This window comes from Silurus aristotelis (genome assembly GCF_946808225.1).
Source record: "Silurus aristotelis genome assembly, chromosome: 10".
Classification (NCBI taxonomy): Eukaryota; Metazoa; Chordata; class Actinopteri; order Siluriformes; family Siluridae; genus Silurus; species Silurus aristotelis.
This window is the reverse complement of record NC_139583.1, coordinates 29,164,714-29,225,661: the sequence shown is the minus strand read 5'-3', so window position 1 is coordinate 29,225,661 and position 60,948 is coordinate 29,164,714. Positions and strand designations below refer to the sequence as shown.

Genomic DNA, 60,948 nt, shown 5'->3' with positions numbered 1-60,948 from the left:
CAAGCTTGCATCAGTGAGTTTCTAACACCAGGGGGCGACACATCACATGGATTAAATTTTACTGGAAAAAGCAAACATTTTTCTTTTTTTTTTTCTTCAGTGGATTTTTATTTTTGGATTTTTATTTCCGTTTCTCTATTTAATTATTGCTGTTCTATATGTTAATTTCTGACTTTCAGTTTCGTTCTGAAACTGAAGTTTATAACAAATTATTAAACATCTGTAATAAAACATCTACAATCAACACATTCACCTCACAGTCTCCTCTACTGCCCTCTTATAGGTGCGGAACTTGTGATATGATATTCTTTTTATTTTTAGTTTCTTTGCTTCTTTTTTTTCCATCAATATTACATAAGTGCACTACAGTCATTAAAACACATCATGATGGAGAGAATGTTTCTCCTTTGTGCCTGCAGCTAAGAGAGAGATGTTCTCTCCTCCACTCAAACAAGTCTTTATCTTGATCTTGATCTTCATCATCATCATCATCATCATTGTCATATTTGCAAACTCCTACATTTATTAGCAGTCTGAGTCATGAGCCTCGTCCCAACTCACGACGCTGAATACAGTCAGCAATGCATGAAGAGCACATGGCTGTGTTCCACTTCTGCTTTTCAACATCATGACTCTCCTCCCTGAAGCTGTGTTTTGTGTCCAGGAGTCGTGATGCCACTATTATACATTCATTTATTTCATTTATTTCTTCATTTGATATTTGATATTGTAGACACAAGTATTAGGACACATGACTTTTCTCCCCAAAATGTAGCACACAGTTTTTCCTTCACCTGAACTAAGAGACTCAAACCTGTTCCAGCATTGTTCCAATTCATCCCAAAGTTGCTGATGTTCTGATGCAGATCTTCTACTATAAAGCAAATCTTCATGGAGCTGGTTTTGTGCTCAGGGGCATGTGTAAACTGGAGCAGGTTTCCAAGTGTCTCCAAGTTGAAGTGAAGGGACAATTTTTATGCTACCGCATCCAAATACAAACTATACAACTGTGTGTCTCCAACTTTGAGGTTGTGGGTTTTGAGGGATCTGTCAGAATGATGCTAATGATGTAGACAGTTATGACGCAGGTGTTTCAGATGCTATTAGCAGTTATACAGGTTCGAGGGTGTCACCGATGCTGCTGTGTAATCTGTGTTGCCAGAGTGATTACGGAAGTACTGGCTGATTCAGTGTGTGTGTGTGTGTGTGTGTGTGTGTGTGTGTGTGTGTGTGTGTGTGTGTGTGTGTGTGTGTGACTGTCATCTTGTTATTAAGGGACAATTTCCTGTGTTGCTTTCACTGTCATATTGGATTGTAATGAAATGCCAGGAAGTAGACAAATGTATTAAAAACAGAGGAGTTTTTTTCGTTTGAATTTATAAGCAAACAAACAAACAAATAATTATTTGGATCTTTCCTAATGCATGGAATGTCACTTCTGCAGACATTCTGTTGGACACCATATCTTCAGGGGTCCAAGCACCAATGCTCTTGTTCTCCATGTGTTTATGTTCCAGCTGAAATCAAAAAACCATCTGGTGCAATCATTTAGGTAAATCACTTTTAATAAGCCCCGCCCCCTTCCACCACAATTGGTTGGAAATATGGAGTGCAGAAGGAGTGGCTGGTGTGAAATGAGAGGAAAGTCTAAAACCAAAGCCACTGAAAAAAATGGATGCAAAACCAGACCCCTGCTTTTCTATTCATCTGCATTGGTCTACAATTATTAGTATTTTTTAAATAGACCGTGGTTTTCGAGTGCGCGCTTTGCCTGCAATATGGATTCTTCTGAATGTTTTCTTGGGTTTGGTGAAGCAGGAGAGATAAACATTAGATGCCGACCACATGCTGGGATCCTCGGAGCAAATGGATGGAGATGTAGCTGGTAAGATTTGTTCTCCTGCTCCATATATTTAACAAATTTTAAACATTATCTTCAGATGTAAGTTGTTTAAAGGAGACATGAGATGGCATGAAGCTGATGTAAAATGATGGTCTATCATCTCTCTTGACCAGTGAAGTAAAGTGCTTATCTTTAACATTATGTTAATACCTCTATATTATACTACACATCCTCCTGATTTCCTTCTTCAGAATCAAAATCAGATGGCCACAGGAGCTTCCAGTGCAGAAGAAGTACAGACAATATAACAAAGTAAAACTGATAAATAAAAGTGATTTTCTTAGCCGTTTTCTCCACTCTGGAGGAATGAAGATCTTGTAGATTGGGCAGTGGTGCACCTGTAATCTCTCAGCAGTTCTGACCGTTCTCTGTGGCCTCCTGATGTCTGATTTGGTAGCTGAACCAAACCAGACAGGTATAGATGAACACAGGACAGAATCAATGATGGTCGAGCAGAACTGTTTCAGCAATGACTGAAGTTTCATCCACAAACTTGAGGAGCTTTACAAAGGGGTTTTTAGAGGTGCAGTCATTTGTGTACAGGGAGAAGAGCAACAGGGAGAGAACACAACCCTGGGAAACACCAGTGATGATAGTAAGAGACCTGAATGTGAGTTTGCCCAGCCTCACTGTCTGCTGCCTGTCTGTCAGAACGCTGGTGATCCACTGAAAGATTGGAGTGGGCATGGAGATCTGGGTCAGTTTGGCTAAGAAAAGGTCAGGAATGATAGTATTAAAGGCCAAACTAAAGTCTACAAACATGATCCTTGCGTAGGTCCCAAATCTATCAAGATGTTGCAGAATATAATGCAGTCCCATGTTGACTGCATCATCTGCAGATCTGTTCGTTCTGTAGGCAAACTCAAGAGGCTCCAGCAGAGGTTCAGTGATGTCTATTAGGTAGGCCAGGACCAGTCTTTCAAATGACTTCATGATCACAGACGTGGGAGAAAAAGGCCTGTAATCATTAAGACCAGTGATTTGGGGTTTTGTTTTTTTTGTTTTTTTCTTTTGGGTGTCTTCTCGTCTCCACCCTCTGCCAAGCCACATTAATTTCCTTCCTGCAGTCTATGTACCAAATTATGTAGGCAACAATATGGTTTCATGCCAAGTAAGAGCACTACAGATGCGTTATTTGCTTTAAGAATTGAAAGTAGAAGTATAGAGAAGGTCAGAAGGATTGCATTGTGTGTTTGTGGATTTAGAGAAAGCGTATGGCAGGGTGTAAAGAGAAGTTGTGGTATTGTATGAAGTGTGTCAGAGAAGTATGTGAGTGTGGGATGCAAGGATCGGCTCTGAGCTCTTTCCTGTTTGCAGTGGTGATGGACAGATTGACGGACGAGGTCAGACAGGAGTCTCCGTGGACTATGATGTTTGCAGATGATATTGTGATTTGTGGTGAGAGTAGGGAGCAGGTGGAGAAGAGCCTGGAGAGGTGGAGGTATGTGCTGGAGAGAAGGGGAATGAAAGTCAGTAGGAGTAAGACAGAGTACATGTGTGTGAATGAGAGGGAGGGGCAGTGGAGGGGTGCGGTTGCAGGGAGAAGAGGTGGAGAAGGTGGAGGAGTTCAGGCACCTGGGATCAACAGTGCAGAGTAATGGAGAGTGTGTTAGAGAAGTGAAGAAAAGAGTGCAAGCAGGGTGGAGTGGGTGGAGAAGAGTGATAGCAGGAGTGATTTGTGATAGAAGAGTATCTGTGAGAGTGAAAGGGAAAGTTTATAGGACTGTGGTGAGACCTGAGATGTTGTATGGATTAGAGACAGTGGCATTGAGTAAAAGACACGAGGTGGAGCTGGAGGTAGCAAAGCTGAAGATGTTGAGGTTTTTGTTGGGAGTGACGAGGATGGACAGGATTAGAAATGAGTTTATTAGAGGGACAGCACATGTAGGACGTTTTGGAGCCAAAGTGAGAGAAGCCGGATTGAGATGGTTTGGACATGTGCAGAGAAGGGACATGGGGTATATTGGTAAGAGAATGTTGAGGATGGAGCCACCAGGAAGGAGGAAAAAAGGAAGACCAAGGAGGAGGTTTATGTGACGAGGGAAAACATGCAGGTAGTTGGGTTGAATGAATGTGTGCCCTCTGCTGGATGCAAATCGGAATTATACCAAAACCTTTTCTAAGATATTCTTCAGATATTTACATTTTTGTGAATTTCTCTTTGAATCAGATTAGCTGGAGATCTCAAACACCATTTGTGTTTCAACACACATCATGAGCTGTATACTAAAAGCTGATTAATGTCACATTAGGAAGTTTTCCCACACCACTGTCACATCTGGCTTGTTCATTAGTTATCTAAATCTACATCTGGATTTCTGTAAAGCTGCTTTGAGATGATGTCTACTGTATGTTTGATACAAGGCCATGATAGCTTTATAATACAGAAGAGGCTGCTGAAGATATATCTGTCTATAGCTGCTATAGCATAAGTGAAAACAGGAACTGACTTTTTCATGAACAATCCGATTACATGTATGGCAGAAGAAGTGGAGTCTCAAGAAGTTCAAAATGTTGCAAATCAGCATAAAACTCTGTTGAGAGAAAATAAAGCACACTTGTTTTAATACATAAAGACAACATATGGCTGGGAAAGTCAGGTGTCCCCACATTTTTGTCCATATAGTGTACATTGACTGTTGAAGTTTATTCCACCACCTGAGGTCCAAAACAGAAATGAGTCTGGATGTATACCTACCTGTTACCATGAGCGATGGTGGGGTCAGTTCAGAAGTGCTAGAAAATGTCAATAATTATAATACGGTAAGCCACTGTATTATATGCAGCTATGATGTTTTTATCTGCCCTTCTGTGATAAATAAAATTGCTGCTGTATCCAAGAACTAATATGTTCTAATATCTTAATAAATCACCTTGGACTTCTGTTCGGAAGGTCATGGGTTCAAATCCCAGCACCAACAAGACCTTGAGCAAGGCCCTTAACCCTCAGTCGCTCAGTTGTATACCTAAGAACTGTAAGTTGATGAGGACATCTGTTAATGCTGTAAATGTAAATATCTTTAAACCACTTTGTCCTTGATATTATTTCTTTCACAGCATTTAGTTTTGTGCTACTCAGCTTTTCTCAGATCAGTTACAGTTTATACTGGATGAAAAAAAAAACATTAGGCATGAATTGACAGGTTGCAGTTTGGGAACATTGGGAAAGAAGAAGTGCACACCCTTATGGGATCTGCGCTTTTAGAAGAATTGGTAGACATTTAAAAACAGGTGTATACATGAAACATGACACTATTTCCAGATTTTTGTTCCTGGGGATGAAACAAGCAGTGTACCAGTTCTGCAAAAGTCTGAAGATGGTTGTATGTCTCTGAGGGTTCTACAGCCCGCAGAGGATCTAGAAGACGTCCTGGACATTGAACGCTGCAAGGAGGACAGGGGCATTCTGAGGAGATACGTTCCCATTACCAAAGTGGACACTGTCTTATTGTGGCTCCACAAAAGTCTGGTGGGTGTTTCTGATTTGTTCTACAGAAGTTCCTACAGTGTTTATATATATATATATATATATATATATATATATATATATATATATATATATATATATATATATATATATATATATATATATATATATATATATATATTATTATTATCAATCATTTGATCTATGAATGAACTCTATGATAGAATATATAAAGTAAATAAAAAAGTTACAGTGGCCCTAGAATACAGCCTTGTGAAATGCCAAACTTTAACATTTTTACAACTATATGAAATGTGACTCAGATAAGATTTAAGCCAACAACAAAATCATATCTACCCACAATGAAAAGAGGAGCATCCCTTGATAGAGACCAGCATCAGGTCATTTACCACTTTAAACAGTATCTTTCTCAGTAAAATTGTGAGTTGTGAAACCCGAGTTAAACTTCGCATAGGTGATTCTTGTGAAAGCACATACAGTATTTAGGGGGGAGTTAATGTTAACCTTAATAATAAATATATGTTTGAATAACAGCCAGTTAGAAAGGTTGAGTACAGAAGCTATACTAGATTTAAATCCTTCAGCTAGCATGATAATACTTGGTTAAAAATTGTCATTGTTCAGTTTGCAAGCATGTTTACACAATTTAATCTTATTTTCTACCTTTTTTTTTATCTTGTTTTTTTTTTACAAGCTATTTTTTAACTTAAAGAGTCACTTATTCCTCCTATACTGTATAAGCCTTGTCATATGAATGAAGTCGTCTTGCTACAGAAATAACTATAAACCTTCTGCTTCCGAGTGTTAAAAAGGTGGTCTGATATAATTCATTAATTCATATAGATATAGTTATAGATGTTCATGCCACACTTAAATAATGTTAATATCTTTGACAATTATGTGCAATAACGTCATTGCAATAACAATAATAATGAAATAAAATAAAAATTAAAAATATATATTTTAAATTAAATTAAATTAAATTAAATTAATAATGATGATAATAATAATAATAAAGTCTGACTTTTTCTTCCATCTGTTTTACTTCTGCTACACATTTAATTTAATAAAAAATGTAACTTAATATATATATTTATTTAAGTTTGTTTTTGTTTAGTTTAATCTTTACTTTATTGTTACTATGAGCAACTGCAACCCAACAATTTCCCTAGAGATCAATAAAGTATTCTGATTAAATACTGAGTCTGAGTTGGAACAGTAGGGGTTAAGTGTTATGCCCAAGTATTTACAGAGCCAGACTGGTCTTGTATCTTGAAACTCGCTCAATTATGGTTCAAATCCGCAGCTATCAAACAGGAATTTCCACTCAGTCATGTCACTTAAATTGGCAGGTTTCTGATTTGGTTCTTTTACTGCCAGGATGCCACTGGCTATCTACAGTATGCTTTTAGGAAATGTGGAGACATCCATGACAGAGATGTTAATAATCATTTGGAGAAGAGTAGAGCAGCAAGCCTGAACTGGTACTAAAATAATATTCAATATGCCAATGAAAGCTCAGTTCCTTGCTTATTCAGAATCTGCGGTAGAAAACAACCATCTCCAAGCTCATATCATATCATATCATTATTCAGTTTAAACTAAATGCGGTAGATGTTTGGGTCCAACAAAAATCCTCCAATGGCTGAAACAAGGAGAACTTCTTCCCCCATCAACCATTTTACTTCACATGAACTTACCACATATCCATCACTGCTAGATCCCATCCTGCTCTTTGTTCCTCTGTTCCCTCATTCTACCTCCCGTTCTCCCCTGCTGCCCCTCACCTCATTTATTCCCTTCACCCTTTCTTCCTCCTTTGGGCCTTCCATTCAACACGTGTGTCTCAGACGTGTGCTCTGGCCACACAAAGAGCCCATGTGAGGTGGCGTTGCTTTCTGAAGTACTCGCTAATGAGATTGAAGGAAGCAGAGCAACAAAGCTAGAGGTGTGCGTAGATCAGTATTCATAAGTAAGTAGGTTGAGCAGGACTAGGATCATTTCCATAGAATTTGAAACGAGAATATGAAGAGCGGGGCAAAGCAAGAAAAAAAAGAGAGATGGAGGAGGAGAATAAAGAAAGGAGAAAGGGAGGGAGAGTGCAGCTGCTGAGATCTGAGCGGCAAGACCGCAGTCTGATGTTAAAGACTCCTGCCTTCTCAGTGCTCCAAACCAGATGCTTAGGAGCCATAAACAGGCTCCACACACACACACACACACACACACACACACACACACACACACACACACACACACACACACACACACACACACACACACACTAAAAGACAGAAGACATCGATGTGAGCTTTGTTCATTTCAAGGGTTAGCACTGCATTTATTTTCAGTTTGGAAGCAGTTGATGCTCCTGTATGTGAGAAGAAGCAGGCAGGATCATGGCCCTGAGTCATGGAGTGTGACATTGAATTTTACAAACATTTTACTTGGCTAAAAAAGGTAAGCTTGTCTCCTGAAATGTAATTTTTTTCTCCTTTCTCTTTTTACAGCTTGTACTGCTCTGAATATTTGTCTCGTTTGCATGAGGGAAAGCGGCACGATTACTGCTCTGCTCAGACTGCATGCTTGAAGATGAGTTGATATTATAAACCCATGAGATGAGTCTCAGAAAAACTTGCACCGAATAAAACACAGTCAGTGGAGGTTATTTTTTAATGAGAATAACAAGAGTGTAGGGTTATATAATGCAGTTTGTACAAAATACAGAAACTACACAAAAAAGCACAACTGCTTTACAGATACTAAAAACTTTTACTCGTTTAGAGTTGTAGAAGTCAACAGTCATAATATGAGATCTCAGTTCCGATTGGTCAGAAGGTGTCGGTTAACAGCAGCTGGGACTTCTGCCTTCAAGCTTTTAACGTTAGCATTATTAATCATTATAGTAAAGATTTTTGCAGTACTGCACTGTTCCACATACATATGCGTACAATAGGGTTTATGGCTGTATAGCGGGAAATCTTCCATTTCAACACATGAATCTTCAAGGTGATGAATACTTTTGCACAGGTGCATTGTCATGCTGGAACAGGTTCGGGTCACCTAGTTCAATAAAAAATGGTGCATCCAAAGTTACCTATATAAGTTGTGTGCCTCCAAGCTTGCGGGAACAGTTGGATGAAGAAGCACACATGGCTAGAAAAGGCATTTTTTGGTACTTTTGGCCACACCGTGTTGCAGTAGATCGATTAAATAAATAATAAACGTACCTGAGCCGTGTAAATATAACTCCGTCTGTGACCAATTGTTAATTCATAGGTCAACCTCAGGGCTTTGGGAACCAACGAGAGCTATCAGGAGCGGCTCTGTCGACTCGAGGGAGATAAGGAATCACTCGTGTTACAGGTAAGACGTAGGAGCGGTGTGTGTGTGTGTGTGTGTGTGTGTGTGTGTGTGTGTGTGTAGATCTTTAAACCCTATTGAACACCTTTGGGATGAATGTGAATGCTGACTGCACCTCATGCCTCCTCACCTAGATCAGTACCTGACAGTAACTAACAGCAAATGGAGTGCAAACAGGACGTTCAAAAAGCACCCACAGTCCGGTGTCAACAAACTTTTGTCCAAACAATGTTTTAGTTATACAGACAGGTGATTACCAGTGAGGCTAGAAAATCCTTTTCCTTGCTTAACATTTTCATGAGTATTAACAGTAATGATGGTTGATGGCTGATGATTACGGATGTGTTCATAGGAAGCAATTTTGTGATCCGTCTGGTAATCCGTCTGGGTAGCCAGATCGTGAAAGACAGTTGCGTGAAGTTAGGATTTGGCAGCAAGGCTCTTCTGCTCGGTCACATGCTCAAATGGTTGAGTAAAATGCTTCTGCACTCAGGCCAAGTGCTGGAAACGTCCGAACTGTCAGCTTGTTCAACAGGATTTTATTTTATATTCCTCTGAATTGTGATTATAATGTTGCAGCCATAATTATAATACTCCTGGTTTTGCTTGCTCAGGATTATCAGCTTAAACTTTAGTTCACGGTTTCAAAAACTCTCTCTCTCTCTCTCTCTCTCTCTCTCTCTCTCTCTCTCTCTCTCTCTCTTTCGTTCTCTCCCACACAATCACTATACAAACACAGGTGAGTGTGTTGACAGACCAGGTAGAAGCTCAAGGAGAGAAGATCAGAGACCTTGAGAATTCCCTTGAAAAGCACCAGCTCAAGCTGAACTCTGCCGAAGAAATGCTGCAACAGGTACCACAAATGTTTGTTTTAATTTTTCTTTGCGTCAATTAAATATATATATATATGTGTGTACTGTATATTAAAATTAATCCAGCTAATTTGTAATTAAGATTATATATGTAGCAGGTAACAGTTAAAACAGGTGGTGTTACAGTAGGTACCAGTTTTTCCTTCAATCCCGTACGTAATCCAGTGAGTGAGCCTGATTTGGTTGATTGATTTCGTTCAAATGAATTCACAAGCAGTAAAAGTCACGCCAACGCCGATCCCGTGTTCACACTTGCGTAAGATTTGTGACATCACAAAGCCACCAGTATGTTATTTAAAAGGAGAACCCAAAAGCTGCAAAGTTAAAAATGTTGAATCTTTTGATCCAAAATTGAAAGCAGTGGTAAATTAATTGTTTTCATCGCAACACTGGATTGTGTTGGTAAGGGGCGTGTGTTGGTGGTAGTAGTGGTGAGTGGGATATAAAGAGTTTGTTTGTGGATGTGGGGAGTGGGTGTGGGGTATTTGTTCCTAAACCTGCTTTGTGCATGAAGTGTTTGATTTCCCCAAAGGCATTAACATTTGAAATAGAAGCCGATAATCAATCTTTTTACAGATGTAGACCATAATGTACTGAATTTTTGAACTACATCGAGGACACAGAGTTACATACAGACACAGAGCTACATCCATGATGAGCTACAATCAGGACACTGAGCTACATACAGAACACAGAGCTACAAACAGAACACAGAGCTACATACAGACACAGAGTTACATACAGAACACAGAGCTACATCCAGAACACAGAGTTACATACAGACACAGAGCTACATCCAGAACACAGAGTTACATACAGACACAGAGCTACATCCATGACACAAAGCTACAATCAGGACACAGAGCTACAATCAGGACACAAAGCTACAATCAGGACACAGAGCTACAATCAGGACACTGAGCTACATACATAACACAGAGCTACAAACAGAACACAGAGCTACATACAGACACAGAGTTACATACAGAACACAGAGCTACATCCAGAACACAGAGTTACATACAAAACACAGAGCTACATACAGTCACAGAGTTACATATAGACATAGAGCTACATACAGGACACAGAGCTACATACAGACACAGAGCTACACACTTACACAGAGCTACATACAGACACAGAGCTACATACAGACACAGAGCTACACACTTACACAGAGCTACATACAGACACAGAGCTACATACAGACACAGAGCTACACACTTACACAGAGCTACATACAGACACAGAGCTACATACAGACACAGAGCTACACACTTACACAGAGCTACATACAGACACAGAGCTACACACTTACACAGAGCTACATACAGACACAGAGCTACATACAGACACAGAGCTACACACTTACACAGAGGTACATACAGACACAGAGCTACATACAGAACACAGAGCTACATACAGTGTGTTGAGTTAAAAATTGTATCAGCCCAGTAACACAGAGTGTGTGTGTGTGTGTGTGTGTGTGTGTGTGTGTGTGTGTGTGTGTGTGTGTGTGTGTTTGGTACAGTTCAGTTCTGTTGTTGAGGAGTGTGATGGCTTGAAGGAAAAAAATGTTGCACAGTCTGGATGTGAGGCCCGAATGCTTCAGAACCTCTTTCCTGATGGTAGAGAAGTAAAGAGTGTGTGTAAGACCAGGTGAAGTTCTCAGCCAGATGAACACCAAGGAATTTGGTGCTCTTGATGATCTTCACTGAGAATCCATTGATGATCAGTGGAGAATGGCCACTTTCATACAAAATGTATCAAGAGGTTGCGAGACTAAGGTGTAATTGGTGCTATTCTGACCCACGTGCGTTACCACATCTTCGATTTTATGATATGGACATCAAGTTAGAACGATCAAACGTAAAATTTTGCGTGAAACAGTTTTGACGTTTGACACAACATATGTTTGACATATGGCGTTGCTGCAATGAGTCGTTCGAGGTGTTTTGTGCAGCACACACGCTTCAAGAGCGGAAGAACATCACTGGAAAATGACTGTTTAGCAACTCATGCATGATGATCGTCTGAAAACAATCCACATGATCTCACTCTCTGCACCCACACTACTCAACCGATTTGACTTTGTGTTCTTCAAGAAGATCCAGCTTGCCGTTTTGACATCGTTGTGGAGATCCAGCGCAAATCACAGAGGTGCTTGACACGCTTTGAAAAGAAGACTTCCAGGACACCTTCCAGAAGTGGCAGGAACGCTGGAGGAGCCGTGTTGAATGGCAGGGAACAGTTTTATAAATACAGAGTTGCATGATTGCTTTTGAATATAGTAAAATATAAGTAAAGCCAAAGTGACAAAGTGACACGTTTCTCTCTGAGGATTAAAATTAGTTTGTCTGTTCATTGATGTGTTTGTACATTCATCCACCAATGTTTCATCTTTCCATCCCTTTGTTTGTTTTCCTCAAAGACCGTATGTCAATCTGTCCATCCCTCTATTTGCCTGTCTGTTTTTTCATCCAACTATCTGTATACATCTGTTTTCCATCGATTCATCTGTTCATCTATCTATAATTACCTTCTTTTACCTGTAAAAGCAGCTAAATTCAACTACAGTTTCTGGGCAAGAGTCTAAACTGGAGTTTGTCTAGCTGGACAAACATTTGGGACCGTTAAATGCTCTCAAAGTGCTCAATTTTTTTTTTAGCAGGTCTTATTTACCATTGAAAAAATCTCATGGATTAAAAAAAGCCAGTAAACTTTAAAGTGAACTCTGAAAATCAGACGTTGTTGTTTGCCTTTGCAGATTGTTTAGTCTGTTCGTCTGCTCGCTGTTTACCCTCAACTCCTTCTTTCATTTCCCAACATTTTCCACCACACTTTAGTACAGCATTATTGTTAACGTCCATCTTCCCCAATATCTGTTCCTCCTACCTAATGTGCACTTCCTCTTCTGTTCTCACAATTCAAATGTGTGATTATTATGAGATGACCACATTGTATGCCTTTTTTTTTAAGGAAGCTCTGAAGAGTTGCTCTGGAGTTTTGAAGTATTACAGAAGGAAATAGTGCAAGGTCAGGCCTTCCTTCTATTACCTTGACAACACAAATATTTAACAGGGTTATGGGGTACATTTGGTTTATACCCAGGTTGAATGGCAAAATCTGGTCAGGTAAACTGAGATTCAGTTGCAGGGCCTCATCAGACAGACTCATCAGCCAGAGGAAATGAGACGAGGGTCTTAGCGAGAAAATGGAAATGAGAAAAAAAATAGCCAAAGGCATCTAAGCAAAATGAAGTGATTATGGCAGTGACTTCTATCATTTTTTTCCATAGGATTTGAAAACACTGACTATATATATATATATATATATATATATATATATATATATATATATATATATATATATATATATATATATATATATATATATATATATATACACACACATACGGTACATGTATTCGCACTGAAATGTTTTGGTACTGGGCTTTCGGTTCGGTACTCCAAACCATGTAAAGCAAATCTTCATGGATCTGGCTTTGTGTACGAGGGCATTGTCATGCTGGAACAGATTTGGGTCTCCAGGTTGAACAATTGGGGAAATTTAACGCTAACACATTCAAAGACATTCTATGAAATTTGGAGAAGTCTGGAGAAGAACCACTTAGGTCAAGTGTTCCAGGCTACGTGTAAACGTACAACATAATTTTAGTGAAATAGACATGATATAAATAGTAAGATACTATTTTTTAGGTTGTTAAAACAATATTAATAAAAAAAATACAGAATCATAACAAAAAGACAAGACAAAAACATAAAAAAAATACATAAATAAAATAAAATAATCATTTTATCCTGGAATTTTTTTTTCTAAACCATATTCTATCATGAATTTTTGCACTTCGACAAAGTTTTCCACCTCATTTTAACAATTTTTAAAAGATGTAAATGCAAATTCTTTTTTATTTGTGTTTCTTTAAAAAAAAAAAAAAAAACGCTGCTCCTGATTGAATCTACAGCTTTGGCTTCACTGATGAGGAGCGTTTTCGAGCTGTGGTCATTATGAGGTTTTGGCCTCTAAAAGTCAGCCTCGCTCTCAGTGACAGAACCCTAATCATTTCCATGTGCAGTCTTTAAATGGTAATAGACTTGGTCAGAAGCGAGCTTTCACAGTCTAGGACAGCTCATGACAAATAGATGGCTATATAAACCACCTTCAGGTCAGTCGGTGAAGTCAGTGTCTGGTTTGAAATGGACGAAATCAGGCCAAAATATTGTTTTTGTCAATGGAACTGGGTGTGTTTTCTGCTGTGAGCTTGGATTAGTTTCCATTTCATCCATAACTTCTCTTGAGTGTTTTGGAGGCACTTTCCTGCAGCTCTTGGTTTCGCTTGTGCTCTCTCTCTCTCTCTCTCTCTCTCTCTCTCTCTCTCTCTCTCTCTCTCTCTCTCTCTCTCTCTCTCTCTCATACAGTGTCATACAGTCAGAGAGAGAGAGAGAGAGAGAGAGAGAGAGAGAGAGAGAGAGAGAGAGAGAGAGAGAGGAAGTAAATATAGACTTCATAGTCTGTGTATATTTAGCCAACATGCAGCAGAAGCTCAACAGTGTTCAGGGGATTTTGTTTGAAGCAACCGTTTCACATCTGGGTTCGCATATGTGTGTGTGGGATTGTCTTGAAGCTCCTGAGCAGGACTGCACTTGAGTCGCAGAAACTAGATCTGATGGATGAGGTTTCTTTTCTGGAACTGAAGCTGGTGACCATGGAGGAGATGCAGAATCACAGCACTGAGAGACCGCACAAAGCTGAGGTATCGTACCGCTCTGGATTCTGTAATAAATCACTCAGGGTCTTACGGTCGTCTTTATATTAGACGTGGTACAAAGCATTACGTCAGAAATAGACCCTTCTGTGTTGGGCTGTTATGGGAAAATAATCAGTGCCTGTGTAGTATGATGGAGTGAAGTTTTCTTGGTCTTCTCTTGTAACGTGATTTGTAAACAATTTACATTTCGAGTTATGTTTTCGAAACCAAAATAATCATTTCTGAAATTTTAGACTCCTTTCTTCAATGTTGGATAAACAAGCAATCACAGAAAACACAACACCATTAATCTGTTCATGTGTAGACTACTGTAACAACTTCGGACCAATCAGATTTGAGAGCTCTTCACCAGTGTGGTATAAATCTTTAGAAACAGCATATAAAAGTTCTACAGTATTTGATTTCTCATGACCAGTCTGTTATTGGTTCGAATCCCATTTATCAGCAAATTGAGAAAAATAAAAAACAAATGAATGTACATGAATCTGGTACTCAGACGCTGTGCACATTTACATTCAACTGTGTAATACAGTCTATTTGTAACAACGAATTTGCTTCTTATGCTAATTACAGTTTTGCAATATGAAAGCTTACGTGTCAGATGTAATTAGTGGGTTGGGAAGGAGAGCTAGCGTTTGTTGATGTAAAATATACCTCGCTTTAGGTTTTGTGGCAAGTGTGCAGAAATGTGTGTGTGTGTGTGTGTGTGTGTGTGTGTGTGTGTGTGTGTGTGTGTGTAAATATGTTGACTCAAGCAACCAAATGAACAAATTAGTGGTACACCCATATCATAGTGTTACAGCAACAATTATAACATAACATCACAATGTACCAAACTCTTGATTTGTTGGTAAATACAGTAGTTTTGGGTTCAGATTTGGTCAAACATTTGTATAACACTAATTAGGTATAATCTGCAAAAATCTGAAAGTTTTTTAATGCATTATATTGAAATCTGATATGATTCTGATATCTTTAAACCAACAAGCTAGAAAATATAATTTTATCATAACAATGTAATAATGTAATATATATTTAATTATTAATTCTATTATAATTCATATATTAATATTATATATATATATATATATATATATATATATATATATATATATATATATATATATATATATATATATATATATATATATATATATATTATACCTTATGATAATAAATTTATACATTTATTTCAGCATGAAATTTTCCCTTCATTTGAACTAAATGACCCAAACATGTTCCAGCTTCATGAAGATCGGCTTTACGCTTTACATGGTTTGGATTGGAAGATCTCCTGCTGTAAAGCTCTAAACTCTATTGAACATAATGAATGTGAACACTGACTGCACCTCAGGCCTCTTTACCTCACCTACATCACTACCTGACTTTTAGTGGAACTTCTTCTCAGATGAGTGGAGGTTTTTATAACAGCAAATGGGTTAGGGTTAGGGTTAGACACTAAATGTTGAATGTGATGTTGAAAAAGCACATATGCATCAGGTGTCCACAGACATTTGTCTATATAATGTAGTTTATATTCTAGCATACCTTGTAGTAGCTATAAACAGTCTTTCCTTCATAATCAATTCATAAAAAAAGCAAAGTAATAAAACACCTCTTATCTCAAAAAAAAGTTAGTCGTACTTGTTACAAAGAGCTGACAATAGAGACTCCTTCCATAAATCATAAACAATTCTACTTAAATAAAGCCAATTTATTTTATTGTGTATCATTAATTGAATAATTTTCAGTGAATGAGCTGTTTCTATGGAAACAATAATGTATTAAAATAAGTGCATTCATGTGAACCTGTGCCGCTCTTATAGACAAGCAAGAAACATTCTCTGACCAATCAGAATCGAGAACTGAATTGAAGTTCTATAATATTAAAAAAACACAACATACACAACCTAAAGCTTCTGCTTTAAAATGTTATACATGTAACTCCAGGTACCTAATTTGAGGTATTGTACAGTGTGCAAAGTGTCCAGGATGTTAATGTTTACGAATGCTGCCTTATTTTATATCCGATATTTTAATGATCTGAAATAACATTTTTAAGGAGAGCTTTAATTAGTGTAGTACAACCAGATATTAATGTAGCTCTTTATTGTACCATGAATTAAAATGCTACACACAAAAACACTTCCACTCTTCTGACAACTGCTGTGCTGAGTGGCTCTAATCTGGCTCACAACATTCCCCTGGACATGCCATGCTTCAGCCCTCAGCAGCGAGCCTCCCAGACCACCCCACCCCATGCCGACCCTCTCTGCTACACTCTATAGATAGCAATCATATGTCAGCCATCTCATCTGCTGTGTTTTCCTGCCACTGGATCACATGATACTTCCTCCCCTTACATGCCAGTCATTACTGAACTGTTGTTTACGCTAGTCTCAATGATGAACTCTTCTTTCCAGTGTTGATTTTTCTGTTCATTTTTCATGATCATGTTTTACTTTGCACCATTTTGCATTTCAGGCTTGTTTCCTTTTCCATCCTGAGTGTTCACACTTAACAAAGAGCCTTATATAAGCGCAGTTTTGAACTCGCACTAATCAGGTCACGGACCTGTTTATTTTGGCTGAAGGACATGGTTTTGCAAGGACGTGCCAATGGCGGTACCTTTGCTGCCTCAGCGATTAAAGCATGGTATTTTCTCCATTCAAGCTTTATGAACGTACCACAGAGTGAAATGAGCCTGAAATGTTCCTGCTTAATAAATTTAACAGCAGAAAAATAAAATATAAAAAAAAGCAGATCAGATTACACTTACACTACAGTTATGCTTTGCTTTTTGCTTCTTTGACTTTTTTACATGCAAATGACAGTCACTGTTGTACTGTATTACTTCCATTTCCAAAGTGTTGGGACGTCCAACACTTTGTCCTTGATACTCTCTCTCTCTCTCTCTCTCTCTCTCTCTCTCTCTCTCTCTCTCTCTCTCTCTCTCTCTCTCTCTCTCTCTCATAATATAGGTACACACAAACTAAATGGACACCAAGTCTCTGGACACTTGACACCTTGCTGTTATAATAGCCTTCACTTTTCTGGGAAGATGTTCCAGTAGATTTCTGAGAGAGCTTGTAGAGATTTGTGGAGATTAATTCCTCCATGAGGGTGTTAGTAAAGTCAGGTACTGATGGAGGTGAGGTGAGGAGGTCTGGGGTGCAGTCAGCGTTCACATTCCTCCCCATGATGTTTAATAGAGTTTATAGCTTTTCATTAGGGTTTTAAGCTCCAACCCATGAAAAGCAGATCTTCATGGAGTTGGCTTTGTGGAACAGGTTTGGGTCTCCTGGTTGAAGTGAAAGAAAAATGTCATTCTCCTGCATCGAAAGGTGTCCGATTCAACTGTGTGTCTCGAACTTTGTGAGAACCGTGTGGGGAAGAATATATATGGTTAAAAAAGTCCGGTGTCGATCATTTTGGTTAAATCCATCCTCTTGTGGTTTTAAGAAAAGGTTTATTAAGCATTGCTATGTACTTTTATTTGTAAATACACTCTATTGTCAAAAGTATTGGGTCACCTGGTCATAAGTATAGTATGTGATTTGTGAGCATTGCATTCCACATTTAGTCCCAATTTGCTTTTACAATTCCCTTCACTCTTCTAGATTTTGGAGTGTGCTTATGGATATTTGTGTTGATCAGCCACAAGTGTATTATGAAAGGCAGGTATCACTATAGAGCTCTATAGCAGGCCATTCAAGAGCTTCCTCTTCGAAGCAGGAAAACCAGATATTCAAGGATCTCAGTTTGTGCACAGGGGCATTGCAGTGCTGGAACAGGTTTGGGTTTCCAAGTTCGAGTGAATGCAAAATTTTATTATAGCTTATCACAGGAACTGTACAATTAAGTGCCTCCGGCTTTGAGGTAACAGTTTGAAAAAGGACCACTTGTTGCAGGAAAGGTCAGGTGACCCAATACTTTTGGAATTATACTGTAAGTTTCAGCATACATCACTTTTATCCGCAATTTTTTTTCTTTTATATAAATAGGGTTATTTTTTTTCTAGATATTTGATGTAAAAAGCATCATTCATGTTCATTTCAAAACTTTTAAAAAGGGGTGTAAATACTTATGCACCCACTATTCATTACGCTCATGTGTTTTGATTTTTCATTTCCTATTGCTTTTCAATTTTGCACCCCTGTGTGCTTCTCCTCCTCCACCAGAGTGTAGTGAATCTGATTAGCGAGCTCCAGGAGCAGATGTGTAAGATTCAGCAAGAGCTTTCTTCTAAAATCCAAGAGAAAAAACCTGTAAAGAACCAGGACGATGAAGACTCTGGTACTGATGCTCCGCTGAATGAACCAGCCGAGGCTGAAGGGACGTCTACAGAGCTCTGTCACTGTGGGAAAGAAAGTGTAGGCATCCAATGCACCTGAGTGATTTGAAAAGCTTCATTTTTCAACATCTGGACTTTGGCTTGGAATCTGAAACCTGCTTATGAAGCTGCCCTTTGATCGCCTGGCATGTGCTGGCTGCCTAATGTTTGAAGAATCTGTAATAGTGTTCACAGTGAGCTTGGTGATTCGTGCTTGATGTAACGTATTAACACGTGTTGTGGGTTTATTTCTGTGCTGTTTGTTTTGGTCTGTGGGCTGGAGATATTTCTAACAGATTTCATGCAGGGAATGAATTTCATTTAGGGGCTGTGTGGGTTTTTATGATGCGTCGTTAAATCATTTAAAGTAGATGAATATCTTTTTATAGAATTTAACACTGTTCAGACACACACACACACACACACACACACACACACACACACACACACACACACACACACACTGTATATACTATATATGTATATATACACTATATATTTTTCCTTTACAACCATCACATGTGGTTGACTTATAAGGAATACATTTCTAAAGATAAACTTAATATTATAAAGATAATTTTTTCCTTCCAGATAGAATACTTTTAGATACTAATTTATTAATTTTACATTTATACTTATTGTTATTCTATTTGTTTCTATAAATTTGCTTTGTGACAATGAAAATTTGATGAGAATGATGAAAAATTATGTATTTATTTAATTTTAATTAAATGAATTTATTATTATTATTATTATTATTATTATTATTATTATTATTATTATTATTACTTTGCAACATTGTGATTTATTAATGCATCAATTTATTACATTTGCTAAATTATATTTTTTTGTATAAAATATTACATTACATTAATATAATTATTTTTTATTTACAATTATACCTAATACAAAGGTAAAGAAATATTCAAATCTTAGATTTCTTTAACACTTACGACAACGTATGCAGCATATTTTCAAATTAATGGCATTTAACAAGACACCCTTATCTAGAGTGACTTCCAATTGTCTCATTTACACACGTGAGAAGTTGAATTTTTATGAGCATTGCTCAAGACCCCAGAGTGGGATTTTGGTGCTGCTGAGATTTGAACTCACAATCTTCTGATTGGAAGACTTTCCCCAGTATTACATTATATATTGAAACTAATTAACACAATTTGCATATTAATGACCTGTAATTAATATTTAGTTTAAAGTTTAAATATTCATGAGTATGCGGTGGGTTGCAGTGTACATTTTAAATGCCTTCTAACTCTTCTAAATTTTCATTCCAGCATGAAATCACTTTTGATGTTCATCTCTTCTGAGATAAACATTCTTTCTCTCTTTTTTTCTGATGAACAGAACCTGCTCCAGGAACTGCGGTTGCTCAAAAATAAAGTCGAGGAACTTGAGGATGAAAAGTCCCAGTATGAGAGAAAACTCAAGGCAACAAAGGTACTGTAAGAGAAATTTACTTTGACGCTACTCTTTTGGGAAATTGGTTTTGATTGTATTTCCCATAAGTCAATGCATCTTCCTCTTTTCAGGAGGCACTTCCTAGCAGGCTTCTTCACCTCCATGTTTAACTGCTGTATCTATTATCAGTTCTGCTCACGAGCTAACAAACCTTAAAAAAAATAAAATCCTGTTCCGATGATGATCCATCTACATGCTATAATTCCTTCTGAAAACACACTTAAACTTCTTTTTCTCTGCACGCAGACATTTCACTTTAATCAACGTTTTCTCTTATTCATCTGTTTTGGTCTGTATTTATTTCATTATTTCACTTCCTCTTCCCTGTAGCTGTCCATCTCTTATTCTCTTCATGTGTGTTACCGGTCTCTGGTGACTCACTTGTTGAGTCTGAGGCTGATGGTGGAGCAGCTGTAGGTGGAGAGGCAGCAGTGGGAGGAGCACAGCAGGAACCTTCAGGTGCCACCTGCTCCCCTCGTCTCCCAACTTTTCCACATATTCCTTTTCTTTCCTAAAGAACTTGCTTACATTCTTACCCCTTTCCTCCAGTTGATTCCTTATCCCCCCCCCCCCGTTTCCTGCCTCCTTCATTCACACTTTGGTCATCAGTGTTAACCAACCAACTTCATTTCTGCACTCTACACTCCCCTACAGTACCTCCTTCTTCAGCCCTTCTCCAGATACCCTCTTCCTCTTATTATCTCTTCACCCTCATGCCGCATCTTCTTCTGATTTTTTTCCTCCCCCTTTCTTAACTGTCCGATCATTCCTTCTATTTTTCATCCACACTGTCTTTCTTGCATTTATCTCTTATTATATTCTTCAACTAAACTTATTTACATGATCTTGTTTTTCCAGATGTTTCTTTGTTCCATATCCACCTTTTTCCCTGTTTTTCAGCCTTCAGAGTTTCCTCCCTCCAGCTACTACCCTGTAGCCCCAATTCTTCCAGCTTCTCTCTCATGTCTTGTACATTTACGGCATTTGGCAGACGTCAAAGCCCAATGCCTTAACCACTGAGCTACCACCTCCCTTGTAAATTCCTATTTCTACTCACGTCTAAGTTTTTTGTTTTTTTTTGCTTATTTGCTTATTTTTATTGCTTATTTGCTTATTTTTCCACCTGCTCCACTTTATCTTCCACTTTTTCTACCACTTCAGTTTTTAATTAAAATTTATTTCATGGCTTTTTTTCTTTGAGATACATCATCACTTTACATTCTCTCCAATCATTTCCACCTCCTTGCTTTTTCACACCAATCTTTATTATGCTTTTATTTCTCACCTCCTTTACCTAGATGCCAAGTCCAATCTCTACGGCTTTCGGACTATTGATCCATGTTTCCCGTTTTTCTTCTAAAAAACAGCATGTACACAAAGTAAAACAATCTCAGCATTACATTGTGATCCTCTGAAGCTCCCTGACCTTTCATGTTATCTCCTGCATTAGCTGCCCAGGTGAAGTCTTCAACTCCTGTTAATGGAATGTTGTCCAGCATCAACACAAGGCCAATTTTTGCTAAATTGCAAGCATGTAAATGTCTGCAAACATGTGGAAATCACTTCCCAAAGCTGGCACAAAACCTGCTCATCTGGAGATCAATATTTTCCAGAAACTTCGGAGTTTCTTAGAAACTGTGTTTAAGCCTAAGGTCACAAACTGTAATGCCAAACATCAGTGTGGTGTAAGTTCATCTCTGGACTCCAGAGTGGAAAAAATCAGTCTTTGGAACAGTCCAAAACAATGTTTGGCAGCTTATAAAATGTGTTTGATAAAAAGTCTAGATTTGGGCAGATTCTTATGCTTCTTATGAAAATTTTAGAGCTGAAAAAAAAAAAAAACTTTAATGTCCTTGTGGTGTGCAATTAACCTCATCTAGCAAGAGGAATTGGCTAGAAGAAACCAATGGCTAGAAGAAACCAACTCTTTATTAATCCTCTTTTAAAGAAGCACTAATTAGAAAAAGGAAGTAATTATTTCTTTCTTAACCCATGCTCATAGAAATGTTAATTATTTTACACAAACTCCATCACCAGTGTGTGTTCACATAGCAGTATTCTAAATACACAATCAGGGATCAATAAACTGGTCAGTTAAAGATGGTTTAACCGATGACCAGTTCAGGAAACACAGGTTTTAACACTGGTCTCAAATTTAGTATGTTTATTAGACTTTCCATTATTCTTCCAGTCAGTTTGTAAACAAACTGTATGCTTTAAATGATCATTTCCAGGCAGAAATCTCGGGGCTTCAGCAGCTTTTGCAGTGTAAGAATGTGGAGATCGAGAACCTTCAGGCTCAGCTCCTGTCCAGATCTCCCATGTCTATTGACAGTGCAGAAAGAGGTAGGTCTACATTGCTTTCTTTTCTGAACATGTTCGCATTTTACAGGGTGGCACTGGGAAATGGGAAACTTTGGAACTAGGGGTTGGCGACTCTGGGACCAGTGTGAGCTCGTTTCAAACCCCTTGCCGTTAGTTATAACGGAGCAGTGAAGTGGTGCGTATGAATGGTGATAGAACGAGTGCTGTATAAAGAACATTTCTGAGTTTCGTCACTACCATTTAGGATGTTATGAGTGTGTCCCATCTGCTCCCATTACAGTATGGGTGTGTCATTTCGAGAAAAACGGCTCAACACAGCGATGAGTTTTGTTGTTGAATGGAACGGCGAGGGTTCCTCATAATCGCAGCTCGAACAGCCTCAATATTCTCTGGTGTGTGGGACTTCATTTGCAAGGCTGAACCCATTTTGTCCAAATGAACAGAAGGGACACAATCATGACGTCCTCACTGGTAATGACGCCGAAATGAACCAGTGGTCAGGCAGAATGAACCAGAAATCTTTAGAAACACTTTTTACGTTAATGAAATTGTCAAGATTTTGCTACTATGAGATGGGATTTTAAGTACAATGTGATCTAAGCCACTGTATACAGTACACATGTCTACGCTGGTGCTGGACACCTGTTGGATTTAATAAGTTTAGATGTTCATATAGATTTATATAAATTGTCATTAAAGACTAATGCTGCGGGCATGTAGCTTTAAAAACACTAATCTGACCTTTATTTATCTAAATTAATCAATTTAATCAGAAATACACTGCAAGCATTGTGTTCAATACAAGTCTGAGTGGTGTCTGTGGTGTTTAAAAAGTGTTTAGATAATTAGTGTTTGCATGTTTTGCACTGGAATGGTTTGTTTGGTGACTAACAACAGCTCTGTATTCTTTTTTATCCTGTTCTCATCATTAGAAGAGCTATACAGGAGAAGGCTCAACACTAAACGTAAGAGTTTAGCATACTGGATCACTAACACACACACACACACACACACACACACACACACACACACACACACACACACACACACACACACACACACACACACACACACACACACAATACTGTCCTTTTTCTTGAATTTTATTCTATTGGAGGCAATTTAGTCGAAATCCTTTAGGAAATATACATATGTATATATGCAAATATTAATGCTAAATAAGTCCAAATTCCTTTAGTATGTGGTCAAGAGGATCTGTGGGATTGGGCAGGACTGAATTTAATTGAAGGATTGAAGAATGCTTCTGAGAACTGACAAGTTAGTCCAGAACTCCTCCAGGAGCGAGTGAGATTGTTTAGAGCTCCTTTGGACTCGTCAAAATGTCCTTGATACCAGGCAGGATGGGTCAGAATTCCTTAGAGACAAAGTAATTTAAGTAAGAATTCCATTGGAAAAGCATGTTAGAATTCCTTTGATAGTCAGGTTTGGTCAAAACTCATGTGGAAGTTTACAGGATCATTCAGAATTATTTTTAAGACCATGTAGGATCAATTCTTTAACAGCGGCACGACTGATCAGAATTTCTATGAAACCAGGTAGGATTATTTGGAATTCCTTGGAGATCAGGTCAGGATTCTTTTGCGCTCGGCTAGTTAGGTCAAAATTCCTTTAAAACGCAGACAGGAGTAATCACAATTAATTTTATGCTTAGTTACAGAATTGGTTGCATTTATGTGGGAGTGGGACGCGTTTCTCAGACCATCTTCTAAATCGGTTTAAGTACCTGATATTTATTTCAAAACGTTGTGGGTGCATTTGTGCTTGAATTCATATGTAGATCCTTCCTCAAACAAAAAACAAGGAAGCCATGGGGAGTTTAAATACATAACCGGTCGGTGGTAACACGAAACAGGTGAGACTAATTATCTTCCATGGAAACTAGCATTGAGAAGAGGAACATGGTATGCAAAAAGGGACAAAACAATGTCTTTGTGAAAATGTGATCTGTAAGCAAGAACCGAATATGTTTCTAATAAAATCCAAATACCAGTGAAAGCACACATTCACGTTTGTTTTTGGTAAACATAGTAAACATGTTTGTTTCTTTTTTCAACAGATCAAGAACTTCTAAAATTAAAAGCTGGAATGGAATTACTAATTGCAGCCAATGATGAGAAGGTAAAGAGCATTTCTGGTCTCAGAAATCGGTGGCTTTGATAGACATATGAAAAAACATGTTTAAAGAATCTTCATTTGTTATTCAAGGAGAAAGCTCTGAGAACCGTACATAAACCTTCTAGTAGGACACCTTACGTTTTTGTTGCACAGCTCTACCACAATGTGCTTTACTTAAAAAAAAAACTTTATTATGAATTTTAATAACTAGTAATTGTGTGTGTGTGTGTGTGTGTGTGTGTGTGTGTGTGTGTTTGTGTGTGTGTGTGTGTGTGTGTGTGTGTGTGTGTGTGTGTGTGTAATCTGGGTACAAATTACTGCATCTTTTCCTACCTAAAAGAGAACCCTGGGAAGTTCTGTTTGTCTGTTTAAATGCTTTCAGAAAGCACTTAAATTCAGTCAGAAAGGGTTTTAAGTTTGACTCCTTCATGGAAATTAGGAGGCTTTAATTATCCTGCTAACTTTTAACTTTAAGAACCTAAAGAAAAGGAGCCTTTGGGATCTTACACTTCCTAGAACCCTTTCTGAGAGGGAACCACTACGTTGTAGGGTTAAGAACTATTAATGGTTATTCCAAAGACATAAGCGTTTTTTTGCTTTTATTACTCCGAGTTAGACCCCTGTAGAAAACCAGAACCGTTAAGCAATGAAAAAAATGCAGTAAACTTTTGAAGCCTTCGCAATACGTGTTCTGAAGAGTGACGTCTTTACCTTCACGCCACCTCCTTCGGGCATGTGGAAGAGTAAATGAAAACCACTTTGTGCACACAGGACCTCCTGTTCCCGTCTGTGGACTCAGACAGCAGGAGATATTTACAGAACCCCGGCTAAAACCGTTTCCTTCGTTCCACACTTAAAGGTGCGGATCAGTGCCAAAACTGGTCATGTGTTTGCAGTAAGCGAGACGTGGCAGGGTCTGCTCTGAGGCATCGCTTCGAAAACACACCCAGTTCTCTGAACTCACTGCCAAATCGCAAGTCTGCAATTTAGAAAACGTTCCATTTAACTGCACTGCCATGTACCACGTTCTAAACATTCAGGGGGAGGAAGATTATTTTCAGATAATCTAAAGGATTGCGTAATCCTCGTAAAGCACTCGGATACTTTCCACTGCTTCTCAAGTGTTCCAGATTACCATGAGACGGTGTATACTTTTAGAGAATACAGGTTCTTTGATTTTTTTTTTTATGATTTCACTGGATGAGTATTGGTTTCTAAAATGGTTTTCTTTTCAATTTGCTTTAATGTAGAAAGAATGTGTTTATTTTTTCCTATGTGTTATAACTCTATTAGAAATCCATGCTTGAGGGATGAAACACTGCGTTACACAATTTCAGGAAATCAACAACAGTTTCGTGCAATGAAAAAAGTGCCGACTTGAAGGTTTATTTTCTGTAACAAGTGCTTTATTCTTTTTCCCACCACATATTTTGTGAAATGTTGAGAAACATTAATGAAACAGCTCACTTCCTGTTCTCAATTTAAGTATAATAGTAGTTCCTTCATCCGACTCTTTTTTCTCTCTGTCATGGTTTGGAAACTTAACACTAAAATCTCACTAACAAATACTGTATGTGTTTATATGTATATCATTTCTAACTTATATATGACCTCTGTATATCAGTCTTATTTAATTTAATGTGTTATTTGTTCACTGAAGTTTTTCCTTGTTTTTCTTTCAGGATCGGCGTATAGAGGAGCTTTCTCTTCTCCTGAGCCATTGCAGGCAATTTCGAGATTGCAAAGCTTCGTTCCAACGTAAGTCTACTGACTTTATATTGTTTAACAGTAAATAATGTACCTAAAAAAACAATCTTTAGTCGTTATTATTATTTAAGAGTAATAACGGAAGGTGTGCTGTAAGGAATGTAATTCTGGATCCATTGGCGTCTTTGGGGAACCTGAAATGTAACGAGAATATTCCTTAAAAATATTCCTTAAAGGTTCATTTAATGACTTTGTGTCAAACTGCACAATTGAAATGCATGATATCTTAACAGCCCTAAACAAAGCTGTGGATCTGGAAGGTTTCATCAATTCAGGCTTTCTTTCTGGCCCTGAAATAAACTCCGCCCACGGAGCAACAGAAGTGTTAAACACTCAAGGCAGACCAGATTTACATTTAATATAAAAAAACAAACAAACAAACTACTAAACAACAAAACATTTTATATTTTGTACAAATATTTCAATTATTAAATTGATATTCCTCAGACACAGCCAGACCCATGAGCAGCAGTGAGGAAGAAGAACAAAGTGCACCAGTGAAGACCAAAGCTCTCACTATCAAAGCTCACTCAGAGGTATACAATACATTATACACTTATTGACAAAAGTATTGGGACACCTGACTTTTTTCAGTTTGTGGTTGTTCCCAAAACTAGAGGCGCATGATTGTACAGGATGCTGTAGCATAAAAATGTTTTCAACTTGGAGATCCAAACCTGTTCTAGCATGACAATGCCCTTGTGCACAAGGCAAAATCCATGAAAATCTGCTTTATATGGGATGGAGTGGAAGATCTCATGCTATAGAGCACACTCCAAAATCTAGTAGAACATCTTCCCAGAAAATTGGAGCTTATTATAACAGCAAATGTGGAATCTTTGTCCATAATGAGTTCTGCACTATACTGTGTTTACAGTTACATATTCACATATTTACAGCTTCATGTTCACAAATGAATGCTTGTTTATACATTTTTTTTACAGACAATTTCAGTCACTTCCTCTCCACTTCTTGCATCCAAAATATCTGCTCAAAAGGAAACAGAATCAAGGTATCATGCTTTCTGAAGATCCTTTCACTAATACTGAAATGTTCACTACTGACACAAAGATGTCGCTTTGTTGTCTCAGGGCACAGTCGAGGAATTTGTCCGGCAGCCAGGAAGACCTGAAAAGTGAAGCAGAACAAAAGGTTTGTCTTTTTATTCACCGAAAATGACACCAAAATGAGTGAACTGAGTTTATTTAGTAGATTTTGAAGCCTTTTAATTCAATATGCTCACCTGTGGTTTTACATAATCAGCAGAGTTTAAATATTCCTCCTCGATTAGATCTCACATCTATCTATCATCAGAATCAGTCATCAGAAATCCAACTTAGATGTTGTCCAGCTGATGATTTATGATGTATTTATGAACTGTGGTACTTTTCATATTTACTAATTCTATTTCTGGTCTTCTTCGAATCCTGTAGCCTCTGGCCCGGACTCCTGTAGAATCAACATGCTCAGACGAGGTACAGTGGTGATACTAACTACATATTTAGATAACTTATTCGATCATGTCTCACTCAGCTGATCGTGTCCATGCCATTAGATAACACAATGTCCATGCCAACTTACTCATTTATTGCTCATTCTGTTGTCTCCTCTAATCAGAGTTCTCAGTCCAAACCGGAGAATGGGAAATGCATCCTGATAGACTCTAATAAAAGTGACAGCTCAGAGTCAAGGTCACAGGAAGGCTGCCAGGACGGAGACACTAATCAGAGTACGAGCTTCTATCAGTCTCATCAGTCAGCAGTGTTATATCACTTTTACAGATGTGTAAAATCTCTCTTACAGATGTGTTATATTAATTATTATTTTGAATTATTATTGTATGGAAACCCTGGTTCTCTTCTCTTCTCTTCTCTTCTCTTCTCTTCTCTTCTCTTCTCTTCTCTTCTCTTCTCTTCTCTTCTCTTCTCTTCTCTTCTCTTCGCTCAGAGTAAATTAAAACCACTGGTTTCTCCACACAAGGATTTACGTTCATCTTTGATCCCATGTTGTAGTCGGGGGTTTCGTGTAGAGCCCAAGCTGTTCCTTACTATCACTCCTTCTCCCTCTGTCTGTCTGTGGAACCAGACCTGTGTCTTTAGCTGCTTTTTTTAGCTATAACTCATCCCAGATGTTTGCACATGTGTCATGATGCAGATGAAAAGAACAGCTTTTACTCCGGAAACCGCACAATATCAGGTGTCATTTCTCCTTCCGATATATTTACCAGACCTCAAGAACTCAAACTCTAGCTTGATTGTCCAGTAATATCAATCCACATCGACGTGTTCTTAAATCTGATTGGTCAGAAGGGGTTGTTAATAGTATTCTATAGTGTATATAACTGTAATTCCAAAAAAGTTGTGTTAAATGTAAATAAAACAGAATGTGATGATTTAATTTTGCACGTTAACATAAATAATAGAATATATTCACAAAAGAACTGAGGAAATGTACCATTTAAAGGACAACATAAGGAAATTTTTAATTTAATAACTGCAACATGTTTTAAAAAAGTTGGGACGGGGCAACAAAAGTCTGGAAAAAGTTAATATTAAAATGAATTAGTTGGAAAAACATTTTGCAGCCCATTAGGTTAATTAGCAACAGGTCAGTCAGAAGACGTATAAATAGTGTATCCAGAAAAAGTATTTTTCGGTGAAGGCATTGCATATTTCAGCAAGTCAATGATAACTACATACTGCATCTATTACAACAGCATGACATTGTAGTAGAAGAATCTGGGTGCTGAACTGACTTGCCTGCCTGCAGTCTTTCACCATTTGAAAATTAAATGAAAAACGCAACAAAGGAAACCCAGAACTGTTGAACAGCTAGAATCCTGTACCAGAGACATATGACACAACATTCCTCTCCCAAAACTTCAGCAACTGGTCTCCTTAGTTCCCAGATGTATACAGACAGAAGAAATGATGCTACACCTTTTTTGATGCCGGTTGCAACCTTATCAGTTCTTTAAAATTCCATATATATTCTCAGTTTAAACATTTTATGTTTGTTTGTTTTTTTGTGAATAGAATATAGATTTATGAAATTTGCTAATCGTTGCATTGTTTTTTTTTTTTTTTACATTTTACAAAATGTCCCACATTTTTTGGAATTGATAAACTAGATAAAAAGTACAATGCGTTGTTTTGAAATAATCCTAAATGAAACTTTCTAGGCTTAACAGAAAACAGAATTTGAGCGATTTAATGGAGACCAAACCAAACTACTGCAATTATATTCCATTTATGGTTTAATAAAAACACACATTTACATTCCACACAACTGCACTTCAGCGGATTTTTGGAAACATCCTGAATGCATTTAATATCCCATAACGTCCTTAACGGAGTACCAAACCCTACCTCACTTCTGTGTGAACTCACATTCAATATCAAGTCTTTCTGTGTTTACTCTAAACTTCTCTGAGTGTTTTTATTTATTTTTCCCCGCAGGAAAAGCAGACAGAGCGGAAGAGCCGAGCGTCTGCGATTCTTCACCCGTTTCGTCTGGGGTGGATTCAGGAGAACATTCTCCCATCTTACAGGAAAACCTGAAGAACAACAAGAGCATACGCAAACTGTGGGGGAAGTGAGTAGATCTGTGGCTCTGCATGACTGCTCCTACATAAACACTAAAACCTGCTCAGGTCAGCAGAGTGTGGGGCAAAAACCTGAAAACCTGATTTCTTTTCTTCTACATGATTTTATTTGCATTTAATAGAAGTGTTTGGACTGTTCTAGAAAAAAAAAAAAGAATTTATGTTGCACAGGTTTTCATTCGGCTCACCCTCATACCTGAAAAATCGACAAATACAACTAATGCCACAAAACTAACAAACAAATAGAAAAAGACAAGGATACAAGCAAACAAACAAACAAACAATAAATAAATAAATAAATAAAGATAACTTCCACTTGTTTTGGGAAAGAGCTGCAAGCTGTATTGAAAAATTAATCTCCGACCCCCACAAAAATAAAATGAAATAAAATGAAAAATAAAAAAGAGAGAGATAAAAATAATAATAATAATGAGCTACTGCTTGCGGTTGAAATTAGTACAACAGTCGGCTAGTCAAGTTTTCTTTCTTTCTTTCTTTCTTTCTTTCTTTCTTTCTTTCTTTCTTTCTTTCTTTCTTTCTTTCTTTCTTTCTTTCTTTCTTTCTTTCTTTCTTTCTTTCTTTCTTTCTTTCTTTCTTATATTAATTAATTAATTATTTTCTCTCACTTTTTTTCCCTTTCTAAATTTTTAGTGTACAAAATTCAAACACAATCAATTAATAAATAAATATGAATTAAATAAATGTTTTATTAATGAAATGGTTATTTTCTCTAAAAATACACCACTTACAGATTATTTACTGAAATTAACTTGCATTTTCATTGTAATTCATGGATTTTTTTATTTGAATTCATTTAACCTAAAACAATGTAATGAAAAACAAACTTAAAAAAAGGAGACAATATGGACACCTTATATACAATAATGCAGGGTTGAGGTCAGAGCTCTGTAGGAAGAGATCTTCCACTCCAACCCATAAAAAGTATATCTTCATGGAGCTGGCTTTGTGCACAGGGGCAGTGTCTGATTGCTGGATCAGGGTTGGGTCTCGTAGTTTAAGTAAAAGATTTCATACTCCAGCATCCAAATGCCTCCTATAAGAGAATCAATTAATAAAATTGACTGGAAAAGTCAGGTGTCCCAATACTTTTGTCAGTATAGTGTATATGACGTATATATCATAAGTACTGCATGCAATTTTTTTTGTTTAGTTAAAAGAGATTTGCGAGTTACTGAATATAAGATTTTAATTACTGAACACAATGATTGTGTGTTTAGGATCAGGAGGACCCAATCAGGGGGTCTTGCCTCAGGAGATGATCTGGAGCCCACTGAGTTTAGGAGAGGAGGATTTAGAGCCACAGCTGGACCCCGACTGGCTCGAACTCCTGACTCGGCCCGATCTGTCAGGTAGGAGTCCAGATTTGTGCCAAAGAAAAACCTCGACTCTCAGTACCTAAAGACTCAGTGTCTCTTCTTTACCTTCGCATGATTGTTATGACTATTTCTGGGTTGGTTTCCTCCATCGCTCTGCAGGGACATGACTGTCCCGTTCTCGAACTGGACCACCGAACAGGTGTGCGGTTGGCTGGAGGACTACGGACTCGGTCAGTACGTCAACTTGACGCGTCAGTGGGTGATCAGCGGTCAGACTCTCCTCTCCGCCACACCACAGGAACTCGAGAAGGTATTATTGGATGCTTTTATATGTTATACAACAGTTTCAATTATTTAATCTGATTAGTTGAGTGTGGACCACGTTCTCTATACAGTGCTGTAGCTCTTACTTTGAAAACGTTACTAGAGAAGTTCAAGACATGGTAAATCATTTTCCAGAAATCCAACTTTAAACCAAAAAGTGTAAAACCTTTCAGATTAGATGGGAAAAGAAACGCTAATGCGATCATCAACATCTTTATTAGAATTGTACAGATCCTTGTGAGCTGACAAGCTGATACTTAACAACTAATACACACAACCTTTGACCGTATTGTGTCTAAAAAATCAGAAACATCAATGTCTCGTTTCAGCAACAGCGATCTGGCTGTGACCATCTGCAACTCGCTCCTCCCTCGACTAACAGCTCGTCTGATGTTTCTTACGTGTCAATTTACTGTTACAGGAAATGGGAATCAAACATCCACTACACAGAAAGAAACTGCAGTTGGCTCTCAGGTCATTCAACAACAAGACGATGGAGAAATCCTCCGAGCTCGATCACATCTGGGTGACACGTGGGTACTTTTCTAACGCTGTTAATTTCTTCTGAAGTTTTTGTTGATCTGAAATCTGAATATTTACCTGTTTACTGAAAGTAAAGTTTGAGAACTTCTGCCTTAAGTAACACTAAGTAAAGAGAACAGATCTGTGAGTGTGTTTCTCCTCCTCAGGATGGCTGGATGATATTGGCTTACCTCAGTATAAAGACCAGTTCCATGAGAGCAGAGTGGATGGACGGGTGCTCCAGTATCTCACAGTGGTATTTTCACTTTTCAGTCTCAAACTAATTCTAAGGTGACTGTCACAAGCTTTAATGTTCTAATTGTTGCTTCTGTTGTTGTTCATCGTCGTTTTACAGAATGACCTTCTGTTCCTAAAGGTCACCAGTCAGCTCCATCATCTGAGCATCAAGTGTGCCATCCACGTTCTCCACGCCAACAAGTTCAACCCACACTGCCTGCGGCGCAGACCAGGAGACGAGGTGTGCGTTTACAGAGTCCAGTCCCTGAATGAGCAAAGGAAGGGAATGATGGAGTGAATAAAAAAATAAAAAAATTAATAAAATAAAAAATTACATCAAATATATAAAGTAATTACACAACACTGATAACACTATAAAGAATATTTATTAAATATTAAATACAATAATATTAACTTCTAATATAATATAATATATAAAAAAGTAATATAAAAAATATTTATATTATTAAATATAATTATATATATATATATATACACACACACACACACACACACACACACACACACACACACACACACACACACACACACTTTTTTTTCTTTCCATTTTACTTTATAATGAATAAAATATATATTTTGGTTAAAACCCCTTTAAATAATTAATTAGCCATTAAAAGATATATACTCTTTGTATTATTATTATTATTATTATTATTATTATTATTATTATTATTATTATTATTATTATTATTGTTTTTAACTTGCATTTAGTGTCTAGAAAATGTATAATAATAATAATAATAATAATAATATTAATAATCATAATCATAATAATCATAATAATAATAATAAAAAAAAATTATTTCAATCCGATGTTGTGTATCTGTGTGTTCATGCAGAATAAAACATCTCCGTCGGAGGTGGTCCAGTGGTCTAATCATCGTGTGATGGAGTGGCTTCGCTCAGTGGACTTGGCTGAATACGCTCCTAATCTCAGAGGCAGTGGCGTGCACGGAGGCCTTATAGTAAGTCACAATTAACACCTTCTGACCAATCAGAATTCAGCAAAGCTGGGGTTTTTATTAATGTTTTTTTTGGTGATTCATCTGCAGATCCTGGAGCCTCGGTTTACCTCTGAGACTTTGGCCATGTTGCTGAACATCCCTCCTCAAAAAACTCTGCTCAGGCGCCACTTAACCACCAACTTCAACTCTCTGGTGGGAACCCAGGCTCAGCAGGAGAAACACGAATACGCTAACGCCAGCGGGCACTCGCCGCTCACCACCACCGCTAAAGTCCGGGTATGACTTCAGATAGGATTATTATATAATAATCCAGGGCTGGGTGAGATCTACAGGATCTTAATGCATGATGTGTAGGTGAAATATGGCCCAAGGTGGAGCAAAGAGCATTATAATGGTAAGGCCTCACACATCTTAGGAGGCTGGAGTATGACATTTCCCTTCACTTGAACTGGAAGAACCAAACCTGTTCCAGCATGACGATGCTCCTGTGCACAAATCCAGCTTCCATGAAGATCTACTTTACATGGGTTGGAATGGAAGATCTACTGCTATTGAGCTCAAAAAAAAGCTTTGAGATGAATGTGAACGCTGAGTGCACCCCAGACCTCCTCATCTTCTCACCTACATCAGTACCTGAACACCCTTGTGGTTGAATTAATCTCCACAAGCACATTTTAAAATCTAGAGGAGCATCTTCCTAGAACTAGTTTACAGTAATATGTAGTGTGTAACAGGAAGTAGTGCACAAAATAAACAAATATATAAAATGTTCAATTCACAATGCAAAACCTGCACTTTCTCTGAATTATTGTTGGTCTTATTTTCTCCTTTTTTTCCACATTGTTCCTTATTTCAGCCAAAGAAGCTCGGCTTCACAAACTTCAGCCACCTGAGGAAGAGAAGGCCTGATGATTCAGCAGACTATATTTGTCCAGTAGAAATGGGAATCCCAGCGGTTGTGAATGGTTCGGTCCACTAGCTCGAACATCACTGCCTCTTTGACTTTCTACTTCTCTGGAAACCGGATCATAACGAGATCCTCGATGTCCTGATGTTCCCTCAGAACCCTTTCGTACCTGTGATTGATTTTTCACCTTGTCCTTTTGGATGGATGGATTTAGGATGGAGAATTTCCACATCTTGACCTTATTTGATTTAAATTCCTTTTTTTGGACATGCTGGTCCCACTGGATCTTCAATGATAAATGCTTTACATTATAAATATTGCATTTCTTTCATTTCTCTTCACTTTTTCTTTTTATGCCCAGATATAATTTTTTCTGTATATTTATTCTCTGCATTGATACATTTGTAATCATAATTATTGCTTATTCTGTAGGCAAATAATTACTTTTAAAATACTTTACTTTGAGTGATCTGTTACAGGGATAAAGTTTGTGTCAAATATTAAATGTAAATTTTAAGATAATATTGATCTCTTTAACTGGTGTTTTATGGGTTAATGGCTATTATTGTTCGTGCAACACTGCCATCAAGTGGTGAAAATTGTATAATCATCGGTGTCCTGCCTGAATCAATCCACCTCTTAATACCATGATTATGAGGTCATATCTATAAAAACCATCAGTATTATAGAGAAGTGCAGTAGCACAGAGCGCTGCATCACACACAGGATCCCATTCAGTGTGAACAAATGTTATAAACTAAAGCAGGAAACCCAGTGAACACAATTCAACACGTCTCCCTTCACTGTAACCACAAGACCCCTCGTTTTCACTGCATTTTTTTTCACTGCATTTCCTGGGAATTTAAAATGAAGGCAACTTGTGTGTTTTTGTGCAAATTAAACAGGAAAGAAAACACAAGTGATATAAGCGGTTCATGAAAAAATTTTACGCAAATTTACATTCGGATTCACTGCTCCTTAAGCAGCACATCTGAGAGAAACACTATAAAATCAAGAGGATAAACTGTTAGCAATCATTTATTATATATTCATATCTTCTTGAGCTTCTACCATTAGGGGGCGCCACAGCAGATCATCCGTCTCCATACCCTATATCCATATTTTTTTGGAAGAGTGAAGAGTCTGGAAGCATGTTTTTCTTGTGCTCTAAAATATGGTGGTTGAGGATACAGGGATCAGTGGAGCATTGTTAAAAAAAAAAAAAAAAAAAAAAAAAAAAGCCCATCCAGAAAATCAAGCAAAAAAATAAAATAAAACATATATATATATATATATATATATATATATATATATATATATATATATATATATATATATATATATATATACAGTAGACAGGACAGGACACACCTTCTCATTCAAAGAGTTTTCTTTATTTTCATGACTATGTAAATTGTAGAGTCACACTGAAGGCATCAAGGGCTATTTGACCAAGAAGGAGAGTGATGGGGTGCTGCGCCAGATGACCTGGCCTCCACAGTCACCGGACCTGAACCCAATCGAGATGGTTTAGGGGTGAGCTGGAGCGCAGAGTGAAGGCAAAAGGGCCAACAAGTGCCAAGCATCTCTCGGGGAACTCCTTCAAGACTGTTGGAAGACCATTTCAGGTGACTACCTCTTGAAGCTCATCAAGAGAATGCCAAGAGTGTGCAAAGCAGTAATCAAAGCAAAAGGTGGCTACTTTGAAGAACCTACAATATGACATTTTTCAGTTGTTTCACACTTTTTTGTTATGTATATAATTCCATATATAATTCCACATGTGTTCATTCATAGTTTTGATGCCTTCAGTGTGAATCTACAATTTTCATAGTCATGAAAATAAAGAAAACTCTTTGAATGAGAAGGTGTGTCCAAACTTTTGGTCTGTACTGTATATATATATATATATATTTTTTATCCACAAAAATTTGCCTGCAATTGGTCAACATATAAACATTTTGTAAAATAAAGTTACTTTAAAAATGTAGTATTGAACCTATTTAGAGAAAAAAATCTGCCAAATTTAATTATAGAAATAGAAGTTTAAAAAACATTCTGTAAAACAAAATTGTATTTCTTTATTTAATTATTTTAATCTTTTTCCCCTTCTTCTTTAAAAAAAAAAAGAACCACTATTTGACTGCTGTATGTGTGTGTGTGTGTGTGTGTGTGTGTGTGTGTGTGTGTGTGTGTGTGTGTGTGTGTGTGTGTGTGCCATAACATGCGATGACAAATGCTGCTTTTGACTATAACTCACAAAACCAAAAGAAAAAAAAATCCTAAGTGTGCACCTGGTTTCAGTGTCCAGCAGGTGGCGTTTCGGCACGGCTTTTCCCAAAGAAGCGAACGCAGCAAATGTAATGGTTCCCTGCTGCACACATTCCACCAAGAAAAGCAGTCAATCATCTTTTTGTGTATCTTTCTCTTCCATCAGAGCATCGAGTCTGTCTTTCCCTTCAAACCGGTGCTGATGGGAAGTGATGTGTCGGGCTTCCGGGTGTCGTGAGTCTCTTCAGTTGACGTTCTTTCTGATTTTCGAGACAAACTGCCTGTCAAGAGTGTTTAGGAAGCAGTGATTTGACAATGTGCTGTCCTTTTCACCGCCTGCATGAGCCAGTAAATATACACTACATGGCAATAATAATGTCAGCTTGCTATGTGCTTCGATTTAAACATCTCATTAGTGTTCCAATAACCTCCACTCTTCTTGGAAGATGTTCCACTAGATTCTGTGGAGATTTGTGCTCATTCAATGCCATGGGTGTGAGTAAAGTCAGGTATTTACTGTATGTTGGTGAGAAGGTGAGGAGACCTGGGGTGCAGTCAGCATTCACATTCATCCCAAAGGTGTTCAATAGGGTTGAAGTCAGAGCTCAGTAGATCTTCCACCCCAACACATGTATTGAATATCTTCACGGATCTGGCTTTGCAACATTTGTGCTAACAATTTAGAGAGGAACCACATGTGACTGGAAAAGTCTGATGTCCCAATACCCTGGCATCGAATCATTCTGTGTTCCTAAATAAGTCATTGGACTTGTAGAATAAATAACCACAGAAGAACCACCTTTTGAGAAACATCAGCATGCAGGGCACCACCTCCCATCCTGAGGCTTTCTGAGGTTTGGCCAGCTCCAGTCATGTCCCACCTCGTGAAGATTATGGACTTTAAAGAAGCAGATGCTAAACTCGCAAACATCCTGAACCATCTAGAGACGTACCAGTGCCAATTGGATCCCACTGCATGTGTGGAGTTTTGACATTGGACCTCCTGGAGTGTTTAAAGGCTCTGGCATGGAGAAGCTGATGCTGGATCTGTGATGATCACTAATGTTGAGCTCAGTAGCTCCTACTTTTATACCAAAGACTGTTGAAAGAACATTACTTATAATCTTATACTCCAGTACTCATGTTAGTTCTCACTCTCCAGTGTTCAGTATTGTTGAAAGATTTATGATCAAACTCTTGATGTCACCCAAATAAGGATGGGTTCCCCTTTTGAGTCTGGTTCCTCTCAAGGTTTCTTCCTCATAACATCTAAGGGAGTTTTTCTTGCCACAGTCGCCACGGCTGCTCATCAGGGATGCGTGCCTTCTGTTTTGATTCACATTTTGAACAGCGTCTCAATTTTTTTGGAATTGAGGTTGTAATATATTCGACTTCATCCCCTTCTCAGTGTGAATACTGGATTTTGATTGGCTGGAAGTTCAGGTGTGCGTTCAGAGAGTTGAACACACAGGTCGTTTGCGTTTGTCATTTGAATTAGCATGTTTAATGTCCTGCTTATAAACACCTGTAACCATAGTAACATCCAGTTCATGTTCCATCAAGAGTAAAAGACAGGGATTGTTTACATTTCCTAATGACCTCACATCATTTAATGCCATTGAATGTGTGACACTATTGTAATGCTCCCTGTTTCACTTCGAGCTGGTATTCTGGCACTGGAAAAAAAAAAAAATAAACATTTCCAATTTATTCATTAATCAATTCATTTATTTATTTATTTATTTATTTATTTATTTATTTATTTATTTATTTATTTATTTATTTATTTATTTATTCAATTATTTATTTATTTTAGAAAAAAGTCAAATTCTTGCTAAAAATAAAGACAACAGAGTGCAGTTCTTCTCAATCTCCACTTGGAGGCATCTCAGTTCTACAGAAAAGCTCCACAGTGTGACTTCCTGAATAATTTAAATGAGAGAAAACCAGCCAGTAAATCTTTTATTCATTCATCTGCATGTTTTTGATTTTCGCTTATTTTTCTATTCACTGTTTGTTTGTCAGTTCTACTGTTAATTGCCACTCCAAATAAACTAAGAACCAAGTAAACAAGCAAACGAACAAACAATTTAACAATCAACCAAACTACCAAACACAAGAACATTTTTGAGTATAACTTATAATACATGTCCATCTTCTAACATTGAGATCATCTTGTATAAAATACATAAAAGAAATAGGAGTTTACATAAGAAATGTTGATACTGTGGCAGAGGGTGAACATTCTTCTTTTTATGTCTTTTCTTTCCTTTTCGTTTTTTTACTCTGTATTCGTTATTGACAGGTTCAGTAGACACTCCGTCTTTTCATCCTGCAAATTTATCGGCAGGTTTGGGGACGGCGCTTTGGTACCCCGAGGATACGAGCAGCTCCTGTATATGGATCGGAGATTCAAGGTCAAACGACTGGCTGAGACTTAAATCAACAGACATCAAACATCTGGATTAGAGGTAAAAAAGGAAAATAAATTAATGAAGAAATGGAGCAAAGTGCTGCTGCTTTTTTTTTTTGTTATACAATAAGCTACAAAGATCCAGATGTCAAGATATTTCTGTGAGTGTGAGGCAGTTTGCAAGAAGGAGAAATGTTTATTGCAAGTGTGTAACTTTTAATAAACAATAAAATCTCTGCAGCTGTTCTAACTGAGCTGTACATAATGCTATTGAGTATTACTTCACAAATCCGTGACGTGGCCCTTCATTGGTTTAGACTAGGCGTTAAAGGACGAAAGGCCATTAGCATTATTGAAGCAATGACCTTGTCACCTCAAACATAGACCATTTAATGGGAAATAAATTTATGCAAACTGCATATTGATGCACTAATGATCAATTGGCCCCTGCAGCGGGATTAATATGCAATTGTTGCAGTGTGATATGCATTAGCAATTATCTCCGTCTTTGATTGGCCTAACAAGTGGCATGTAGACAGGACATTGTGGGAAAGAGTCACTATTTAACCCTGAGTGTGTTTAACTGGTGCAGTTTGTATAACCACAGCTGTGATTAGGAAAGACGTCTGGTTCGGGGAACTCCGTCTGTGCAGCGTTCATTCCTTACATAACGATTACATCAGTGAACTATCAAACAAAATCATTCTGATCAAACTTCGCTTGCTAGCGAGCTCACATGTCTAAACAACGTAAATAAAATCTAGATTATGGAAATAACTAGTTCACGTGCGTCCTCAGGAGTTGCCTGTGATTGACATGTTTATCTACATTTGTTCACTTGTGTACGGTTCTGTAAAGTCTTAAACGTGTCCTGAGGCAACAACGATGCTTGTCTAGTCGCAATTTATTTATTTTCGTCACACGTTTAAAAGTGAGTGTTGCCCAAAGTGCTGTGGAAAGTATTAAAGAATCCAACAGATACAAACAAAAAAGTGAAAACTTATAAAAACTTGAGTTAAAATCATCATGATCAGGTGAGGACTTGATGTGAAATCAACTCTTTCCAGAACCTACTGTAGGGCCATGGTCATGACAGCTACCCTGTCGTGTTCTGGAGCAGGTACCTGTATGCTATTTGAGGAGCTAGCTGGTCTGGAAAAATGTTGATGGAGATGAGATCTGAACGATAGACAGGCGCCGAACCGTGTGAAGGGGGTCTGCCTCATGCACGAATGTGTATGAAATGTTTACGAGGTGGTATCAAAAGGTTTAGAGACAAGTTCTGTTAACAAAACAATACTTGAATAATCTACGCTTCCACACGATCGCCTTCAAAACAGTCCCCTTGCAGAGCAATACAGCGCCCCCTAGTGTTGTTTCTGGAATGTGTCCTGGAAGTCTTTTTTTTTTTTTTTTCGAAGCGTGTCAAGCATCTTCTGCGATTCGCGCCGGATCAAAACAGCAAAACAGCAATCTTCATTTTCAGGAAAAAAGGGCGAAGAGCCTTAATTCTGAATGACACTATGCACCAGTGAAAGTTCAGTGAAGCACTCAACTCAAATTTTCTAGTCCCAATCAAAAACCTAAAGCTAAACCTGAGAAGAAGCTACAGCAGACTGAAAGGCTTCCAGGTAGAGCACATTACAGTAATCACACCTTAAGATCTACAATAGCTTTCATTTTTCTCAAGCTCAAGGACTATGTTTCTTTCAGCTGGTTTATTTCTACTCTCTAAACTTTTCACTTTATTGCAATTTAAATGAGTAAAAATTATTTACATAAATTCTTCTAATTTTACACCATAACCACAAAATATTAACATTCTACTACACTTTACTGCATAAAACAACAAATTCTATCAATTATTTGTATTCTCATTTTTTAAAATTTTTTAATAGCAACTTCCTTTCAAGAATCAGATGCGAAAAAATAAAACATGCCACGTGCTGTCAGTGGGAGAGAAGCTGCCGAATCCACCGCCATTGTCCTCATCGATCTGTTTGATAAAACTCTTACTGGTGGCTTTGTCTGAAATTGGACCCTTTGCTTCCGTTACGTAGAACGAGGAAATTAGCAAGCAACAAGCATGTCAGAGATAATTAGCTCCTTTCACTTGTCCTCAATCGGCTGTCCATTAGATCTGCGTTTCAAAATGAATATTAAAAAGAGACCCTTGTCGATGTTGGCAGGCCGCATTAGCAGATCAGATACACATTTTTTGTCGTACTTTGTCTCTGTGTGTGTGTGTGTGTGTGTGTGTGTGTGTGTGTGTGTGTGTGTGTGTGTGTGTGTGTGTGTGTGTGTGAATTTCTGTGGATGCTTGATTAATCCTTGTATTTTTGCTTTTGTCCTATTCTTTCTCTTCTCAGTGTGAGTGACAGCAGAGGTGAACAGTGTGTGTGTGTGTGTGTGTGTGTGTGTTGTAAACTTTACATGTGATACTCGTATGAAGTTTGTGACATTTGTAGGAGGAAAACGAGAATACGCTTCTATAGCAGAAAAAAAATCAAAGTGTATACACAATTTGTATTTATTATTTATTATTTTGGGGAGTGGTGGCTCCAGCGGTTAAGGCGCTGAGTTGCCGATCGGAAGGTCTGGGGTTCAAGCCCCGGTATCGCCAAGCTGCCACTCTTAGGCCCTTGAGCAAGGCCCTTAACCCTCTATGCTCCGGGGGTCCCTTACGAGGGAAATATCAAGGTCCGTGGGGCCGCCTTCCCGTGGGCTCACCACCTGCAGGAGGGACCGTAAGGGACGGTGCTGTGAGGATTGGGCAGCATTCGAAGTGCTGCTTAGACTGCTGCCCCCGCGACCCGAATTACGGATAAGCGGGAGAAAATGAATGAATTTATTATTTGTTTATTGTTATTGTTTATTTGTTTGTTATTGTGCCTTTAAATAGTATTTTTTTAGATATAAAAGGAATAATCAGCCATAATATCAAACCCACCTAATATTGTGTTGTTTTGCTACCAGCTACCAAAACCTTGGAGATCTGGACTTAGATCTCTGAAGATGTGTTCTAGTACTTTGCACAATGCCATGCAGCATATCCTTTAATTTCTTCAATATCTTTGTGGAGCCTCCATGGATCAGTTTTGGTATTCCAGCACGTCCCACAGATGCACAATCGGACTAAGATGTGCGGAATTTAAAGGCAGAGTCAACACCTTGGTCCCTTACTCATGGTCCAGTTCTGATGCGTGTGTCCTTTGTACAGAAGAATGTTGGATGCTAGTTAGAGGTTAGCATGGGCTTGGCATGGAACTCACCTGAGCTGCACAGGTTCAAGTCAAGTCAAGTCAAGTTTATGTCTATAGCGCTTTTCACAACAGACATTGTCTCAAAGCAGCTTTACAGAAATCAACAGTGAAGGTGAATGGTATGCATTTATCCCTGATGAGCAGCCGTGGCGACTGTGGCAAGGAAAAACTCCCTTAGATGTTATGAGGAAGAAACCTTGAGAGGAACCAGACTCAACAGGGTGTTGCTGGGATCCACTTCCACTCCTCTATAATAACATCATGGAGCTACTGGATGTGAAATCCTTCTGATTGAGGATCCCCACAGGTGCTCAATAGGGATCAGTTCTGGAGACATACTTGGCCACTCCTTCACCTTCAGCTTCCTCAGCAAGGCAGTTTTCATCTTGGTGGTGTGTTTGGAGTTGTTATTTTGTTGGGAAACTGCCGTTCAGCTCAGTTTCTAAGGGACGGCATCATGTTCTGCTTCAGAATGTCACAGTACATGTTGGAATCCATGCTGCTGTCAATGAACTGCAGCTCCACAGTACCAGCAGCACTCATGCAGCCCCAGACTATGATGATACCACCACCATGCTTAACTGTAGGCAAGATACAATTTTCTTGGTTCTCCCCAGCAGGGCGTCACTACACATGCTGGTCACCATCTGAGCCAAACGAGTTGATCTCAGTCTCATCAGACCACAGGGCATGGTAACAGTAATTCATGCTCTTGGACAGGTCGTCTTCAGCAAACTTTGAGTTTTATATATATATATGTTTATGTTCATAACCCTGACATGCCCATGATGGCCATTCTCTAAAATATAAAAAAATAACACAAAAAATCAAGTGTGTAACCATGTGAATATGTTCCCAGTGGCTTCGGACTGAACCTCGTTCCTAGAATATAAATCAGAGTAAATTCTTATATAACTTTACTGTTTTATGTCCTTCTTCCACACGTTTTCTAATCAAGCGATCAATATCTGGAAGATAAACCGCAACGCCATTATGTCATATGTTTTTCTGGAGAAAGAGTGTGTGTGAAACAACACACTCGCACACTCAATCACTTAATCATACACACACACACACACACACACACACACACACACACACACACACACACACACACACACACACACACACAGAGGTGAAACAGAGGACAAAGTTCTTTGTCGTTCAGTTTAAACAGTATTATGTAACACAGGTGCACAAACACTATGGAGTATCTGGAGTGTTACGAATAACTGCTTGTAATGGAGCGTGGAATTTATATCGTCTAATGCATTTTTATTGTTTTAAAACAATAACACTGTTACACTACTACCACTGTGCTGTCTAATATGTTGCTTAGCAACCACAGATGATTGTCAATATGATTAGTAATAAATATAATCAATAATCACTTTTTCAAAGGCTTCAGTGTTTTCAGTTCATACCTTATGTGCATTTGATTTGCACATGTTTTCTGTGGATTCTTTGCTTTTTTCCAACAGGCTGAAACATACATGTAGGCAGGTTGTGCATTTCATGGCAAGTCAAGTCAAGTCAAGTCAAGTCAAGTCAAGTCAAGTCAAGTCAAGTCAAGTCAAGAGGCTTCATGGTCATTTGATCCATACAGAGTGCAGTACACGGTGAAACAGTACAACTCTCCTTAATGACAAAGGTTCAGTTTATTGTACTGTAAGTAATTTGTTAGCTATTTTCTAGTTTTACTGAGTATCAACGATATAAAAAAACATTTTATTCTCCACTCAGCCACCTTTATGATTCAATAAATTAAATTCCATTTATTTTTTTTTGTTGAAGACGTCATTAACACTCTCCGACCCTCGTCTACTGCCTGTGGGCGACTTTTTAAGCACTACTGGCCTCAGATTTTTTCTGTTTTCCAAACGCGTCAAATCACAATCAGCTCCATCAAATACTGAGGGTTCTTCTACTTCTACTTCTACCTCAGTGTTGAGGTTTACAATTTTAGTATTTTAGGAAATAACCTCACAAATCCACTGTTTTTGGCTTTTTATTAAAACGTGTCTCGGTGTTGAGGACTAGTGCATGTTTGATTCTACGTTCAATCCGAGTCAAATACTCGAGTAGTGTTCAAATCAGATACTCGAAGACTTTTCTAAAGTTCAATTGGAATCTGTGTTTTTTAATATGTAATGGAGTTTGTTTTACAGTAAAGGCTGCAACTGCCATACAATTCTATTCAAGGGTTCATCAGACATTGGTTGCAACCCAGATGAGGATGGATTCCCTTTTGAGTCTGGTTCCTCCCAGGGTTTCTTCATTATACCATCTCAGGAAGTTTTTTTCGCCATGTCAGTGACTTTGAAGCTGTAAGGTGATTAAACAAAACTTGAGGTTTCTACACCACGTAATAATCTTACTCCAGTCCTTATTCAGATAACCAGTTGAATTTCTACTCAACTCTTAACTGTATTAACTAATAATAATATTTTTGCTGTCCGTACCTCTCTGAGATAATCTCTTTCACAATACCAGTATGCATTGATATGTTATGACACTAATATGATCTTTTTATGTCAAAAATTTTTTCAGTCGAAGCTTTTTACAATAAAACTGGTACAATCACATTTAATGTGTAAAGTATATGTGATGCTGTATGTTCCATGTCCCTCAGTTAAATATTTCTCAATGTTCCAAAGCTTTTATTTTACTGTATGCTTTATAGCATGCTAGATAGCTGCACATTAATTGACGAAAAGCAAGCCGTTAAGTCATAAAAAGCATGGATAACTACATGCAGTCCCCCACAATGCTGAAGGATACGTATCACCTCATCTATTCAACAACCCTGATAAAACAATACTACATAACCTTTGGACCTGGATGCAACTTGTTGGAGATGTTTCAAAGTCACGTTCAGCTACTAAAAGTTATTCAAACAGGTTTGAATTAGGCAAAAGTTGCAGGTCCAGATCATTGATCACCCACCTGTTACACACCTATATATATATATATATATATTACAATATTTATAATAAGCAAGGTGCATCTGCATTTGCTTTCTTGTGTAATTATTAATGTAATGACATGAGGACAAATTATTAACTTGGACAGGGCAAAATGTGTCTAGGGTAACAGAGTTGAGTAAATGTGTTTGTGTAACAGGGTTGAGTAAATGTGTTCGGGTTACGGGGTTGAGTAAATGTGTTGGGGTAACAGGGTTAAGTAACAGGGTTGAGTAAATGTGTTGGGGTAACGGGGTTGAGTAAATGTGTTGGCGTAACAGGGTTGAGTAACCGGGTTGAGTAACAGGGTTGAGCAAATGTGTTGGGGTAACGGGGTTGAGTAACAGGGTTGAGTAAATGTGTTGGGGTAACGGGGTTAAGTAACAGGGTTGAGTAAATGTGTTGGGGTAACGGGGTTGAGTAAATGTGTTGGGGTAACAGGGTTAAGTAACAGGGTTGAGTAAATGTGTTGGGGTAACGGGGTTGAGTAAATGTGTTGGCGTAACAGGGTTGAGTAACCGGGTTGAGTAACAGGGTTGAGCAAATGTGTTGGGGTAACGGGGTTGAGTAACAGGGTCGAGTAAATGTGTTGGGGTAACGGGGTTGAGTAACAGGGTTGAGTACATGTGTTGGGGTAACAGGGTTGAGTAACAGGGTTGGGTAACAGGGTTGAGTAAATGTGTTGGGGTAACGGGGTTTAGTAACAGGGTTGAGTAAATGTGTTGGGGTAACGGGGTTGAGTAACAGGGTTGAGTAAATGTGTCGGGGTAATGGGGTTGATTAACAGGGTTGAGTAAATGTGTTGGGGTAACGGGGTTGATTAACAGGGTTGAGTAAATGTGTTGGGGTAACGGCGTTGAGTAAACGGAACGTGTTACTGTAGCTGTGGTAACTGTACTGTGGTTATAGTGCAGTTTATTGTGCTGTAAATGTGATTACTACAGTTACTACAGAATTAAAGTAAATGTAATATCAGTTGAATCTATTCAGCACTCGGACTGAAAAAAGTGAGCAGAATTGTTGTTTTACTCTACAGATATTACGTCCTGGTTTTCCAAATCGTCCTCACACCAGTGTAATCAGTCACCGTCTGCGATACTCACGTCCCTGTATGTCAAGTGTGTGAGTGTGCGGCTCATGTGCTCCGGCCCACAGCAGACGTACATCACATGGGATTGCGCTCTGAACCTTGACACTCTCATTACTTTAATAGCACCAATGTCACATTTCAGAGAATAGATCCAGGGACGTTTACGAATAATTAACAACTCAAGCTGGATAGCATGTATGAACTGTGCTCGAGGTGATAAGGATGAAGTGCAGCCATACACACTCACAGAGCTGCGAGGAAGCGAGTGAGCAGCATGAATGAACCGGGGGTGAATAAAAGAAAGGACATGGCTGCGTGCAGAGGCATTAAATGATTCACGAGTCGGGGTCGAGAACTCCACAGATCATAAATGACATCAGTGTTTGTTCGCTTATCGGTGTCAAAGTCTTGGATGAATTCAGTGTGTAGAAATGCTGGAGTGAAAAGTCACATGTTTTTAATAATCATGTTGCCAGATTTGTATTTGTTTGGTTTTTAATGGAATATAACCGACATATAAAATGACATGATTTCCTCGTTTTATTGTTCCTGTGTAATATGATAACACTATTTCATTTTAAAGACAGTTGGCTAGAGGTCTCCTGTTATAAAATAGTATTTTATTGCTCTATAAAGTCAGATATTCTCTTGTTTCCTTCCTCAGGCCTCATTGACCTTGCTGAAGATCTACTTTGTAACTTTTTACTGGCTGCTGTATCGGGTTTCGCATTAAACTGTGATCATTTTTTTTTTTTATACGTATTTGTTTTTTGTGAACAATAACAGAGGAGAATGTAGAAAATGCCACTGGGATAAAAAAATTATTATTTAGAAATTTTCAGAAATGAATGCATTTGTTTAGACAATCTGAATATATTGTGTAGCTCATTAAAAATGTTTAAATAACCACTTATATAAAACTTCATATGCAGACAAAAGTGTTATAAACACAACACACTGATATAAAATACATGTAGTCATCATCACTAAAGTAGTTCAAATCATTATTATTCATATATATATATATACACAGTATATATACAGTTCCTAGTCCTTTATGTTTTTTTTTTTTTTTTTTACACATATGAATGATCTCTCTGTTTATATGCAACAAACTCTTTAAAAGTTTTGTGGAGTCCGAATGTAACATTTGTGTAGAAGAACTTGTGTAAGAAGGAGAAGAGGAGAGAAGATGTGATCACACCCCCCTTACCCCCACACCCACACATGGAGGTAGAAGTTAATGGTTTGGGGTTGTTTTGGAGCAGAGAAGATTCCAGACAGGAGTCCTGAACCAACATGTCTCCTATTGCACACTTCAACACCATGCAGTTCCGTCTGGACTGCGACTCATTGGAAGCGACTTCACTTCCAACAAGACGATGAGACGAAGCGCACGTCTAAGTTCTGTACATGTTATTAAGAGAGAAAACAGACGTCTGGAGTGATATGTATCATGGGACCACCTGCCCAGTCACCGCACCTCAATCCTACTGAACTGCTCTGAGATGAACTGCATCACAAGAAAGAAATCTCCAACTATTGAAGAACAACATTGGTAAATTTTACGAGAGACACGGAAAAGTATTTGCGCTGAATGTTTGGAGAAGCAAAGTGTCTGGATGCTAAGAGTGTAAAACTGTTCTTCATGCGCAAGGAGGATTTTCTTCAATAAAAGTAAAGTGGAACATCTGAACATTTATAGATTTGTTTGGTTAATTGAAATCTTCATACTGATTCATTTCCGAGTTTGTTGCATAGAAACAGAAGGAACATGCATGTGTCTCTCAAACACCATAAAACACTCAGGGTTTCCACACTTGATTTCATAACTCTTTCTTTCTTTCTTTCTTTCTTTCTTTCTTTCTTTCTTTCTTTCTTTCTTTCTTTCTTTCTTTCTTTCTTTCTTTCTTTCTTTCTTTCTTTCTTTCTTTCTTTCTTTCTTTCTTTCTTTCTTTCTTTCTTTCTTTCTTCCTTCCTTTCTTTCTTTCTCACACCCAGAGCCATGATGTCTGGGGTCTTCGTGATTGACGTGTCATTAAAAATGTGGTTCTATTACATGCACTGAGTGATGGAATATAATGTGTAGTTTGTGTGTTTGTTTAATTTTTGAGCCCTACTGGTTTTCACTTGCTTTAATGGAGACGGGTTGGAGGAACAAAAATGTTGATTTATGCCTTTTTTTCTGTAGAGAGTCTGGTAATTTTCCATTTAAGTGTAAGAATGTGTAGCTCCAAGCTAGCAGGTTGAGTGTGTCAAATTTTGTGTTTGGATGATCCTGATCCTGTGGCTACCAAAATAACACACTGACGTGTGGTTGTTAAAAATGTCTTCCAAAATCAACTGAGCTTCATCGCTCACTGTGACAGACCTTACTGCAGGGAGAAGCCTGGAACAGGTCGTGGTTAGGAGACGGGACTTTCATGCGTATGATATTTCGCCAATTAAAAATGCATTTAGTATAGATTTTAAGGTGCAGCCTCCATAGTAAATAGATTAGGACCCCAGGGAGAAGAATAGTATTGAATAACTAAATAACATGATTTATGATGATATTATAAGAAAAGAAAATGTAGAACGTAAAGGTTCCCATGGGAGACACGCCTACCGTGGCTTTCCTGCCCGGTTCAGGACAGGATTATTGTCTTTTATTTATTATACAATGCTGCTTGTGGTTTCGAGGCATTTTCTATAAGGTATAAGAGTTTTCTCACAGTCTATTTAAATTCTTCACCGTGACCATGCTCGTGATTACGGCTGATTGTGTTCATCAACATAGGCACATGGATCGGAAATCTTTTACACAGTGTTAAACTTCATAAACAACGAATCACGTTTAGAATGAACACAGTGGAAATAAAATAAAAGCATCCAGACAGGTCCATATTTAACCTCATCACTGATGTATATATATATTTTAAGTATTTGGACGGATTAGTATTGAGTGTTAATGGATTTGGATTTGCCATGTCCCTGGCCAAAACCAAACAATTGATGGAAAATGGATGTAAAATGAATAATTGTATTGTTGTACTATTTCTAAATCTTTTACTACTACTTTTTCTGATGGTGCTTCTTATTACCATGTAGTACTACCATGACTACATTACTTTTAACACTGCTGATTGTACATCTAGTGTTGCCATCACTGCTACTAACTCTCAAAATATCTACTATTACCTTTCTTCTTCTTCTTCTTCTTTCGGCTGCTCCCATTAGGGGTCGCCACAGCGGATCATCCGTCTCCATACCACCCTGTCCTCTATATCTGCCTCTTTTACACCAACTACCTGCATGTCTTCCCTCACCACATCCATGAACCTCCTCCTTGGCCTTCCTCTTTTCCTCCTACCTGGTGGCTCCATCTTCAGCATTTTTCTACTGATATAATTCATGTCCCTTCTCTGCACATGTCCAAACCATCTCAATCTCGCCTCCCTCACCTTGTCACCAAAACATCCTACATGTGCTGTCCCTCTAATAAACTCATTTCTAATCTTGTCCATCCTCGTCACTCCCAACGAAAACCTCAACATCTTCAGCTCTGCTACCTCCAGCTCCACCTCCTGTTTTTTACTCAATGCCACTGTCTCTAATCCATACAACATCTCAGGTCTCACCACAGTCCTATAAACTTTCCCTTTCATTCTTGCAGATACTCTTCTATCACAAATCACTCCTGTCACTCTTCTCCACCCACTCCACCCTGCCTGCACTCTTTTCTTTACTTCCCTAACACACTCTCTATTACATTGCACTGTTGACCCCAGGTACCTGAACTCCTCCACCTTCTCCACCTCTTCTCCCTGCAACCGCATCACTCCATTGCCATCACTCTCATTCACACACATGTACTCTGTCTTACTCCTACTGACTTTCATTCCCCTTCTCTCCAGCGCATATTTCCACCTCTCCAGGCTCTTCTCAACCTGCTCTCTACTCTCACCACAAATCACAATATCATCTGCAAACATCATAGTCCAGGGAGACTCCTGTCTGACCTCGTCCGTCAACCTGTCCATCACCACTGCAAACAGGAAAGGGCTCAGGGCCGATCCTTGATGCAGTCCAACCTTCACCCTGAACCAGTCTGTCGTACCTACTGCACACTTTACTGCCGTCACACTGTCCTCATACATGTCCTGCACCACCCTCACATACTTCTCTGACACACCTGACTTCCTCATACAATACCAATCTACTATTACCTTTCACCACTACTATTTCCACAGCTACTCCTAATACTATCATTTCTATTGCTTTTAGTTTCTACTCATACTTTTGACTACTACCATGACTACTATTACCAGCATTAACAGTATAATAGTACTCCTAGTAATGTAATGTAAGTATTACTGCCACTTTTGTCTATTAACATTACCATTACTGTAGTATCATTGCTATTAGAATTACTTTAACTACCAATACCATTACCAATACTTTTAGTAGTAATACATTTACATTTATGGCATCTGACTTTTGGCATTAAACACCCTTAATCCAGAGTAACTTCTCAAATTATAAAATGTAATTTAATCATTAAATACACTTATACTCATTGCCATAATATTTATTACCACCATTGCTACTATTATTATTAATCCTACCAGTAGTAGTATTAGTATTTCTACTGTTAGCGCTATTAATATTGTTTTTACTCTTAATATTATCACTATTACTACCTACTACTATAAGTGTTACTAAGTATCGCTACTACTACTTTTACTTTCACTATAACTATTTCTACTGATAATACTGGTACCAGTACTATTATTAAAACTACTATTACTTTAAAATTTAATTCAACTCTCACTATTACTATAATTTCTATAATAATTACTTTTAATATTATCACCACTGTTGCCTCGACTACTACAACTATTAATTCCACAAGTGCAACATCTGCTATGTAATACTACAACCACTACAATTTCTTTCTAAAGCTGTAAGTACTTTATATTCTATTACTATTAGAGTTTCTTACTCGAAACTCTATTGCTACTGTAGTATTATAGTAGTGATGCTAGTATTTCTTACATTTTTTGCCTTTTTTGCTATCATCATTACTAAACATCTGTGTTAATACTAACACCACTACTATTTCTACTGGGACCGTCTGCTAGTACTACCATTACTATTATACTATTAAATCCTATTTACTGTTAAAATAATAATTTTACTATAAACCAAACTCACACACTAATTATTCGCTAAAATCTTTATTTATTTATTTATTTATTTATTTATTTATTTATTTATTTATTTATTAACCTAAATATTTTCCATGCTTGTAGTTGGAAATAATCTCACAGCAATTCTAATTCACCCTGTAATATTCCAGGACCTGCTGGTTGGTTCTCATAATGTCCAATACTTCTTTTATTGTAGTCATCAAACCATTTAATAAATAATGAACTTTATTATAAGTACAGCACATAAATATTTAGATAAGACTATCAGATAAAAACAAGATTGTAACTGTTCATGACCTGTGTGTGTGTGTGTGTGTGTGTGTGTGTGTGTGTGTGTGTGTGTGTGTGTGTGTGTGTGTGTGTGTGTGTGTGTGTGTGTGTTTGTGAGAGTGTGAGCGTGTGTGTGTGTGTGTGTGTGTGCGTGTGTGTGTTTTTTGGAAGGCCTGGTATAGTATTAGGACCCTCTGCCCATACTAAAGAGATTTCCCCAGTGCAGGAAGAAGCAGAAGAGCAGTGTTCTCAGGCCCAGTGTTCGCAGGAAAGCCATCACATGATAAAGTGTTGAGTGAACTGACAGCTCCAACGCCTTCTCCGTGCGATGCAGAGATTTGGACCATCACTGGCTGTGACAGCACGGCTTAACTCACTAATCCCATCCACGGTGGTGGGGGGAAACGCACCCTGCTTTCTCTTAAACGTAATACATTCACACATTTACACTGTGCCTTCATTAATGAATCAGAATCACAATACTGTATTGATCCTATGAAAGTATTCTGATTCTAGTGAACCCGAATGATGCTGATTCCAATAAATCATAATCATTGTAATGAATATTGGAGCTGAAATAATAAACACACACTGGATTGAGTCATATTGTATTTAGACACCATAGAACACATTTTAATATATTGGTTTTAGGCAAATACACATTTTTGGATAAGGATAACGTGTTTCTAACATTTAGAGAAGGAGTCTCCAGTGTTAGTCATCATTTTTTTAATAAAGGTTTGACGATATGCTTATAATGCGATTTACATAAATCATGTTACGTGTGAACTTTTCATTATTAAAGACAGTGTAGTGTTTTAGAAATGTAATGTACGCAGGGTGAAGGGTAACACTAGCAGTCTCTATGATTGGTAACCACTTGCTGGATGGTTTCACATGAACAACCGAAAGGTCCATGAGACAAAACAGATCTTCATATAGTAATTGTTTTTGTATCCCACATTCTCTACACATCTTGTGCCTTACATACATCCTGCACTAATATAAATGATCATATGCTCTAATATATGTTTATATTTATTCTTATCGTACATGCACACCAGTTCCCACACAAACCTTATTCACTTATTTATCTCTGGATTCTTCTGTGCACTAATACTAATTAATTTTATTATTTAATTTATTAATTTATCCAATAATATATTACATGCCGTACATATATTTGCATATTTATCTGCACGTGTTTGTGGACCCTTAAAGAAGTAGATGGCGACCTCGCAAACATCCCGATCCATCTAGAGGCGCACCAGCACCATTTGAATCCCACCTCATGTGGAGTTTGGACACTGGACCTGGTGTTTAAAGGCTCTGGCATGAAGAAGCTGGTGTTGGATCTGTGATGATTTTAGATGTTGAGCTATTTTATGAGTTGCTTAGTAGCTCCTGGTTTCATAACGTCAAATGATTGTATAAGACTGTAGAAAGAGCATCACTCAAAATCACACACTCCAGTGCTCATGATGTAAATACACATCGTTCACCTTAAATGTTAAATTCTGTAAAGCTGCTTTGAGATCGATCGATCGATCTATCGATCTATCGATCTATCTATCTATCTATCTATCTATCTATCTATCTATCTATCTATCTATCTATCTATCTGTCTGTCTGTCTGTCTGTCTGTCTGTCTGTCTGTCTGTCTGTCTGTCTGTCTGTCTGTCTGTCTGTCTGTCTGCCTGCCTGCCTGCCTGCCTTTCTGTCTGTCTGTCTGTCTGTCTGTCTGTCTGTCTGTCTGTCTTTCTATCTATCTATCTATCTATCTATCTATCTATCTATCTATCTATCTATCTATCTATCTATCTATCTATCTATCTATCTATCTATCTATCTATCTATCTATCTATCTATCTATCTATCTATCTATCTATCAAGTTTTGGTTCAGGGCTGAAATTATTGTTAACAGTTTTACATTCGAGGGTCTATCGCTGAGCAGTTAATAACCTAAACTTCAATTCAATAAATGTTATTTGTAGAGCGATTTTAAAAATAGACATTGTATCAAAGAAGCTTTGAAGAGATAAAAAGGGTATAAACATGTACATAATATCATATAAGTTCACTGACTATAAGTTTGTTCCTTATAATTGACATTTTTTCTATAATAAGCGAGCCAGTGGCAACTGTGTCAAGGAAATCTCAAGGAAAAACAACGATGGAATTGTTATAAATCATGTTTTGGTGTTGAGGTTCAGGACGGATTTTAAGGGTGGTTTCTCGCAAGGTTTTTTTTCCCCTCATACTATATCATGGAGATTTTTCTGACAACTGTCAACATTGGCTCACTCAATAGGGATAAACTTATAAGGACAAAATATATATATATATTTGTAATCTATAAAAAAATGAGTGCTATAAAATAATAAAACCAAATCAAATGAAATAAAACTGGACACTTTTATTTTAGTTAAACAAACAAATAAATACTTACATAAATGAACAAAATAGACATACGTGTGCCTACTGCAACAACTCCACCAAAAAAGATCATTCAAGGTGTTGAATTAGTTTAGAGATAGCCCATTCATTGCTAAACTGCAGACAAAATCAATTCATTATCTCACAAAAACTAAGCTTTGGTGTGGAATCTGACGAGAATTATCTCTCGAGTCTCATATGCGTGAATGTCGAAGTCCGCGATCTGACATTTCACATTTGGTTGGTTAATTTCTCAACCTTTGGATAGAAAACAGACAATGAGCTGAAGCTCAATCCTCAATCCTGTGAACTTATTCATCAGTAGAAGATAATGATTAATAGGGATTCAAGCATCAGGTGCTCTGAAGTTCACTGGATTAACCATTTCGTTGTGTTTACACAAACCTGAAGATCAGAAAAACATTTTATCAGTTAACAATTCACACTAATATCGTATCAAAAAGGAGAAGATGAGAGAGAGACACATATATAGATGTTTTCTCCAGCATGACAAGGACCCAGTGCACAAAGCCAGCTGCATGAAGATATGCTTTACATGGTCTGGAGTAGAAGATCTCCTGTTGTAGACCTCTAACCACAATGAACACCTTTAGGATGAATGTGAAGGCTGACTGCACTCCAGACCTCCTCACCTTCTCACCTACATCTGTACCTGACGTTACACTTGTGGATGAATGAATCTCACAGAAATCTCCAGAGAAATATCTAGTGGAACATCTTTCCAGAAGAGTGGAGCTCTGTGGAATGGGATGTTCAAAAAACACCAATCATGTGTTCAGGTGTCCACAGACTATTATCAATACATTGAAGCATCAATATACAGCTGTAAATGTGAAGATCTCACATTACTGTTAATGCTTTCAGAGAAACATGCAAAGCATATAAACATTAATAAAAGAAATCTGCGATGAATTGAGGTTTTGCAAACTTTGCAAATGTTTCTATATATTTTATATTTGTAATATATCTCTACTGGTTATCTTTTCTGCCACAAAATAAATAAATAAAGTGTATTTAACTGCATAACCAGCCATTATTTTTCTTTTTATTAGAGAAATAAAGTTTTTTTGGGACAAATACAACTTTGTATAAGCTTACAGTAGAAGTGTAGGCACTGGGTCAGGGGTAAGAACATTGGCTACCTTTCGTATTATAAATAATAAAGTGGGAATGACCGAAGGCCACGGCCTGTTGCTGACTGCTCGGTTATTGGCTGACAAGATTTCTCTTGACACCGAGGCCCAGAGGGAGCAGACAAATCCCAGTAAAAACATTCTCCTCTCCAAAAAAAAGACTCCGGCATTTAGTTTGTTCGGGGCCCCCTCGCCTCCATGGCCCCTCCGTGTCTTAATTAAAAGTCCTGTGCCAGGCTGCATGCCGTGTCTCCAGCAGGATTAGTGGATTAAGGCCTCTGGAGGGTTTCGGTTGTCATGGCATGGTTTCCGTGGTGGCCAGCACGGCTCTGTAGCCCAAAGGCACCTCAGTAAATTAAGGCTGGTTATAGAGGAATGAAGAATGGAGGGGTGTGGATAAATCTGCTCGGACTAACAAAAAAAAAAAAAAGATAAAAATCATGCATAAAGTGAGCTAATGTAAACAGCTGGCAAAACATTTATTTTTATAATAAAGTATTGCAGCCATTTTTTAAAGCAACAGAATTACTAAAGTGATTATTGACTCAAAAAGGCTCCCAGATGCACTTCACTTCATCATTTCTGATCAGAAGATCATGGGTTAAAATCCCAGCACCTCCAAATTGCCGCTGCTGGGCCCATGAGTAAGGCCCTTAATTGCTCAGCTGTATAACTGAGATAACTGGATAAGCGTCTGCTAAGTGCCACAAACAATAATCCAGACGTACTAAATAAAATGCAAGTGGTTTAAAAGTGATCTGATCACTTTGTGAAGTCTTTTACATCTCGCAATAGTGAGAGCGATCATTCGAGCGAGTATAAAACGTTCTCTCTCCCCAGTCGATGTAATATTCGTGTCTCAGCACTGAGCAGAAAGCACAGGAATGAATGAAAGCGGCTCGGCAGGAGAGACCAGCTCTAATAAAGAGGGAGGTGTCGGAGTCCGGCGGCTTCTCTCTGTGTGGGCTACAGACAGTCTGGCGATGTGTAGGACACACACACACACACACACACACACACACACACACACACATGTATAACATTATGCAACACATTAAAAGGTTCTTTATTGACCGGAGAACATGGGGGTGTTCATGAAGTTAAGGATGTCGTCCAAACAGGTCAACAGACTTTAATCATTGATGCAATGCTCATTTCTTATTAACCTGCTAAATCTGTTAGCTGAGTAATGGTTAATGTTGTTGATATAAGTGTAAGGTTGGACAGTAGCGAGTTTTCCGGATTTCTGTCACGTCCACACTGATGTTTTTTTTCCTTCAATTGGCCAGTTTCCTTCCTCTGGTTAGGGTTCTCCACTTCCACTGATTGATCTAGAGTAAGGTCACTCACACATACATGAGACTACAGACAGATTTTTGGTCAGCGTGAGTTACTCTGTCCTTCTGATTACATACAATAATCTCATACTTCTCTGGTTTAAACTTCAATACACAAAAAAGCCAAATGACACCATAGACACCATAACACTATTTAAATATAACATTTCGGTGAAAAATAAAACAATTTTTATCGTTTATATTCTATACAAAAAAAACATCAAGGAATGGTGTTGTGATGAGTTACAGTCACGAGAACTATTATCGCCGCTGTTTTATTTCTCTCACGCTACAGCATTCAATCGGCAATACACTATACAGTATATTTAGTTTCTATTTATCGGATGATCCTTTTGATCCTTTCATAATTAAGTCGCACAACATCAATAAGACAAGATAGAGTCTTATCATTTATATAAATAGTAGCTACAATACTAAAATATAGAAATGTGCTTTATATTTGTCACATGTGATTTACACATTACCTGGAACATTGAGGTTTAAGGGCCTTGCTCAGGGGCCCCAACAGTGGTAGCTTGCTGATGCCAGGGCTTGAACCCACTACCTTCTACTACTATTACTACTACTATTACTACTACTAATAATAATATAATAATGATAATTCGATAACCCAGCCATTATGGTTGCACAAGCCAGTGCACTCTTAGTCCCGGTCTCAAGCCCAGATAAATGTGGAGGGTTGCGTTAGGAAACAAATGAAGAATTATACATTGTTAAATTACATATAATTCAGAAAACAAAGTGTACACAAAAATCTTTTGGAGTGTACACAAAAAATATTGATAATACTACAAAAACAACATTAAAATGAAGAAGAATCAAAATGACACCAAATTCAGCACAATCCATTAATTACTAATCGAATTCTAAGTATAAAAAATGTAAAATCAATACATCATACCAGCAATATCTCAGAAAAGTGTATCACAAAAACAATGATCATGATATCGATATCAGCCCTAATATTGCTTCATATTTATTATTAAATAATGTGACGTCTATACATGATACGGATCTCCTCACCATTCTAAACCCATCTCTTAGTCCTTCTAGTAGAGTCAGAAATGTAGGTTTTTCTTTAACAAAGCTCTTCAAACATTATGATACATACTGTACACGCTCTAAGAACCCCAATGCTAATTCCAGCTCGCTGTCTCCAGTCTAATCCAACCATGTCCTTTCAAATCTCCTTCATCTCAAAGACATCTGAACCACCTCGAACATTCAATTTATTTATTCCCTGAATTCAAACTTTCTTCATAAGAGGTTTTATAGCCCTCAGTCCAGGGGAGCAGAGAAGGACAAAGTGTCATACGGTGTGTAACGTGGCACGTTTATGCTTTAAACAGGACCACCAAGGTTCAGCAGTGATCTGGGCATGAAGGAGGAAGTAAAGCTGATCTTAAACAAAGCAGATGCCCAGTGTATGCTTTCACTGATCCTACATTTCTACAGAGGATAATCAGATTCTGACCTGAGATACAGAGGATAGATTTATGAGGAACTGTTGAATTTATACCTGGTTAAAACCTGGAGATAATATTGGAACAGGAAATTACAGGTCCGGGATGCAGATATTTATGAGTCCAGTTTTATATAAAGAAAGGATACAATCTGTGTCAAAATGTGTTTCTTTATAGATTTATAGTTACATTTAATGTTGTGTCGTGATCATTTGTGTCCTGTAGATACTTACATTATAGTAGCTATAAACATTCTCTCAATAGAGTCCAGTGGTGAAAGAAGAACACAAACCATGTATTTGAGTTAAAGTAGAAAATTCACTCAGTAAAATATGACAACAGTAAAAAGTAAAAGTGTCTTTTTAAACTTTAAAGTAAAAGTACAAACGTTTTTGCCTTCAAATGTACTTAAGTATCCAAAGTAGTGATTTTTTATAACTATAATGTTCCTGTTATCATTTTTATCACAAGATTCTTTACTTAATCACCTCAGTTTCTGTGTAAAGGTTCGAATGATCTATTGATCTATTAATAGAAGGATATTAATGACTCAAACACTGATTGAATTCTATTACAATTATCATGAACCCAAAACCTTCTTTTTAACTACATCAATAAAATCGCGTAAACGAGGTCACGTGTGTTGTGTCGAGTTCGAGTCTGGAGTTTCTTCATCATTTATTCTTCTCTAAATGTTCTGCTTGATGTTGAAATGATGCTGAACTGTATGTTGGTGATCAGTAGATGCACCGAGCGCCGATCAGAACACGTGTAAAACAGAGCGTGCGCTCGATCCTGATTGGTGACTCGCTGCGTGTTTCACCAGTTACGTTTTTATCCTCGTAAATAAAAATAAACGACTGATTTCACAAAGTAAGATTTTTTTGTTACTTTTTGTAATGTAGTGAAGTAAAAGTCTCCACAAATAAAAATACTTCAGTAAAGTAAAAAATACACAAAAAAGCTACTTAAATACAGTATCGCTGTTCTCTACTTGTTTTCTATGTTCACCAGGAAGGAGTAAAATCAATGACACCCGTGATTTATTCACATCTTTCTTTAGAAATCTGACTAAAGGAAAACCAAAGCTTGCATGACATTTTTCTATTCTATAAAATTTGGCAAATGTGGTTAAATTTGTTCCATTAAAGAACTATGCAAAGCTCTGAACTCTAGCTCAAGCATGTGTTACTTTTCATACAGTTTACAGTTTAACTTGGGAGACTTGTGAGACACGAATTCGGTTTTTTAAGGGTTCCTTGAATATCCAGATGTGCTCAGCTTCATAAAGAGGTTCATATAGTGCTCTGTTCACATCACTAAACATTAAACCTTTAAACTGAAAACATCCAGATTTAAGGCAAAAAGTAAACGCTATAAACTATGGAGCACTGAATCTGTCCTGCATGAGATTGAGAACTTGGTGAGATGTTTAAAAAGAAAAAAAAAAGCATTTTAATAGGTTCTTCATCTATTGCCATTATCGCTTGGTGCACATCTGGTGTCTAAATTAAAATACTGTGAAAAACAAGCAAGTAAATTTGCTGCAGACCTGACACGAGTTCAAATGGGTATCGTTCCCATCTTCCCAGCTTCACTCTTTCACACATGTGGACCATTACTCACGAGGTAGCAACAGTGGCACGGGTGGATTCGTATTACAGACACGTGGCACTAACACACCAGGCTGTTTATCCCACATCCAACATCAGATATCACGTTCTGGGTTTCCTCCTAATCCAGGACCAGCGTTCTCAGGTCTGTTCCCTGATCTGAACGACAACTTCTGTCCTCAGATCAGTAGCAAATGGAGATCTTTCTTCCTATACTTTTTTGTTCTCTCTCTTTTTCTCTCTCTCTCTCTCTCTCTCTCTCTCTCTCTCTCTCTCTCTCTCTCTCTCTCTCTCTCTCCTCTCTTTCTCTCTCTCTCTTTCTCTCTTTCTCAAACATTACCTCATTGTTCACATGTATAGTGTTACGCTGGAGAGATAGGAGTGGATAAGAACCCTGCGTAAGAACTCCGTTGGTCATGCTGAAGGTGGTTCAGGTGTGAAGTCATTTAGTCTCAAATGCTCAGTTTGAACAAACGAAGAATGGCATGTTCACCCTGCGCAGGTGTTACACAAATCATTGTTCTATAATACAAACTGTCTAGGTAAATATTTCTGAAATGTCTTACCACTGTTAATAATGCATTATAACATACAATATATACTGCATACTTAATGCATTATAAATCTTAGCATAACTCATTGGACTGAACTCAAAGGTTCAGTTCTGTCAATCCAAAGCATGAGTTTGTAAAAATCTATAAGGCTACATAGTGCATTATAATATGTTAATAAAAGCACTTATTTGACATGTTACATAATTAACACGTTATCAAAGTTACTTTGATGTAATAAAGAGTAAAAAAAGCTACACATTATTTTTTATTGAAGACATTTATGCTGTTAAGAGCTTTATGGAACATATTTTATGAGGGCGTATCAAAAAGCTTTGAGACTACTTTTGTGGTACACCAACAAATAGCAGCAGAAGTCTGCATGCACAGTCACAGGGAGCACCGACCTTCATAAGGTAGTGTGCCAAAAGACATCATCCTGTGTACATCAGGAGCCGTGCGACTGGTGCTGTTCTTTTTAATCTGCGAGTTCATCATGAGCAGCATGTTGGAACAAAGAGCAAACTTGAAATTCTTCATGAAACTGGAAAAATCTCTCACAGAGACTTCTGACATGATTC

At 37.8% G+C, this 60,948-nt stretch overlaps 1 protein-coding gene across 10 annotated transcripts; it reads left to right on the top strand.

Moving 5' to 3' along the window:
* The first annotated feature begins 1,661 nt into the window (after window positions 1-1,661).
* Window positions 1,662-34,848, top strand: ppfibp2a (PPFIA binding protein 2a). Of its 10 annotated transcripts, XM_083552935.1 has the most exons (24): window positions 5,170-5,307; window positions 5,344-5,372; window positions 8,628-8,714; window positions 9,451-9,564; window positions 18,554-18,745; window positions 20,071-20,163; window positions 22,419-22,530; window positions 23,442-23,474; window positions 24,587-24,648; window positions 26,328-26,403; window positions 26,860-26,948; window positions 27,357-27,424; window positions 27,504-27,564; window positions 27,846-27,887; window positions 28,030-28,141; window positions 29,871-30,006; window positions 31,255-31,386; window positions 31,513-31,663; window positions 32,099-32,210; window positions 32,367-32,455; window positions 32,555-32,677; window positions 33,297-33,422; window positions 33,510-33,698; window positions 34,279-34,848. In XM_083552935.1, the coding sequence occupies exons 1-24, from the start codon at window positions 5,229-5,231 to the stop codon at window positions 34,399-34,401; spliced, it is 2,430 nt and encodes an 809-aa protein (XP_083409061.1). In that variant the 5' UTR covers window positions 5,170-5,228; the 3' UTR covers window positions 34,402-34,848. The 10 variants fall into 10 exon arrangements, with proteins under 10 accessions (XP_083409065.1, XP_083409064.1, XP_083409066.1 ...); XM_083552939.1 differs by lacking the exon at window positions 18,554-18,745 and adding an exon at window positions 1,662-1,942 and having other exon boundaries at window positions 5,166-5,372; XM_083552937.1 differs by lacking the exons at window positions 5,170-5,307; window positions 5,344-5,372 and adding an exon at window positions 7,746-7,808.
* Window positions 34,849-60,948: the final 26,100 nt, after the last annotated feature.

Excerpts from the sequence above, each read along its gene's own strand:
- ppfibp2a (XM_083552935.1), top strand. The coding sequence starts at position 5,229 with ATGTCTCTGAGGGTTCTACAGCCCGCAGAGGATCTAGAAGACGTCCTG. Across the intron at positions 27,425-27,503 it reads CAAAAGGAAACAGAATCAAG|GGCACAGTCGAGGAATTTGT; the intron begins GTATCATGCTTT and ends TTGTTGTCTCAG. Across the intron at positions 33,423-33,509 it reads GCGTGCACGGAGGCCTTATA|ATCCTGGAGCCTCGGTTTAC; the intron begins GTAAGTCACAAT and ends ATTCATCTGCAG.